The sequence below is a fragment of the Erpetoichthys calabaricus genome, chromosome 6 (genome assembly GCF_900747795.2).
Source record: "Erpetoichthys calabaricus chromosome 6, fErpCal1.3, whole genome shotgun sequence".
Taxonomy (NCBI): Eukaryota; Metazoa; Chordata; class Cladistia; order Polypteriformes; family Polypteridae; genus Erpetoichthys; species Erpetoichthys calabaricus.
The window spans coordinates 57,058,407-57,120,869 of record NC_041399.2 but is presented as its reverse complement, the minus strand read 5'-3'; the positions used below and the strand labels follow the sequence as shown (position 1 = coordinate 57,120,869).

The following is a 62,463-nucleotide window of genomic DNA, read 5'->3' as shown; positions in this document are numbered from 1 at the left end:
GAGAAAAGCCAAGCAAAATGACACCTTTTATTGGCTAACTAAAAAGATTACAATATGCAAGCTTTCGAGGCAACTCAGGCCTCTTCTTCAGGCAAGATGCAATCATTTTGCTTGACTTCTCACTACAAGACTTCTGAAAAGTCTGTCTTGATGGACGTAATTCACAAGCAAACCCTATAATGCATTTAATTGAAGTCATGGCTTAAATTCGACTCTGCTCCATTATAGCACCTCTGAAACCATTTACAAGCTTGAGAAATCATGCCAGTTCAGAAAGTGGTTAAAAGTTAATATTTTAGGTAATATTTTAGGTCATTTAATAAAATGAAGTAATGTTTTTAAATCATTATTGTTTTCATGGCTCATAGTGAATTTCCCATTGGGATAAATAAAGTATCCTATCTATCTATCTATCTATCTATCTATCTATCTATCTATCTATCTATCTATCTATCTATCTATCTATCTATCTATCTATCTATCTATCTATCTATCTATCTATCTATCTATCTATCAGTTTTAGTGTTGGTCAGGCATTCAATTAACAATTCTACTGTACTCAAGTCAAGTTGATTGTCCTATGGGCATCGCACAATAAAATTCTTAATTGCATGTCTCCTCAGAACAGTTGACAATAATACAATAAAACTAAATCATTAAATAATATACATAGCATGCAACATACAGTGCAGTGAAAAAGTATTTGCCCGTTAATGATTTCCTATATTTTTGCCTATTCATAATAACACTTAATTGTTTGTGATCTCCAAACCAATTTAGTACAGTACAAAGATAAAAAGTAAACACAGTACACCTTCATGTGAAAATGTAATTGCCCCCAGTCACTCAAACAAATGATGAACCAAATTAAAATGACAACAGGTTAAATTACACCCTAGCGTGATTGCTGTGAGCGCTATTCAATCCAAACATCACTTAAACAAAACTTTTCCACCATTATGAATGCCTTAATCAAATGAAACTCCCACCTGAAAAAGAAAGTGCTTCAGTCGGGAAGGAGTTACAAAGCTATCTCTAAAACCCTGGGACTCCAGCAAACAATCCGTAAGAGACATCATCTCCGTAATGGAGAAATCTTAGAAGAGTGCGTACTGTATGTGCTGAGCTACAGTGTTTTCCCCTGTGCTTTTGTGGCTCTTTCCACTGCCAGATGTATGGCTAGGTTAACTTTAAATCTGTCATTATGTGAACTACTAATTGTTCAGTCTTTTACAAAATGGATTATAGTGATTCTACAGAGGTGATGGCTTTATTTTATGTCCAGATTAATGCTGTATAATTCTGTTGATACAATTAAACAAGAATTTTAGGCACTACAGATATATGATATTCATCCATGTTGTGGCGGGCAGCCAGGTTCCATGCCCGGCCGGGACGCCCCTTCTACATATGTTCCAGGGGAGCAACCATGGGCTTCTCTGTACTACCCCCAGGACGCTTGGTGGCAGCCTCCTTGGCTGACGATGGTGCCTCAGTTTCCTGAAGGGCTCCATGGGAGATGGAGTTCTCCACAGCCCTGTTGGGATCTGGGGTGGCTGCCAGGGGATGCTGCATGGGTCCCTGAGCGGGCGTGGACGACTCTGCAGCCCCACCCAAAAGATCAGAAACAGGTGATCAAGCACCTGGAGCACTTGTGGGTGGGCTAGAAAAAGGGCCAGCAACCATCACTCAGGAGCCAGAGTCGGGAGGTGGAGGACGAAACTAGACAGGAGGAGTGGTGGTGCCAGGAGGAAAGGGTTGTGATACTTGTGCTTGTTTGGACTGTGTTGTGCCTGTGGGGTTCACGGGGAAGACGTGCCTCACAGGTGAAGAAAAATAAAGTCTTTGTTGTGTTTTTACACATGCCTCAGTGTGAGTCTGTGCTGGGTCTGGCGCAATATAGCGCCTTATATCACAATGTTTAGAATTATAAAATACTTACAGTGGTATTAAATTTGAATATTGTCAGCCTATAGACAGATCTATTCTGTTGAGTGCTTAAATAAAACAGGGGTACCTCATATGGTGTTTCAGTCCATATTTAAGCTTAATGTGAAGTTAGTGAAGGGTTTCATCAGCATGCATCTTTTGTCACAAACATAAGCATGTTGTAAAAATTAAGAGAACTGATTAACATGAGACACCAGCAAACAATTTTAAGGTTATACTATAGCATACTTCCTTGACTATGTCTTCTTCAGCCATGAAAATAACAAAGCAGATAAGAGCATTGAACCCACCATAGACTTGCTCCCATCTCTACCCACTTCGGTTTATAGGCTGTGTAAAAATATGGATGGCATCAGTTGTTAACCAAGAGTGGGGACTGCACATTTTCTGCTAAATGTGGTAGATGTTTAAATCCTTTGTTGTAATTTGTTATTTGCTCATCCTTTATCATTTTAATCTTTCTTTTGAGACCCTCGGGTCATTTGTTTCTAATAATAAAATGTTAGCACTGTTCTCAGTTTTCTTCTAATGAGAATTGCAACTGGAGACTTCCTGTTCTCTTAAGGTGAAATTGTACAACGTAGTAAAGCTAAGTAAGAATCAAAGACATTATCAAATTTACACTTTCTCTTCTGCTTTGCCATTAAATTGTGGATACAGTGGAGTCAATGCTATTGTACATGCTTGACACCAAATCTCAACACAATAAGCAAGCAGCCATGCTACTGATAGCTGTTTATTGGGCACCATCTGAAGCACATTGTAAAATAAGGCTGTTTTCAGAAAATTTGAAATGGTAAAAGGTGAAATTTGTTTCACCCTACTTTGTCTCATGGATCATCTTCAACACCAGATGATATCATACATACTTTAGCCTTTTACGTTTTCCAATGCCAAGATGCCCTTTATGCAGTCTATGCAAAATCTCTTGTCTTTTTATAGTTGGAATAATGATTAGCTCCTTTCTTAACAAAATAACAGTTGTAAATGTCTGCTCTAATGTGGTAATACTGCTTGCATAAGTCTCTAACCAAATATTGTGTAAGTGTTTTATAACTTTGCATAGAATTGCATCCTTTAAAGTTTCATCAGCTATCTGCTTTAATTTTTTATCAGAGACCTAAATAGTTGTTGTCACAGGATTGATATGCATTTCAACTTCTTTTTCTGTGCTCGTTTTCTTGATTTTCTGAATTTCTCAACAATGCTCTGCACAATTTGACAGTAAATACAATTTATTTATCATTTATTGTAGTTATTTTATTGGGAATGAATCATTGTATATTCTATTGTGCAGCATGTTACATTTTTTCACTATGCAAACAGATATTTGTGATTTCTATACCAGTTTCTATACCACCCTAAACAGATTGTCAGATAAACTGGGAGTATTTGAATCATTATAAAGGGACTTGGACAGAATAAAAGCTTGCACGGATTGTTTAAACTAAGTAAATGTAAGGTTTTACATATAGGAAGTAAAAATGTTAGATTTGAATGCGCAATGGGTAGTCTGAAACTATGAGACTAGGAGTCATAATGGACTCATCACTCTGAAATGTAAGGGATCATGTATAAAAAGTGTCATTTCTACATGATGTGATTGAACTGTATGCAAATACCCTTAAATTAAAGTCTGCAATGTGCACTCAAATCATGTCTGAATTGTTTGATTTTTGGTTTTAAATTGTGGATCAGAGGGGTAAATCGAGGACAAATATGTCTTTGTCCCAAACATAGTGGTCCCCAGGAGGTACTGCAGCTCCTTAAACTTCTGACACAAAGGCTCAGACACAAGTTCATCGATGAATAAAGGGTTTTGATTGTGTGAAAATCTTACACAAGTAGTCGTTTCCCACACCACAACCACAACTCTAATGTTGTGACACCCTCAATTGTTTCTCCTCCACTCATGAAGGCAAGCTTTATCTTCCTCCTCCTGACTCTGACTTTTAGGCAACACCAGGGAGTACTTCTGCTGCCCTGAATTTGTGGTCCGGGAGTACTTCCAGGTAAGGCTGAAGCCCAACAAAGTAAGGCTTGCTAGTCTCCTGGACACTCCCTGGTAGCACACACAGAACCCAACAGAAATGAGCCCACAGACTGCAGTTCCTAATGTGCCCAGTAGGAATCTGTAGTGGTGCTGCAACCCAAAAAGGCTGCCATCTAGAACCTTGGGGGAGACAATGCCTTTAGCACACTTTCTTCCCCTGCCCTTACAGGCCACTGTTGTCCCAGCCAGGCAAGGATCCCAATCCCTGTGTGGCACCCTTCACTATATACAGTATATATTTCTGTTAAAGATCAAAGGATTTCCACCAGCCTCACCTAAAAGATGGCACGGCTATGTCTATTTGGTAAATTACTATGTTTCTAGCTCTTTTGCCAGTCTATATGATGATTCAGTGCTTTATAGACATCAATATTTATTTGGTCTATAGAACCTCTGGATCTCTTTGTGTAAGTCAGATTGTTAAGTAAAATGAAGAGTTCACTCACTTGCCACTCTCCACCAGAAATATTGAATAAAAAATAACTAAGTACAAATATATATTAGACATATGTTAACATATGTGCATGGAGTAGTCCGCTCTGCTCACGTTCAACCACAGCTACTAGATGGCACATGCATACATTTTAATTTTTTTGGCACTTGCCTGCACTTCATTTCTCACTATGAAGGATGTGTGTTTGTGTGTGTATGGATCTGTTTGCTCTGTTCAAACCCAACCACATCCATGGAAGTTGGTATGAATTTTACTGGAGATGTAGAAGCTTATCCAAGTGTGACTCGCTCTTGGTGATAAGGCGCATGCATATACTACACTATTACATTTCTTCAGCGCTTGTATGCACCTCACTTCTCGCTCAACCCAAGAAGACAAACTCAGCTGTGTGGTATATGCACATTGTATGTTCATTCAACAAGCTACCATAAGTTCGCCTGAGACAGGTTCCAGCCTTTCCCACTCAGTTTGTGCTACAGCTGCACTCAACTACACGTCTGTCTTGGACAAGATACAACCTCACCCAGTTGCACAGAAGGGTCCGAGTCCTCTGCCCTGGGTAATTCTTAAGAGTTAGCTAACACCTCTACAAGTTCACCAGTACTGTTTTTTGTTGCAGCTAGTATATCCCCTTTGCAGAGAGACCTTCAAAATATTTATTTAAAAGAAATCCATGACACACATCCATCATTGCCGGCAGAAGAGGGATACAATGTGGACACAGCATTTGTTACATGATCCCTTCAGAGCTTGAGTTTGGTGGTGCTATAGTTTTCTTCCAAAAAATGTGTGAAGAAGATTGTTGAAATTGTTATACCACAAAACATTGCTTGGCTCAGCAACACAAACCTTGAGGAAATTGACTTGCATGAACCAGAAGTTGTTAATCCCAGACTATTCTGAAGTAGATGAAAGTACAACAGGGTGTGCAATCAGGAACACTCAAAAGTATCAAATACTGTTCACTTTATCTCAGTCCCTAAAACATTCCATGAATAAACACACTCTTCATTGTCCCAGATGTCTTAATTTCCAGCGTATTCATTTAATTTTAATGGTATTGTTACATTCCACCCTTTTTCCTGATGCTTACTAACCAGCCTGCCACTACCGGTCACAGTCATTTTTCTTGCTTATTTTTACCTACAGCCATCATCTCTTTGCCACCATGAAAACCTTTACATCTCATTACTAATGTATACTCAGACTTTTCCACTTCTGTTGCTAATACAGAAATTGCACTTACCCTGTAATGACTATCTTTTTTAGATTGCTTGTGCCATTTTTGCGATATCACTCTTCATCCACAGTGGAAGTTACAGTATTCATACACATTGCCAATGTGATACAAGTGACAACAATTTCAACATTGCAGTATTTTAAAATTGTTGCCTTTTCGTGTCACTCAGATTTGCATCTAGACATTGTACTAAAATGTTCTGGTACATTTTTGTGGACCTCTTTCATTACAATGTTTCCTACAGTGCTTATAAATAGTATTCACCTTCCTTGGGAGTTTTCACATTTTATTGTTTCACATTTTACAACATTAAAAGATAGTGGATTTAATGTGGGATTTGACATTAATCAACAGAAAAACACTTGTTAATGCTGAACTAATACAGGTCTCAGCATACTGGTTTAAAATAATTGAAAATGTAAAACACAAAATATAACACACCTAAATCATCACTGGTGCAATCAGTTAGTTTTAGAAGTTACATAACAAAAAGTTGTTTTAATTGTGGTTATTTTTGTTTACAGTTATGAACACAATAAAAAATGCATTTACAATGTTTATATAATGTCACATTTATGTACAAAATGGAAAAGAAATGTAATTAAAATTAAGTAAATTACAAATTCATTTATGTATACAATATTGTTCTAAATTAATTTAATAAGAAAATCTATTTTTTAATTCAATCTAATTTTTTAAACATATATATTGTCAAAACACTCAAGCTTGGAGCATGTCAGTTGGGGTTTGGGACATGTTATGTTATGGAGAAGGATTTGGAAGTTACACTGCCATTAATCTAATTTGTGTTTGCCCTAGAATGGAGGAGCACTGTCGCTGCCCAATCTGTGCTGCCTGCCCAATCGGTAGTGACAAGCACGTGTTTTGGAACATGTGAACAAACAAGCAAGTTTGTTTATAACAGGGGTCCTCAATCACAGACCTGGAGGGCCACAATGGCTGCAGGTTTTTGTTCTAACCCAGTTGCTTAATTAGAAAGCAATTCTTGCCAATAATTTAATTTCATGGCTCTGTAGTGCTTTAACTCTACCATGTCAGGTAATTCTCATATCCTAGATTTTTTTCCCCTTTGTAAGGATATCATCCAAAAGATCTGAAGGTTAAAATGGATGAGTAATTCTCAATTCTTCACTTTTTTCTCTTCATTTTCCTTGCAAGTATTTACTTAAACCCAATAGTGCATGATAAATACACACACTGGTGTAAATGGTAACATGCTAAATGAAGAAATGCTGGTCTCTTTTGTCATTTGCATGTTATTGCTAATTAGGAGCAATTAAAAACCAAGAATACAGCTGTTTAAGACTAAAATAAGCAATAAGGGTTCAAAATATTAATGAGTGAGACATCTAAAGTGAAGCAGAAGTGTTACTTGAGCAATAAGTGCTTCTTATTAAGCAACTGGGTTGGGGCAAAAACCTGAAGCCACTGTGGCCCTCCAGGACCGTGATTGAGGACCCCTGGTTTATAATGTTACATGTGTACAAACAGAAGCTTGTGTTTATGGAAGTGGACTTTGTACAGCATGTAACCAAATGCATACACTGGCATTTCGATTGCACATAGTCAGAAGACCATTTGCTATGCAAGCACACACATTCTCATGTGTCTGTTTGGATCATTCAGATTAGTTCAGCCGTTGTCATCAGAGCGCTGTATTATATTTCAAATTTTGTTATCCCTAAACATAAAATTGAAGATGAATACTTTGTTTTTAACAAGGAAAGGACAAACAAATATTTTTTACAAAAGTAAAGCAGTGTGCCTAATTTGACATGACAGTCTTCCTGTTTTAAGGAGTTCAGTTTGAAGAGAAACTTTCAGACTAAGCACAGTAAGTTTGGAAGTAATTTATCAGAAGGTAAATGACAGCAAAAAGTAATTTTATTTGCTGCTTTCTTTGTGCACCAAAGCTATATAGTTAGATGACTAATAAATGTATTTTTAATGTGAAAATAACATTCATTATTTAGTAAATTTAGATTTTTGTCACATGCAACCCACTAGAAACCTTACAGATGTCCATGTGGCCCTCAGGGAGAAAAGTTTGCTCACCCCTGTACTAGAAAGACATTTTAAAAGATAAAAATGAAAAAAGGAATGCATTTGCATAAACAGAGAGAAAATATTTAACCATGTAATAAAAGGGTAATGTACTCTCTATGAAAAATATTACATCACATTATCTTCAATCCCTCTCAAAATTTCCCATAAACCAGTATTAACATGCAGGTCACCATTAATCTGACATCACACCTGTGGTCTCCAGCCCCAGTCCACTTCCTGGATAGTGTGTCTCTGCTGATCAAGTGAGGAGAGAGCTGAAAAACTCTGCATAGAGAAGGCTTCCAGGCAGGATGGAATTAGTCCCAGGGTGCTGAAAACTTGTGCCAGCCAGCTCTGTGGGTCCTTCAGAACCTGTTCTCCCTTTCTCTGAATTTTCACAAGGTTCCCTAGCTGTGAAATACACCCTGTGTGGTCCCAGTGCCAAAAAGGGCATTCCACTGATCTTAAGAAACTCATACCAGTTACTCTTACTTCATACAAAATGAAGACCTTTGAGAGGTCCTAAAACAGCTACGACCCCTGGTTTCCAAAAATCTGGATCCTCTGCAGTTTACCTATCAGACATACAGTCATTTGAAAAAGGTTGGGAACCCCTCTTCATTCTTTGGATTTTTGTTTATCATTGGCTGAGCTTTCAAAGTAGCAACTTCCTTTTAATATATGACATGCCTTATGGAAACAGTAGTATTTCAGCAGTGACATTAAATTTATTGGATTAACAGAAAATATGCAATATGCATCATAACAAAATTAGACAGGTGCATAAATTTGGGCATCCCAACAGAGATATTACATCAATACTATTTGAGCCTCCTTCTGCAAATATAACAGCCTCTAGACGCCTCCTATAGCCTTTGATGAGTGTCTGAATTCTGGATGGAGGTATTTTTGACCATTTTTCCATAGAAAATCTCTCCAGTTCAGTTAAATTTGATGGCTGCAGAGCATGGACAGCCTGCTTCAAATCATCCCATAGATTTTCAATGATATTCAAATCAGAGGACTGTGACGGCCATTCCAGAACATTGTTACTTCTCCCTCTGCATGAATGCCTTTGTAGATTTCAAACAGTGTTTTGGTTCATTGTCTTGTTGGAATATCCAACCCCTGCGTAACTTCAACTTTGTGACTGATGCTTGAACATTATCCTGAAGAATTTATTGATATTGGGTTGAATTCTTTATTATTGATATTGGGTGTTTTTCTTGGAATGCGGTGTTCTTCTTTTGCCATGCAATGCGCTTTTTTGACCAAATAACTCAATTTTTGTCTCATCAGTCCAAAGCACTTTGTTCCAAAATGAATCTGGCTTGTCTTAATGAGCATTTGCATGCAACAAGCGACTTTGTTTGTGGTGTGAGTGCAGAAAGGGCATCTTTCTCATCACCCTGCCATACAGATGTTCTTTGTGCAAATTGCGCTGAATTGTAGAATGATGTACAGATACACCATCTGCAGCAAGGTACACCATCTGCAGCAAGATGTTCTTGCAGGCCTTTGGAGGTGATCTGTGGGTTGTCTGCAACCATTCTTACAATCCTGTGCATATGCTGCTCATGTATTTTTCTCGGCCTGCCAGACCTGGGTTTAACAGCAACTGTGCCTGTGGCCTTCCATTTCCTGATTACACTCCTTACAGTTGAAACTGACAGTTTAAACCTCTGAGATAGCTTTTTGTAGCCTTCCCCTAAACCATGATACTGAACAGTCTTTGTTTTCAGATCTTTTGAGAGTTACTTTGAGGATAACATGCTGTCACTCTTCAGAGGAGAGTCAATGGGAAGCACAACTTGCAATTGACCACCTTAAATACCTTTTCTCATGATTGGACACACCTGTCTATGAAGTTCAAGGTTTAACAAACTAATCCAACCAATTTGGTGTTGCAAGTAATCAGTATTGAGCAGTTACATGCATTCAAATCAGCAAGATTACAAGGGGACCCAAATTTTTGCACAGCCAGTTTTTCATATTTGATTTAATTTCATACAACTAAATACTGCTTCACTAAAAATCTTTGTTCAGAAAACACCCCAGTACTCAGATGTTCCTAGGAAATGAAAGACATATCACTCTTATCTTTTTTGTTGAAAGTAGAGTAAATTATTATGCAGGCTGAGAGGGGTTTCCAAACTTTTTCATATGATTGTATATAGGTGTAGAGAATGCTCTGATCTACATCCTCCACAGAGTCTACTCGCACTTGGACAAAGCCAACACCACAATCAGGATAATGCTCTTTTGATTTTTCCAGTACCTTCAACACTATTCTGCCTCACTGACTAATGAAAAGGCGAAATGCTTTGAATCTTGATGCCCCTACAATCTCGTGGATCACAGGCTACCAGACCAGCAGACAGTAGTTTGTGAGATTCAGGGACTGTGTGTCAGAAGTGTTGGTGTGTAATACTGGAGCACCTCAGGGAACTGACTTGTCAACCTTTCCTGTTAACCCTGTATACAACAGACTTCCAGCACAATATTAGTACTTGCCACCTACAGAAAATTTCAGATGACTCCTCCATCATAGGCTGCACTAATAATAGAGACAACTCAGAATACAGGAGAGTTGTGGATGACTTTGTCTTATGGTGCAGGGACAACAACCTGTAACTCAACATCAGCAAGACAAAAGAGCTAGTAATGACCTTTCAATGTGTGAAGGAGCCTCAGACCAGTCATCATTCAGGAGGTGGACGTTGAAGTGGTGCAGAGCTACAGGAACCTGGGGGTTCACAAAAAACAACAAACTGGACTGGTGTGACAACACAGTGGCACTGTACAAGAAGGGCCATGGCAGATTTCTAAGGACACTCATGTCTTTTAATGTGTGCAGCAAACAGCTGGAAATGTTTTACCAGTCCACAGTAACCGATATGTTGTTGATGCTGCAGTCTTTCCTGGGGAAGAACTTTGAATGCAAAAGAAGCACAATACCTGTTCTTGTTGCAATGTAGCAGCACTAGGGTTACTATATTTCCCAAGCCAAAAATAAGTGTACACAAAAAATTTTTAAAAAGTCAGCAGGTGGGTCCCCCTTGGAGTTTTCTCCATGTCAGAGCAAGGTGGGATGAGATGGTTTCCCTTGCTGTGGGAGTTCCGTTTGTTAATTGTTTCTATAATGTGCATGGCACGCCATTTGAGAAGTACTCATCTGTGGCATCTCCCACCATTCATCTGAGGTTTGTTAAGAATAATACAGTAGGTAAAACTTTAAAAAACGGAGGTGAGCTGAAAAAATGGGTACAATGGGCCGCAGTGTCAAATACCCTGATAAATTAACTGTTTTGTAAAATCTGACAGGTGCAAACAAAGAGAACAGATGTATGGTAACAACCCTAAGCAGCACTAACAGTGAACCAACATGTTTTGAAGACTTACGGTATGCTTTAAAAAAAGATAAATTTGACACCATACAGTAGTTTCATTTCAGTTTTAAGTATTTTACTGCTATCTTATAATTATTTTGAGCCTGCTTGGGCCCCTACTGCCCCTCGACTCCAGCTTTGCTATGCGGTAAAGCTATATAGAACACCCACGCTGCTTTTGCAGTTACGGCGCATACCCGCTAGATGGCACTGTTTCGATATATATGGGGTGCTAACTTTAACTAGAGTCAACAGGAAGGAATTGAATTTCGCGTGCTACATCTAAATTCGAGATTTCAAAGCTTTAAGTACTACTGCTTTAAAACTGTTTAAGTGGCAGCTACGGCTACATAAAAATGACGACTGTCCTGCCTCGGATCGAGCAACTGTCTGCAAGGGTGGTCCGAATCCTAGGCTGCAATCCAGGACCTTTTACTCTGCAAGGAACAAACACCTACTTGGTGGGGACTGGCAAAAGGTATACATACATACATACATAATAATATAATAAGAAAAGTTGGGCGGGGGGAAACTGTGTTTATGAGGCAACGTGCCTTGGCTGACGTCTCCTTGTATGGAGAAGAGTAGATTCTTACAAAGACACAACTTAATTACAGTATATGAAAAAATAAAACAAAATTTCTGCAAGTTATGGAGGAGACCGGTTTTGTGGTAACGTACGATTTATTCGGCGTACACAAGGCCGTCGTTTTCGTTAATAAATTACGCGTGATATTCCCGTCCTAAAGTAATTCTGGATAGCAAGAAACGGTCACAGCGCTAACACAAATTAAATCACTTTATAGTTATACACGTTTGTATCCAAAACTGTTATTGGCACCTCATGCATTGTCAAATCGCTCTGCGATTTATCATCTGTATACCTTGCACGTTACTGTGATCTTCGGAAGTGTCGCCCCCGAAAGTAATGTGTATCAGCCGATGTAAAAAAAAAACGGTAATGTGATAATAGAATGTGTCAAATAATCAACAGAAGATTCTATCGCGTGAGACGGACATGATGTAGACGGAAATGCTTGTGACAGCTTTGACCAATGAATGGTTTGAATATGGGAAACGTCAGATTTCAATGTGAAAGGACATTTTGTTTAGCAAATGCAAAACAACTGAGAATGGATGAGTCGGGCGAACAATTTAACGAAACTAGACCAGTAATTATATGCTAACCCGATCACAGGAAAATGCATGATACATGAATGGCGGTATGCGTTGTCGCAGTCACAGGAAGCTTATGAAACAGGACAGCAGAGCGAAGTGAGTTAAATGTGTGATCGACATGTCACGTTATACCGAAGAAGAGTGAAAAAAGCTTCTGTGCTCAATAAGCACTCGTTAACTTCCGCTGCCTGCTGTTATTCCTCCTATACCTTTTTCTTATATGTGACTTTGCTAGTCAGTCTTCTAAGTTTAATTGTTACACAGGTTGCAAGAGGGCGAGGTGATGCCGTGGGGAACATTTTCGCTATGATGCATATTGTTTCACATACTACCACAATAAATGCTACACTGAAGAGAGGGTGCTGCATCATTTGGCACTGAATTCACACTTGGGCTATCTTTATTGCACAACATTGTGGTGAACCATCACAAAAATGCCCACGACCCAAAATTTAAGAAACGGTGGTTTAGAATATAACCAAAACACAATAACCATCGCAGACACCTTAGGAAGTTTGGGGTCTCGTCAGGGATTCTAAAGACTTTCTACTCCGGCGCTGTGGAAAGTATCCTGACACAGAACATTACATCCTGGTTTGGAAACTGCTGTGTTCAGTGAGTGATCTGTGCAGCAGAATGCTGCTGCAGGTCAGCTTTACCATCTCTGTATTACATTTACACCAGAAGATGCAGGACCAGAGCTCTCAGGATTATCAAAGACTCATCTCATCCTAGCAATAGCCTGTTTCATCTGTTAAAATCAGGCAAAAGGTTTTGTAGCATCCTGGCCAGGACAAAGAGACTCAGAGTTTCTATCCTCAAGCCATAAGACTGTTAAATCAGAATATGCCATCTCATCCATGACCCTCCACATACTTAGACTGGATCTGTAATTGTACCATGATACCTTGTTTTGACAATTGGTCTGTTCTTAATACTATGCACCTATGCATCTGTCTAACATTGGTTTTGCAAAATAATCACTGCACTATTGCACTTTAGCACTTAATTCTACTATATTTCACTTAAATTTACTATATTTACTTATGTCCTATTGTTATCTTTCAATCTAGGACTTTTTGTTAATCAGTCTGATATTCTTCTAACTTTGCACAGTTTTTGATAAGCGGATCAGGATGCATTTCACTGCATGTTGTCCTGTATAACTATGCATGTGACAAATAAAGAATCTTGAATCTATCGGAGCTGGATGAGATAACCACTCTTTACAACAACAACATTTATTGATATTGCACATTTTCATAAAATAATGTAGCTCAAAGTGCTTTACATGATGAAGAAAAGAGAAAAAAAGACAAAATAAGAATTAAAATAAGACAACACCAATTAACATAGAATAAGAGTAAGGTCCGATGGCCAGGGAGGACAGAAAAAACAAAAAAACTCCAGATAGCTGGAGAAAAAAAATAAAATCTGCAGGGGTTCCAGACCATGAGACCACCCAGCCCCCTCTGGGCATTCTACCTAACATAAATGAAACAGTCCTCTTTGTATTTAGGGTTCTTATGGAAGGACTTGATGATGATGATGGTCATGTAGACTTCTGGCTTTTAATCCATCATGGTGCTTTGATCATGATATTCACCACACTGCTGCCTGCCATGCTACACAGAGCTGTCACTCTCCCACCTCCATTGTCCTACATCCATTAGAGATTATGGACATCCAGTAGCTGTTAGACATCGCTCACCTTCAGTAGTAATGGTGCTAGTAGTTGTAACAGCACATGTATGAATTATAGTGACATTCTTATTTGCATGTTGTCAGTCTCGGTGGCCAGGTTAAACAAGAATTGATTGAAATGCATAACTTCATTTTAGTTAATGGAAAACATAACATCAGCTTGCACCGCTTATTCCTGTTCCTATGCTCCGATTCCCTAAACCATATATATATTTATCTACTATGTAATAAAACCTTAAGGTCTGTGTGTCCTGAATCCAGCTCTGCAAGTAGGTCCTCCAACTTACAGGGGTAACTTGAGGGTTGGTGGTAGTATTGGCACTCCAGCCACTGTAAAAACCTCTCATTGTTCCAGTGTGGTGCTCAGGTGTCACCCACTGCACTCGGGTCGTGTGGTGGGTGCAGCAACGCACTATCAGCACATGCTCCCAACCTCCTCCTCTTCTTCCTCCTCTGTGTCCAGTCCTTCAGAACAATCCGATTGGTCAGTTTGCCTTTGGTGACATGACAAAGTGGGCTTACAAGATGGTATGGCATGGTATGCTGCATGTACCATATACTATAGCTTCCTGCAGAGATGTTTCTTTCTGCCTCTCTGGGGCCTTGAAAGTTTGGGGAAAAAAGACAATGTTACTAAAGAAATTAAGTAATGGCTGCCAGTGCAGGATTCAGACTGGTACGAAAATGGGATGTGTATACTTTTTCTTGCAGGCACAAGGAAGTTGATAGAGATTAATGAGAAAAGTGTATGAAACCATCTAGTTCTGTAATGAGCATGTTCAGACAATTCTGTAACAAAATAACCGACTAATTCTTTTGCCAACCCTTAATATTTACCATATACGGCACAGTGCAATTCATCTTTATTCTAAGCGGCCAGTTGACTCTCTGCCTTTCAAGGATCAAGCTTTCTTATTAACAGCTACAACCTTTATACTAAATTAGAACAGACTGATTAACACCAGGAGGTTCTCACAAAGTGGGTCCCATGGCAGTCTGCTGCCATTATCTTTCTCCACAGCCATATCCCCTGCAAAATTATTATAGCCTAGCTTACCATTGCCTTCTAAGCAGCACAAATCTCCATTAAACAGAAGATTAAAAGCAATAAATTAGAAAGAAAGGAAAATTTGGAAGCAAGATAGAAGACAACATCCATGTTTAATTATTTTTTACTATCCTTGCACTGTTGGTAACTTGTACTGTATTGTTTTTTATTTATATGCAAAAAATTAAGTTGATTTAATTATATTTGTTTTGTTCTTTATAAGCTATTTGTTTCATGCAGGCTGTTTATCTGGAAAATAGCATAGTGGCTTTAAATCCAGACCAGAAACCACATCTTTAGTATCTCTAACATAGTGTTTCTTAGCTGGTAAATGCTTAAAGCAATACTCCATGCAAAAAATGATATTTTTTTATGTTACCCCATGTGTTTTGCAGTGATCAAAAATCATAGTCTCCATGTTTTCATAAAGAATAGAGATAAAAGTTTCAGATGCAAGCCAATGGTAGCCATTGCTGTTCAACAACAAACGATTTGAAAAACGGCAATTGATGAAGATCTCACTTTACTCACGTCACATTATCCAGACCTCAGTTATCCAGTTGTTTGAACACAACATGCAAAAACATGGATTTCTTTGCTAAAATTTTGTTAAGTAGATACTTCTGGAGAAATCAGTGCACATCATAAATAGGAAACATAGTCTACGTCTCCCCTTTATTTATTGGTCAAGTGTCCTTGTGACGATGCGGGTTCAGGTCCACGCTCCCATCGGCTGTTAGGGAGCCCTTGAACCCAACACTGTCGGTAATGTCACCGATGAGCTTGACAGTGAGGCAATAACAATGAACAAGGGGATGATGTAACAAATGTGCAAAGTGCTTTTATTCAAAATAAATCAACACAGTGTTCAAAGTAAAGTGCAGCTGTGCATTCAAAAGTCTTCATTGAATAAATAATCCATTAAAAGAAATATGTGGAGGTTAAAATACAAAAACAAAAATCCTTTAAAACGAGGTTAAAACGCACTTCAGGAAGCAGTCTTAAAAAAAACAAATGACAAGCCCGATGCTCCTTTTCTGTTAGCGTTAGGGTCTCACTTGCTTCTCCCGTACGGGCCCTGCAACAGGCGAGGCGCGCTCATTGCAGCTGACCTTCTGCCAACTCCTCCCGCTACTGTTGTCAGACTTGCCTCACCGATCCTTGGCTCCGGTCGGCTCCTCCAGACAACGACTTGGGACTTCCTCCCACGGCCAAGGCTCTCACGTGGAGGACACCATATCCCACGTCCAGACTCCCGCTGCCATCCGCGACATCATGCGGAGAGTCACCCGTCTCCCGGTCACTCCCGTCCTTCCCGAAACAAACTCTGCGGGAGCGACAACCACTACTACGCCCTGGGTGTCGGCCTAACCCCAGGCTGTCTGCTCAGCTGCCACGAGCCTGCTTTCGCTCGCTCACTCACTCGTACCGGCGCACTCGCTCTCTCTCCCTTCCTTGCATGCTTCCTTCCTTCCTTCCTTCCTTCCGTAACCTCTGTCTTTTCTTTCTTAATTTCTTTCTTTTACTTTTTTCTTCTAACCGGCTCGCACTTCCCTTTATGCCGAGGGACATAGCAGCTGCAGCACAATAGCCACAGGAACAATCACGGATGTGGGCAGTCTCTCATCTGTGCACTTAGGTGAGAAACGCCCACACCGCAGATCGCCCTGCGGCTCGCTACAGTCACCATGCCCCCTCCTAAGCCGCGAACACGGTGATTATCTATTTTAAACAAACTGGCCTTTGCTGGAAGAGCTCTGGACCCATAACACCACAGTCCTGTCTTCAGTTCAAAAACTCAGTCCCATGGGAGTTGCAGTTCTTGTTCATGAAGTGCATTGATTTTTTTGGAAGTATTTTTAAAAGGTATTTTAGCGTGCTTTGCATATTGTGAGCAAATACTAGAGAACTGACATGTTAAATTATGTGACATGAGTAATGTGATTTTTTTTTTTCCTCCCAATATTTTTCATATCATTTGCCATTGTACAGCATTGGTCACCATTGGCTTGTATCATATCAAAAAACTTTTATCTTTGTACTCCAGGTAAACATGAAAATAAAAACCTTTACTGAGTCATCACTACAAAACACAAGCGGTAAGTAACATGTAAAAAAAATATCATTTTTGGATGATATATTCCTGTTTAAAAAAAAAAAAAAAACATGCTTTCGAATGGGATGCTCAATTAAAAGTGTCATTGTAAAATAAGACTGTTTTTTGTTTGTCTGATTTACTAAGATAAATAAACTGTGATACTAAAGTGCAAATAACAAGTTTCTTTGATGCTATAAAAATATGAGGATTTTTTGTGTATTTTGCTTATTCCAGGCGTGTTCTCATTGACACTGGAGAGCCATCAATCCCTGAATACATCGGGTGTTTAAAGCAAGCCTTGAAGCAGTTTAACACCTCAATACAGGAGATCATTGTAACACACTGGCATCTAGATCATGTTGGTGGAATCACTGACATCTGCAGGGACATCTTCTGTGGTAAGCAAAGCTCCCAGAAACAGCAGGCATTTTTTCATGGCTCTGATTTATTATGAGCTCTAAATCTTTAGTCATTATAGATAGAACAGTAGATAGATCAGTATCAATGTGGAAGAAATCTAGTTCTAGAACTAACTCTGTACAGAGGCAATTAAGTTGGTATTTTGTTAAACTCATGAATGAGGTCTTGCTCCTTCTTCAGAAGAGAATTTACACTTCACCTGTACAGGACATGTTTGGTGAGGCCATTGACAGTCATTTTTGGGTGGGCTTAAACAGGTTCTGGAATACCATTTAATGAGTCAAAAGGGATAGATGGAATTCAACCTTGGAAGGGAAACATTATCCCCAAATGGGAATATCATTAGAAGCTGGATGGCACAATTTTGTTACATCAATGTAGGAGGAGAGAATGTCAAAAGAATTATGATTGCTGTGTTGAATAAATAGCTATTTTGTGGGATGGCTTCAGTGGTGTGTGAGATCTGTCCAGAAATGTTGAAAGCACTGACTACTGTGAAAGGTACTTTAGTTACAACTGTTCATCATTGTTGTATGAAAAGCGGGGACAGTACCTGAAAAAATAAAATATGGGCAAAGGGGATATTTTTCGTTTACTGTGAGATATCACTTCTTGCCTTCCCTTAGAATGCTAAACTGAAATACTGGAACAGGATCCAGCAAGGAACATGCAGATCTGATCTTGTTTGCAGAACAGCAAACAACTCTCTCTCCTTGCACAGATCTGTAAGCGTTTATGTATCATTTTTTCTTTTTCTTCCCATTATATGTTTTCCTCTTTACATGTATTTTGAACTTAGAGAAGACGTGTCTTTTTTTTCCTGCTGTGACCATCCCAACGTAATCTATATTTGCAGAGTCAAAATAAGATTCCCATACTTTTATAATAAGTGTAAGACCCTGCCAATGGTGTGATTTCTCTCCTCTAATGTTTGTGATTTTAATAGACAGATATGAAGGCTTGACTGAAGATTAGAGAGGATCACATAAGAGTTGCAGTTCTGCTGTTTGTGAATGATAATGTCTTTTATGCCTCGTTACTCTTCAATATCCAGCACACAACATATATCATTTACAGCTGACTATGATGTGGCCACAGGGACAATTATAGTATATAAGATTCTCCATCCTTCTTAATCTTATTCAGGTTTGTTGGGATTGAAGTATCATAGAAGCTTTAGATGCAAGACAAAAAGCAATTCTAAACACACTGAGCAATTATGAAGTTATTTGCAATATCCACTCTCACTTAGGACAACATAGCTTGGTACATAACCTAACCAGAGAGTACATGAAAAAACCCCATGTAGACAGAGAGTGAATATGTAAACTCCACACAGAATTAAAATTTGCACCTCGAAATTTACAGCTGTGGTCCTTGCATGGTAAAGAGTGGCTTACCATCAGCAGGTTACGGAGAGAACCCCAAGAATTCAGGTACACCTTGATCTTATTCCTAAGTGAGGGTGAGATTTACTTAACAGTCAGTGCCAAAACGGGAGTACTGTGGTGACGAAACAGAAGCTATGTCCTCAGACAGAGCTTTTGGTTTACTGGTCATTCTGTGTCCCCATTCCCTCCTTTGGTTATTAACTCTCAGTGGTGAGCAAAAGAATGTGATCATGTGTACAGGTGCCCAAAATGAAATGCCTGTACAGGCTTGGGGGGCTCATTCTCTGATAGGATGTGAAGTTTACGCTATACAGAAGCACCTCATTAGTGTGCATATGTTGTTTGTGAACTCCTGCAAAGTCAGGAGAAATGCTGTCTGGGTATTAGAATTTGGTACAGTATAGTTACTTATATGTGGTAGCATTCAGTCCAGGGTTGGTATCGGTTTTGACAGCCCCACCTTCAGAATATAGTTAATTTTAAAGCAGTCAGCTATGCCACTGTTAATGTAAATGTACAGTATGTTGATTGTTTAGAAGGGGAATCATAACCAAAATTACTGAAGATAGCATGTCCCAGCACTAGACTGTGTTTTACCTTTTTTTGTTTAAGTAGAACTGGAATATTGCAGTTAGTGGCATATTTGAAACGGGAACTGTTCTGTGTTGATGCATACTACAATTGAGCAATTTGCCACAAAGCTGCATCATTGGTTTATATTCTATTTGTGTTTGCTAGAGAAATTTAGAAACATAAAGACACTGTGGCCTGCAGGGGGTGCACCAACCACCTAAACCCGACACAGACGGACACCAGGCACGAGTTCCAAGCAGAACACACCTTTATTTAGTGGGAAGGGCTTCCCAACAGCCGTTTCCGACAAAGAGCACAGTACAATCAAGGAGCAATCAACACAGTACTTTCTTTGCCTTCTCCTTCCTTTCTCTTTCTTTTTCTTTCTTCCTCCACACCTCCTCCAGCAAGCGTTTTCCTCTCCCTCCTGACTCCGGCTCCTGGAATAGTGGCAGCTGGCTCCTTTTAAGCTACATCCGGGGGCATTCTAGGTGGCCCATTAGCTCCAGAAGTACTCCCAGATGTGGTGGAAGCCCGACATAATAGAGCTCTGCAGCCTCCACAACTCCCTTTGGTGTCACTCATCAAACCCAACAGGGCTGCATCGAACTCCAACTCCCAGCATGCCATGCAGGAGTCAGTGTTGGTCAGTATAACCCAGAGGGGTTGCCCTTTAGTGTCTTGGGGGATATAATGCCCTGAATACGTTCTCTCCCCAGGTCCTTCCATCCAGGGCCCCTGGCCGTTCGCGACAGCACATATATAATACCATTATTAAATGCATACACACATATTTAAAATTGAAAAAAAAAAGATTGATTTTTTCCAGTCAGCAAACTTCCACTTAGACTGGTTAAGGGTTCATTCTACCAAACAGCATCCTTCTTTTCTTTTGAATCTGTGCTGCTCTCTTTTCAGTTTGGTCCATGCCAATTTTATGTGTCTTATTTCTTAATGTTGTCATCCCTCTGATTCCACTCCTCATATCCTTCATGTGCCACCATTTTTATATTTCTGCTGAACAGACTTTAGGGCCATCATATCATACCTCTGAATTTAATTGGGTAGGTTTGAGAGTGCTCAGTTATGTTAAACTCATTTGAGCTCTTATTATCTTGCTGGCATTAAAAATCTTCTTAAGTTAATGCAAGAGACTGGAATGTTTTCTCAATTTGCTTTTTAACAGATCTTTTGAAATACTGTTATTGACTTTACTTTAGGGGGATTGCGCCAATGGTTGTGTGTTGTACTTTGTTCCTTGAATCTAATGATTGCAAAATGTCACTATCTTTTGCTTTGAGGGTTGCACATTAAGCAGATACACAAATGGAGGAGAGAAAATAAACAGACACCCTGTGCATTAGGATCATCCTGGACATGGTGCAAAAGCGTGGTTAATTATTCTGAGAGTAAAAGATACAAATATGCATGTGAATGACACACACATAGATTGTGAAATTAAAAAGTACCACCATCTGGATGGCAATGTAGCAGTATGAGTATGAGATTGCTGTTGCTCCTTTATTTCTTACATTATATATTTTACCTTTCTTATGGTGTTAAGACTCGCAGTCGGCTGCAATTTGAAAAAACAAATCTGCTTTTAGTATCATGCAGTTCTGCTTTCTTTTAATAAAGAAACTAGACATTAAGCCCGTTACAATAACGGGCGCTAGAATAGTAGTGCATAAACATTAGTAGGAACAGTCTATATTAAATGTCAAAGGACTGTCTATTTTCTGTTACAGTAATACTGTACTGGCTTGTATGTGGCTGTAATATGCGTCACTGTATTGTGTGCCTTTAATTTTCTCTCACAGTAATACGTCTCTCGAGCAAGTATTTTAATCTGTGCTGGCGTGCAGCAGATTATTTTATGTATGGCGTTTCCCCAGCAACGGATTTTATGTGCATGAAAATAAATCTACTTTTAAAAGTCATCCTATTGTAATATCATGAAAATTCGTATATTTAGGAAAACACTTTACACTTTACCGGGCCAAGTTTGTTAATCGCAAATCTGACAACATCAGAGTGAACACTTGCACAACAACAAACACTAATCCCACCTCTTTGGGGAAGCTGGTCTCCGCGTCTCAGTACCCGATTGGATTTTTCGTGCGTTATGTTTTAGGTCTTACCTCATTTACCAAAATCCAATTGGATCGGCCGCGCGATATTTTATAGGTCCCGCCCTCTCTGTTTTGAGTGACGCATCAGGCGGCCTTTGAAGCATCGCACCGTGCCCCGCGCATGCGTACTTCACTAGAAGACACACACACACGGACACATGGACGCACACAGGGATTTTATTAAAGAGGATATAAATTGTTTTAATTAAAATTGTCATTGTTAATGCGGCTTATGGGGTTTTTAACAGGGCAGAGCCAAGTAGTGCAGTGGATAGTAAGATATCTCATGTGGTGTCCGCACCAACTGTGTCTCCACAGGGATACATCATTTCAGTTCTTTTATGTATTCTATACATAGACAGACACCATATTATTAAAATCAATGAATTTTAAATCTTTTGATTTTTGAGCCTACTTAACAAGAACATAATTTCTCATTGTCCTGTGGTTGACAGTTTAGTAATTGTTATGACTTGTCCTTCCTACAAAAGAAGTCAAATGCAATTAAGACTGGTAGAACTTACTGAAGTATCTCAGGATTTGTAGACTCATGTTTGACTGTCTTTAAGAAATCCATAAACGTCGTACAAGATGTGAAACAAGCAACCACTTTTAACTCAGGATTTCTTTTGACATTAATGCTAACATTTATAGAACTATTACTCTGTTAGTTTTAATTAATGTGCTGCTATCTCAATATGGAAATTTTAGTATTAGCAATGAAAATAAGATAACCAATTTGTTCATTAATGCCGCAAAATTGTCAGACCACAACAAATATACCTGAAATTTAGAGAAACATATGGTTTGGATTGCATGTTTTCAATCAGCACTCATATAATGTACTACATTCAGAATTACAGAAGACACTACAGATAAAAAGTACCGGTTCAAATACTCCTTCATTTCTATGACTTCTAAGATACTTAAAAAGCTTTATTTTAGTGCCAATCCTGGTTATTATTAGAAGGTTTATACTGATTTTTGTTTTAGTAAAAAGCAGTTAGGTATCCTTTTTCTTCATTCTGATATTCATTTTGTGTGAGAATATCCAGTTTGTGGGTTTCATGTACATGTTACCAAGGCACAGTCGAGTATGTGAGGGTCTCCAGCTAGAAGTAGAGTCATTACTTTTTCCAGATGATGTTGTCCTCTTTGACTCTTCTGACTGTGACCTTCAGCACACACTCGAGCAATTTGCCGCTGAGTGTGAAGTGGCTGGGATGAGGATCAGCACCTCTAAGTCTGAGGTCCTGGTTCTCTCACGGAAATAGCGGATTGCTGCTCTCAGGTAAGAAGGAGAATAACTGTCTTTAGTGGTGGAGTTCAAGTATCTCAGAAGATTGTTCACGAATGACAGAGAAAGGGAACAGGAGATCGACAAGCAGATTGGAGAGGTGGCAGCTCTACAAGCCCATGGTGGTGAAGCAGGAACAAAAGACAAAACTCTGGGTTTACTGGTTGATCTACATTTCTGTCCTCACCTGTGGCCATGAGCTTTGCGTAATGACTGAAAGAATGAGATTGTGAGAGCAAGTAGCAGAAACAAGGTTTCTTTACCAGGTGGACTGAGAACCTCTGCAATTTGGGAGAGCCTCAGAGTAGAATTGCTGCTTCTTTGGATTGAGAGGAGCCACTTGAAGGGGTTTGGGCATGTCGTAAAGGTGACCCTTGGACAACCCCTCCTACAGCTGCTCTGGGCATGTCCCAGTGATTGGGGATCCTGTGACAGACGCAGGATATGCTGAAGGGATTACATCTCTTGGCTGGCTTCGGAATGCTTGGGAATTCCGTTTGAAAAGCTGGAACCTATAACTTAGGATATGGCAGTAAGTGCTTACCTACTTGGCTTGCTGCCCCTCTGACCAAGCAGTTAAGAAAGTGAATTATTTTTTAAATTTTTTAGATTTTTTTATTGTTGTTTTTTATGAAATATTAATCTGTCTTTATTAATCTAGTCAACAAATTAAATGTCCCTCATTGAACAGTGATACTTGAATTGAATTAGTGTCTGACTGATACAACAGATAGTTATTTGTGACCATAATATACTGTTCTTTTTTTAGATTCCAGTATGCGAGTCAGTAAACTTCCCCGTGTGCCTTACCTTGAAGAGATCATAGGAAGTGGAGAGAGGAAGTATACATATCTGAAAGATGGTGACGTAATTGAAACTGAAGGAGCCACTCTTAGGTGAGCCATCTAAAGTAGAAATTACATTTAGTAAAGTAGTTTGCAGTACGTGGGATATGAGCGAGGGCGTTCATTTCACGTATACATATGGACTTAAGCAGTGCTGGAAGTCAGATGGAGAGTGTGACATTTAGTACAGTAAATAAAGCATTTTATATTAAAAATGCCTATGGCTAATGTTTCATTTATACAGAGCATTAGTGGTTCTGCAAGTTGAACGTGCCTGTACATCTCATAAATTGGCCCCACGAGGGCCCTGGACTGGTGCTTTGTGAAGAGTTGGTTTCAGCCATACCCCAATGCTGCCCAGAATAGGCTTTGCTCCTCTATGACTTTGAATTGGATTAAGGAGGCTTGAAAATGTTATGTTTTAATATGATTAATGATTTTCAACCTGTGCATCATGTAGGCTTAGAATTCTCAGGTTTCTATTTATTGAAGGATTTCATACGCGTCCACAAATTAAATATACTTAATAATATACCCTAGTTTATCTATTGAGAATCTTAATTTTTAAAAATAAATATAAAAGAAATAAAGCAGGGAGAGAAACATTGATAATCTGTAAGGAACTTGCAGTGGACAAGTGGTTAAGAAAATTAAAGGTTAATTGCAACTTAGTCAGGCATTGCATCCATCTAAAACCAACATTAAAAAGTATTGGACTACAGTGTCTATCAAGGCATTATATTTGTTATTATTTAAATTCTATGGTACACACTCCATGTTCTTTCTTTTAAATCATTTGCTTTATTCATGTTTTCTTTGCATTGCATTCTTCTTTCCTTTGTAAAGTACTCTTAGCAGTGCTTCTTGCACAAGGGACTTTTAAATTAAGATCGATTGTTAAAAGGTATTTTCACACTCTTAGTCTGTTTGCTTAGTGCCAAATCGGAAGATGATTACTTACTTTGTTTTAATCTCCTCTTAGTTTGGGTATTTCACATAGCAAACTTTCAAGTGAACCTGAACATAATAATAAACACTCCATGGAAGTGTCCTGGGCTTCTTCTTTCTCTTGAAAAATCTTCAAGGAGGGTCGAAAAACAGCTGCTTTTGTGTACTGCCACATATACTGTAATTACACGGTTTACCCAGCCTTAAGCAGAATGCTCATTATCTGGTAACTAAAGGAGTAGAATGAAATTATGGCCTACTTTGCATGCTACAGAAACAACATGTTTCATCAAGGCAGCTCTATAGAGGATGGCACGCTCTGCTGAGGGCAGTGACATGCTTCAATTTCATTTAGACAGTAGATGTATCAGGTGAGTTTCATTTCACTGTCTTTACTCTCCAGTACCCCACTATATGATTGTAACTACTATACTATTTAGTTCACAAATCACATGCCTTTTGTCTTTACGCCTGTAAATATTTGTTAATAATGTTCATTCTGAAATGTTTAACATTTACTGCATAATATTAATTTTAATGTTTCTCCTGGGTTTGCATCGTGCCGAGGAGCGATCACTTTGAGAGGATGCCCCATTATTATGCTGCACACTTGCAGTGTAAGATTAAGGGGTTTTATCATCAGTAAGACAAGTCACTGCATTGCTATTCTTTTCTAGCCATCTTTGCATGTGGGTTAATCAACCTGATCACAAATGAATTGACTTTTTTTTAAAAAAACAACATTTATTTATATATAGCACATTTTCATACAAATAATGTAGCTCAAAGTGCTTTAAATCAGTGGTCCCCAACCTTTTTGACAGCAAGGACCACTTTATTGGATGCAAATTTTTCCACGGACCGGTCGGGGTGGGGTTGGGGGTCAGTTTTATACACAATTAACATAACATTTCTATTATTATTATTTTACAATGTTTCTGTTTGGGGGTCGTTGTGCAAATGTGCACAACTGAGCTGCAACCACAGATCTAACTGCTCTGTGGATGACTCGTTCAAGCATTTGAAGGTCACTTCATTGTAATGAAAGCATCTGCTGAATGTTCTTCGTAGTAACGCGATTTCTATAGACTCGTGTCATATGGGGAAACTGTCGGGACCATAAAAATACTTTGTTGTAATACTCTCTCACCTCGGTCTCTCTCCTCTCTCTGCGCCGCTGCAAAGCCCCACAAGCGTTCTGAAAAGTCTGAGTGAGTCTGCGTTGCTGGCAGTTCTGTCGCGGCCCGGCTGTCAGACGGCTGCGGCCCGGTAGTGGGCCGCGGACCGGGGGTTGGGGACCCCTGCTTTAAATAATCAAGAAAAAGAAAAAAGACAAAATAAATTAGAAAATAGAATTAGGGAACACTAATTAACATAGAGTAAAAGTAAGGTCCGATGGCCGGGGAGGACAGAAAAAAAAAAAAAAAAAACTCCAGGCAGCTGGAGAAAAAAATAAAATCTGCCAGGGTTCCGAGGCCATGAGACTGCCCAGCCCCCCCTAGGCATTCTACCTAAATGACCTCACAATCAGTCCTCATGGTATTCAGGGTTCACATGGAAGAACTTGATGATGATGGTCATGTGGACTTCTGGCCTTCAATCCATCAATGTAGGGACATCACGATGCTTTGATCAAGTGGTGGTGGTGCAGATGGCCACCACAGAAAACCGGAAAAAGAACAGAAGAGAAAGTATGGGTTAGTACGGATTATGGAGCCACCAGGAATGATATTGATAATTAAATGCATATACAGAGTATCAGGATTAAGCTAAAATGAAGCTACGAGAAAGCTTTGTTAAAATAATGAATTTTTAGCAGTTTTTTAAGTGTTCCACTGTATTAGCCTGGTGAATTTCTATTGGTAAGCTATTCCAGGTTTTAGGTGCATAACAGCAGAAGGCTGCCTCAACACTTCTTTTAGTTTTAGCTCCTGGAATTATAAGCAGACACTCATTTGGAGATCTAAGGTTACGATTTGGAGTGTAAGGTGAAAGACATTCTGAAATATAGGATGGAGTGAGATTATTTAAGGCTTTGTAAACCATAAGCAGTATTTTAAAGTGAATTCTAAATGACACAGGTAACCAATGGAGTGATATCAAAACTGGAGAGATGTGCTCAGATTTTCTTTTCCTAGTTAAGATTCTAGAAGCTGCATTATGGAGAATCCACTGCATCCACTTAATAGTATCATCTCCAGACAGAAGAGCAGCTTCAGCGACAGACTGCTGTCACTGTCCTGCTCCACTGACAGATTGAGGAGATCGTTTCTCCCCCAAACTATGCGACTCTTTAATTCCACCCGTGGGGGGTAAACATTAACATTCAACATTATACACAGTTATTGTCTGTTTTTCACCTGCATTATTATCATTCTTTAATTTAATATTATTTATTGTATCAGTATGCTGCTGCTGAAGAATGTGAATTTCCCATTGGGATTAATAAAGTATCTATCTATCTATCTATCTATCTATCTATCTATCTATCTATCTATCTATCTATCTATCTATCTATCTATCTATCTATCTATATCTATCTATCTATCTATCTATCTATCTATCTATCTATCTATCTATCTACACTCGTTGCAATCGATTGATGCCTTTTTTGGGTGGTCCTGAGAGGAGTGCGTTACAGTAATCTAGCCGACTAAAAACAAAGCGTGAACTAATTTCTCAGCATCTTGCAATGTTATAAGAGGTCTAACATTTGCTATATTTCTTAAGTGAAAAAATGCTGTCCTAGTAATCTGATTAATATGTGATTTAAAATTCAGGTCAGAGTCAATAGTTACCCCTAAATTATTTTCTAAATTTTAAACATACTAAACATGGACTGTCTTAGTAAACATAGGCTGCAGTTAGATCAGTCCTGTGTCAGACTACATTCATACCTCACATGAACTAACTACTTTAGTGCTTGTTTTGGTACCATGCTGACATTACTGTTTCTAAAGAATCTCAGTCCATTTGATTTGGTCTGCACCAGAGTCATGTTCATATCTACCTACACAAGCCAAACCACAGCAGAAATTCTTCCAGAGTTTGAGACAACTGGTCCAAACTAACCTAGGTATGACAGCACCTTGGGAGTCTCCTTTATTTAAGATAACAATTATCACACAGAAGAGGATATGGTGGTTTTGGTGTTCTTATGCAAAGTGATCTGCTTCCATGTAATCACAGCAACATCCTTAGAAAATGTAATGATGAGACCATGCTTGTCTTTTCCAATCAATTGCGCCAAAATTTGATAATGTCTTTTATAGCGGAACTATTATTAAGTACTTTAAAAAAACAGTTAGTTATTATCACATCCACTATTTCATAGTCAGTTTACTGTAATTAATTCTAACCTTGTTAGAGTACGAAAAGGCAAAAAAAACATGAATTACATTGGCATCATGATGAAAATGAGACTGGTGCTAGAAAATTATTTTAAAAGACTGAGGCCTTTGGCTGACATTAGTCTCTGGACATGCTGTTATTACTGGTTTGCTGTCTTTTAAATATGATGGTGCATCTAATATGTTATTAATTAAAATAATTATTCTCCTGACACTATACTGACTTCGCCTTTATTCCCAGTACAGTTTACAACTTGCCCATTCCTTTATTTTTCCCAGACAATCCAGTTTTTAGGTGTAATTGTTAGACAGTTGGATATATGCTGACATCAGTGGGTAGGTGACAAGGACTCTCACTGGCTTGCATTCTAATTTTTTTCACCAATGTGAGTTTGCTGACTTCTCTCCTAACCTAAACTATAGTTTGCTGACATAGGCTTTTCACTGAGCCTCAGCTACAAATGCTACAATGAATGAAAATTTCAGTCAGGAATGGCCAAAATGTTTTTCCTTTTTGGTTGAAACCAAAAATATAATCAAAACTATTGTTAACCATGTGGCCTAAAGCTCAGAAGTGGCCAAAACCTTTCACAGGAATTTTTGTTTGGGAATATACAGGGTGGCCCACAAAAAAGTGGCCCGCCTCCACCAAGATGACTCCCGTCTCATCTGCCAACACTTCTTTGACACGATGGTGAAATCAGAGGTGTATCTCATGATTTTTCGCCAGTACTACGCACAATTGACAAACTACGAACGTGACCATTGCTATTTCCAGCAAGATGGTGTGACTTGTCATACTTCCCGCTTATCTATGGCAACTATTCGGGAGCATTTCCCTGGCGAAAGTATTATTAGCAAGGATTTATGGCCACCACGATCACCTGACTTAAAAACATGCGACTATTTCTTATGGGGTCATTTAAAGGGGTGCGTGTATGAGACAATTCTGCGGACTGTAAATGAACTGAAGTTGAACATTGAAAATGCAATACATAGAATCGATACCATGACGTTCGAAAGAGTGTACATGAACATGCTGAAATGGGCACAGAGATGTATTGACGCACAAGGAGATCACTTTCAGCATCTTCTGTAAATGTGAGTACCAAATCTGATCGTTTTCCTCTTCATCATGTAATGCAGTCGTCTTGGTGGAGACGGGCCACTTTTTCAAGGGCCATCCTGTAGAATACACTATCTATTAAAAAAAAACAGGTAAAACAAAAGAAGTTGTACTACCATTGTCGTTTGATCATGAAACAAACCATGTTTTTAATAAAATGATGACATTCTTACATTAATGGAAATATAGACTACTTTTATCCATATTACTAACCGAGAATGCTAAACCGGATGATGGACACAGGCACATCCGGCAATGGGCCGTAGCTGCAAAAAGGTGTACTGCGCAGGCGCAAAAAGAGTCCGCGAGGGTCGGCTGAGGAGCCGAGAAAGGCGGATAGAAGAGGGCGAGAAAGGCGGATGAGGGGCCGCGAGAGGCGGACAAGACCACAGAAAAAAGGAGTGAGCACAGGAAAAATTGAGAAATGAGGCGCAAAGAGCACCGAAAAAAGGAAACGGCACATAAAAAAGTATTCAAACGCAAGCAAAGCACGAAACTAGACCCAAAAAAAAAATAAATAAATAAATAAAATAAAAAAAGAGGCTCGCGCACAACAGCAAGGCACCCCCCCCCCCCTACAGGCACCGGACGGGACACACACCAAGAGGGGGATTCAACAAGCCCATGGAACACAAAAAAAAGAACACAAAAACCACCCCACAGACCCTTCAAGCAAGGGACGGGACACACAAAGAGGGGGATTCAACAAGACACAGGAACACAAAAAGAAAGAAGACGCTCGCGCGACAACAATCCTCAACCCCCCCCCCACCCACACACACACACACATCCATAAGAAGTGACACAAAGCCACATATTCTAAAGTGAACATCAACACCTTCACACTAGACAGCATAGGTGTCAGCATTGGTGGATCTCCTTACAATAAAGCACTATTAACCGTTCAACTACAGAAAAAGAAACATATTAACAGTGACTGCGATCCTTCTTATTACTTATCCATATTTCGCATGCTGAGAAAGAAACAAGTCATGAATACACGGTCACGGGTACAAACGAAAAGGAAAGGATAACAGGAACAAACACACGAAAACGAAAGAAACAACAAAATAGACGGCTATGCAGCATAGGTGGATCTCATTACAATAAGGCACTATTAACCGTTCAACCGCAGAAAAGGCTCCATATTAACAGTGAGTGCAATACTCCTTATTACTTATCCATATTTCTAAAAGAAAAAATGTCTCGACTCCAAAAACGCAAGCTCAACTAAAGCTTCTAACTAACGATGTACCTAAAAGTAAAAACTTTATGAACTGCATTAGATCCTACAATGGTTCATTTGCTTTTGCATATACCGGAGTAAATATCAGGCCACCAAAAGGCAATGGCCCATACTACTTTCGCATATGTGCACAAATACTGCATCGCATTGGAACAGTGCACCCTGAAACAAATCAACAACGCAAATATGCACAAATCTACATCCTAGATCCACATGACGCAAACTATCAATCAAAGTGCTGCATCGCAACAGGCACGGATTCAAAACGAAACACCTCCCGTCTCAGACATACGTTAATGGCAGCGAAGGCTACAACGGGCTTCTCACACAGCACAGGCAAATCGATTACAGCTCCAAAACAACACGTCCCAAATACTACACATGCAACAACGCGCCTCTCAAACGGCACAAGAAAAACATACACCAGTAAAATTCATTCGGATTAATGAATGTCATTTGCAATCATTGTCATTCAGTTCACTTCCCTGAAGAAACAACTGGAAATACAAGTTATACATTTACACGTTGTTGTCAAAAGGGTCAAATTAGACTGCCTTCTTTACATTCATATACTGAATATCTACAGAGGCTTATAACTGACGATGTACCTGAAAGTGAAATCTTTATCAACTACATTAGATCCTACAAATCGGTATCCACTATGAACATTAACGGTGGCACTGCACGTGACATCCGTCTTGAAAAAATGTTGTTTATTGATGAATGTTCAATGGCATGAAGTCACTTACTCAACACCATTCATAAACTTCTACAAACGTTTATGAATAATAATATTCGATTTGATGGAAAGGTACTTTTATGAGGAGGAGATTTTAGACAGTGATTAGCTATTCTTCCAGATGCCATGCACTCAGCTATTGTTCAGTGCACCTTAAAATACGCAGACAATTGGCATTGCTTTCAAAAGATACAGTTAGTAAAAAAGATACGATGTCCAGAACCAGATCATAACAATTGCTTATTACAACTGAGAGATGGTACACTCACCAATACAGCTGGACTTCAGGCACATATTATTACAATTCCTCAAGCCTTTATCTGCGACAACTTAGTTACAGAGACATTTGGAACAGCAATCTCATTAGACCAAATGCCCCTTTTAACACAACGCACTATATTATGTCCAAAAAATATTAATATGGAAAACATTAATACCCAAGTCATTCCATTACTTCCTGGAGAGACACAACTCTTTCTAAGCTCTGACAAACTTGACTCTGATCACAACAATAACCATCTTAAATGACCTTACAAGTTCTGAGCTGGAATTACCTTTTACACTTAAACGGCGTGTACAAAGAAATTTTCAAATAAACCGTAACACTGTGCCACACACTTTATTGTTTGCTTTCTATTTGCATAATCTACACCGTCACACTATTCTATATCTCATTCATACATCACGCTCTTTGTCATTCCCAACACCAGGGGTTGGCGAGCGAAGCGAGCAGGGGGCGGAGCCCCCTAGTAAAAAACTAACAGAAAAACACACAAAGGGCTTTGCATCTATCCCTTGCTGTCAGGACAAGTGGAACTTAAATATATAATTTTATATTGTCGCAATGCTTTAATTTGAAAGTTAAAAAAAAGATTGTCACATAATTTCATAAATTAAATTCATTATACACTTTTTATAATAATTTCGTATATTTAATAGGATATCCCAAGACTTGGTATTCTGCATTTTTATGTTTTTTTTTTTTTTTTAAATAATAAAATCAAGGCATACTCACATTCTTTGTATTAATCTTTTCTGTTCTTTTGAAAGTTCAACTCCTGAGCAGGGCTGTGGAGTCAGAGTTGTAGACAGTTTCGGGTGCCTGGAGTCGGAGTTGGCAAAAATGTACTGACTCCTAATAAATTTAAATTGTAATGAAAAAAAATTCCACAAGTTCAAATGTCCCATTTCATAAACAATAGTCATAATTAAGTACTTCTCTGATGTAAGAATAAAGCCCAGTGCATAGTTGTGTTACTACTAATGTGAAGTTCAGCTGAGCTATTATACAACCAGACATTCACATATTGTAATCTGGATTAGATAGATAGATAGATAGATAGATAGATAGATACTTACTTTATTAATCCCCAAGGGGAAATTCACATACTTCAGCAGCAGCAGACTGATAAAAACAATATTGATTAAAGAGTGATAAAAGCACAGTGCAAGTTAAAAAGTGCAAGGTGGAGAGTGCGAGGCAAGTATAACAGTCAGTAACATTGTATAATGTTACCGTTTACCCCTCCCCGGTGGAATTGAAGAGTCGCATAGTGTGGGGAAGGAACGATCTCCTCAGTGTATCAGTGGAGCAGGACAGTGACAGCAGTCTGTCGCTGAAGCTGCTTCTCTGTCTGGAGATGATACTGTTCAGTGGATGCAGTGGATTCTCCATGATTGACAGGAGCCTGCTCAGCGTCCATCGCTCCGCCACAGATGTCAAACTGTTGAGCTCTGTGCCTACAATAGAGCCTGCCTTCCTCACCTGTTTGTCCAGGCGTGATAATGTGATTATGGTACATTACAAAAAGTGTTTTCATTTTATTTCAGATATAATGTGTTTAACAAGTTCATTTGAGTGTAAACAAGTGTGCTTTGTATTGTTAGTCAGGAAAAATAAATGTAATATCATTGCAGTTACATTATGTTGTATATACTGACAAGAAGCAGGTGCCATTGCATAGTCGTGTTCCATTAATTAAAGACCTGCTGTGCTATTTTCCATTAGCGCAAATTGTTCATGTGTTACCTCCTAGATGATTATTTTCCCCTTTCAAAAGCTGATTAGCCCTTTTCACAAAATTTGGATGTTATTCATTGATGGGTAAACCTACTTCCTGTTAGTTAGCCAACAATGGATTGTGCTTATTCTACCTCTACTAGGGGGCTCCGCCCCCTGCTCGCTTCGCTCGCCAACCCCTGGTGTTGGGAATGACAAAGAGCGTGATGTATGAATGGGATATAGAATAGTGTGACGGTGTAGATGATGCAAATAGAAAGCAAACAATAAAGTGTGTGGCACAGTGTAAAGGTTTATTTGAAAATGTCTTTGTACACGCCGTTTAAGTGTAAAAGGTAATTCCAGCTCAGAACTTGTAAGGTCATTTAAGATGGTTATTGTTGTGATCAGAGTCAAGTTTGTCAGAGCTTAGAAAGAGTTGTGTCTCTCCAGGAAGTAATGGAATGACTTGAGTATTAATGTTTTCCACATTAATATTTTTTGGACATAATATAGTGCGTTGTGTTAAAAGGGGCATTTGATCTAATGAGATTGCTGTTCCAAATGTCTCTGTAACTAAGTCGTCGCAGATAAAGGCTTGAGGAATTGTAATATGTGGCTGAAGTCCATCTGTATTGGTGAGTGCACCATCTCTCAGTTGTAATAAGCAATTGTTATGATCTGGTTCTGGACATCGTATCTTTTTTACTAACTGTATCTTTTGAAAGCAATGCCAATTGTCTGCGTATTTTAAGGTGCACTGAACAATAGCTGAGTGCATGGCATCTGGAAAAATAGCTAATCACTGTCTAAAATCTCCTCCTCATAAAAGTACCTTTCCTCCAAATCGAATATTATTATTCATAAACGTTTGTAGAAGTTTATGAATGGTGTTGAGTAAGTGACTTCATGCCATTGAACATTCATCAATAAACAACATTTTTTCAAGACGGATGTCACGTGCAGTGCCACCGTTAATGTTCATAGTGGATACCGATTTGTAGGATCTAATGTAGTTGATAAAGATTTCACTTTCAGGTACATCGTCAGTTATAAGCCTCTGTAGATATTCAGTATATGAATGTAAAGAAGGCAGTCTAATTTGACCCTTTTGACAACAACGTGTAAATGTATAACTTGTATTTCCAGTTGTTTCTTCAGGGAAGTGAACTGAATGACAATGATTGCAAATGACATTCATTAATCCGAATGAATTTTACTGGTGTATGTTTTTCTTGTGCCGTTTGAGAGGCGCGTTGTTGCATGTGTAGTATTTGGGACGTGTTGTTTTGGAGCTGTAATCGATTTGCCTGTGCTGTGTGAGAAGCCCGTTGTAGCCTTCGCTGCCATTGACGTATGTCTGAGACGGGAGGTGTTTCGTTTTGAATCCGTGCCTGTTGCGATGCAGCACTTTGATTGATAGTTTGCGTCATGTGGATCTAGGATGTAGATTTGTGCATATTTGCGTTGTTGATTTGTTTCAGGGTGCACTGTTCCAATGCGATGCAGTATTTGTGCACATATGCGAAAGTAGTATGGGCCATTGCCTTTTGGTGGCCTGATATTTACTCCGGTATATGCAAAAGCAAATGAACCATTGTAGGATCTAATGCAGTGCATAAAGTTTTTACTTTTAGGTACATCGTTAGTTAGAAGCTTTAGTTGAGCTTTGCGTTTTTGGAGTCGAGACATTTTTTCTTTTAGAAATATGGATAAGTAATAAGGAGTATTGCACTCACTGTTAATATGGAGCCTTTTCTGCGGTTGAACGGTTAATAGTGCCTTATTGTAATGAGATCCACCAATGCTGACACCTATGCTGTCTAGTGTGAAGGTGTTGACGTTCACTTTAGAATATGTGGCTTTGGGTGTCACTTCTTATGGATGTGTGTGTGTGTGTGGGGGGGGGGGGGTGAGGATTGTTGTTGCGCGAGCGTCTTCTTTCTTTTTGTGTTCCTGTGTCTTGTTTGAATCCCCCTCTTGGTGTGTGTCCCGTCCGGTGCCTGTAGGGGGGGGGGTCGGTGCCTTGCTGTTGTGCGTGAGCCTCTTTTTTTTTTTTTTTTTTTTATGTCTAGTTTCGTGTGCAATGTGTTTCGTGCTTTGCTTGTGTTTGAATACTTTTTTATGTGCCTTTTCCTTTTTTCGTTGCTCTTTGCGCCTCATTTCTCCATTTTTCCTGTGCTCACTCCTTTTTTCTGTGGTCTTGTCCGCCTCTCTTGCCCTCTTTTGTCCGTCTTTCTCGGCTCCTCAGCCGACTCTCGCGGACTCTTTTTGCGCCTGCGCAGTACGTCTTTTTGCAGCTACGGCCCATTGCCGGATGTGCCTGCGTCCATCATCCGGTTTAGCATTCTCGGATAGTAATATGGATCCTTTCACTACAAAAAATTATTTTTATTATGAAAGAAATACTGTTGAACAGTAATACACAGTGAAAGCATGGAAGTTGAGAAAAGGAACTACCAATGTTAAGTTTATCTTTCTTATGCCAGTATAGTGACAGTTTCATTCATTCATTTGTTCACTTTCCACCTCTTATGTTGGACTGAGTTTTCCCCGGGGTGTCCTCCCAGTTGGTCATGCCTGTAAAACCTTCTCAGCGAGGTGTCCTGGAGGCATCCATATCAGATACTCGAACCACCTCAATTGGCTCCTCTCGACACAGTCAGTGGTTCTACTTCAAACCTCTCCCGGATATCTGCACTACTCATCCTATCTTTAAGTGAGAGTCTGTAAGGGGATATGCTGACAGTTCCAGCTAACTCATTTTTTAGATTTAACATTAGCTTGCTTTTTTTCCAACAAATATATTATATTATATTCAGTATATTGTAATACAGAATAAATGAAGTAAATATGCTGCAGTCTTGTATGTTCACCTGTGTTTACCTAGCAATCATTTCTCTCTATTATATAAAAAAAATCCTCCGATGAGACAAGACTTTTTGAAGAGATAATTTCAAGTTCCGCGAGATGAGAGTTTGGCCATGAGATTGTTTCAAGTCACGCCCTCCTCTCAACCATATTCAACCATGCACATGGTACTCTCATCTCTCATTCATGTGAATGCTTTTGACAGACACGGTTCCTGCTCTCTCAGCTTGTATAAATTTTAACGTTTTCCTCACTTTAAGTTCCCTATTAAAGAAGACGTATTATGTCCAAATCTTATTGAAGAATTTTATTATGAAGTGTTATCAACACAAAAAATGAGCACATGGGCAATCCTAGTACCGAGAAATGATGAAGTCAAACGAATTAACACCAAAATTGTTATCGTTTACTCGGCAAATTGGTTAAATGTGTATCAATAGACTCTGCTGAAACAGTTGGTGGTGATCGTGTGGAACATGAAAACATCAACTTACAATATCTCGAAGAATATCTACAACCGTTAACACCATCCCAGCTTCCACCGCATGAATTACTGTAGAAAGAAGGATGAATCCAAGAAAGGTAATGTAGTAAATCTTCCGCGGATAACATTAGAAAGCAAAGGAAATTTTGATATGCCATTCGTATTAAAACGTTAACAGTTTCCCATTAGAATAGCTTTTGCAAAGACAATTAACAAATCTCAAAGCCAAACATTCGAAAAAGTCATTTTATTTAATAGAGAGAAAGAAACGAAATTTAACCATGGGAAGTTATACGTTGCGTTGTCATGATGAAAGTCCAAACATAGAATCAACATTCAATGCGATATTGACAAAAATGTAATTACAAAAATTGTTTTTACTGACGTTTTACAGTAAAAGTGTAAGTTTAAAAAGTATTTGCGTGTTAATTCCAAATCCAAACAGAACAAAATCATATAACACAACAAATAACTGTAACACAACATGAAACATAATTTACTTTCAAATTATGTTTTACTATTTTTTAATATGGTTAATTACTCGCTGTAATGTAAAATAGTTAGTTCATATAGTTATATATATTATTATTATAATAGTTATGCATATGTAACAATAAAAATGAAAATAAAAATCTGTTTAAATTTTACATCTGCATCCCCATATGTGAGCGACTGAACTGCAAAGTGGCCATGGGTCGGTGAGCAAAGCGATTAGTATTTCCATAATGTTTTCTGTGTTTTTTCATGTTTGATGTATATGAGTTAATAAGTTCCTGCAGCATGAATATGCAGCATGAGATGTGGTTTTAAAATTACAATTCATATTGGTTTTCAGAAAGAAAGCATTTAATCTGATTACAGTTATGCTAAGTTAAGTATGCCAACCAGGAGCGAGTGCTATTGCATTGTCTTGTTCAATTTTGAAGGCTTCCAGTGCGACGGTGTCCATCAGTGCTGACTCTCACAGATTAATTCAGAGATGAGCATTTACCCTTTCAAACAGGACATCAAAGTTGTTCCACCTGATGCTACTGCATATAACTAAATTTGGCCTTTCATTTCTTCTAATGACCTCCATACATTTTCTCCCTCACATTTCATCAGTTGGAAAGCTGTGAAAAAATCAAGTAAGGTTGTCTGTGTTTTGAATTTGACCACAGAGAAATACTACAGAAGTTCTTGTGATTCCACAATTATTTTGTATAATTGAAAGAGAGTTTATGCTTTCTGTATAAAATAAATGTATTTGATCCATGTTTACCTAATGGCCACCTATCAATGTATTGTTGTTTCTGACTTAATATGATATTGAAATTAAACATGCTTCTTTATGATTGCTTGGATCCATCTTTTTCACCATGTTTCATCAGTTGGAAATTTGTTGAAACTCGGGTAAGGATTTTGTGTTTAGAATGTGAACACAACAGAAGCTCTTCTTTTGAAATTCTGCTGTTGTTTAGGGTAGCAGGAAGAGAGTTACCCATTTGCGATGCCTCCTGGAAAAAAAAATGAGGAGGAGTGAAAAGGGCTAATTGCTATCTTATATTGGTTGTTGATATTGGTAGAGTGTACCTTGTACAGGGCAGTGTTGCATCAGATGCTTGTTGGATAAGCTATGAATCCCTGCTGATACTTTACAAGATAAAAAATAGGCTGAGAATATTTGTGGACAGAACCATAATGATTTCTTGTTCCTAAATTATTATGTAACAATGAAAAGTAATGCAATATTAATATAATAGACAAATAAGTGCAATTGTGCTGTGATACACACCATATCTGTGACAAAAGTTCAAAACATAACTTTCTAAAACCCACTTATTTCACAGTCATGTGTTAAAACAGACCTTCCAAAAAACTAATAATCTAATGTGGCAACCTGAATATAGAAATGCATTGTTACTTTGAACTTATTTAACTGTTTTGTTTCTTTTAGGATCCTTTTTACACCTGGCCACACAGATGACCACTTAGCATTACTTCTTGAAGAAGAAAATGCAGTTTTCTCTGGAGACTGTATACTTGGGGAAGGGACAGCGGTGTTTGAAGACCTTTATGATTACATGAAATCTCTGGAAATTCTCTTAGATTGTAAAGCTGACTTGATCTATCCAGGTATTATATGTGCATTTTGTGTTTTTACTGTTTGAGAAGCATTTTAGCATTAACGGAACAAAGAAGTTGTAAGAAAAAAAAAACAAACAGACAAACAAGGGAGAGGAACCGGTAACTCACTTGAACCCATTTTTAGCAAGGATAGTCTCCACACACCACTCTGTTAATCTGCATGGGAATAAACATTTTCAAAAATAGACAAACAGATAAAATATGAACTTTACACAACGTATTTATTGTAAATAATATACTATATGTAATAGTGATTTTTTTTAGAATTAGATGTATTCTTGTTGGGTAGCATTGTGGTGCACTGTTTAGCTTTCCTGTCTCACACTTCCAGAGTTCTGGGTTCATCTCCCATTCTGGAGGTTGTCTATGTGGCATTTGCCTGTTAACCCCGAGTCTGCTTGTATTTTCTTCCGCTACCCCAGATTTCAGTCACATTTGTTAGATGCTAATGCTGACGTCAGGTTGATTGGCAATATGTTCCAGCCGCTGATGTCCTTGAACTGGATTAGGTAGTTTATAGGTTATATCATTACAGACACAACCCGATTAATGCAATTCAGGTGCTGTTTCACCACTAAGGGAAAAGTCCCCTTTTCTCCAGTGTTTTGCATACTTTTCCATTATTGTGAGTAAGTGTCATTCTTCCTTACGGTTACAGCGAATTTAACTACTTAGTGACTAGGTCCCTCTTCTTGGCTTACTCTTCAGATGCATTGCTTTAATATAAGTAAGAAAAAAATATTAATACTAATGCAATTGTTAGCAGCACAGTGGTGCAGTGGTAGCACTGCTGCCCTACCCTTAAGGAGATCAGGGTTCACATCCTGGATGAAGATGTACAGATAATTGTCTGAAATCTTTTATTTTCCTATTTGCTTTCGCTGTCCTACACCTGTAACATATGAAATGACCACAAGAATTAAAACACTGCATTTGCAGTTTTGAGCTGCATTCATTCTTAATTCTTATTGAACTGATAGCATTACAGTAAAGTGGGCATGAAATTGGTTAATAAAGTAATGTTGAATAGTACACACCAGTGAAGAGATTGGTGACTTGGAAAAACACTTGAAAGTTATTTTTTTCCTTTCATCAAAAACAATTCGGGACACAAAAATACTGATTTTTTTTTTTTACATTTTTTGCCATTACATTTCTTAGAATATGTCAGTTTTGGTTGCCATGACATTACAGTATTTAGCTGCTTCTTACTCGTCAGTTCCTGGATTTGATTCACAACCAAGTCAAGTTGTTGAGTTAACAGAGTTGAGTAGAGTTTGCATCAAATGGACTTAAGAATTCTTAGCACTTTATATTTACTACTGCTTAGTTTTAGTACAGTAAAGTAAGTAAAAGGGAAGGTAAAAAGTCCTAACAATAAAAACCAAAAGGATACAATCCTTATTGAAATGCCAACTTTTGTTAATACAGGTGCTGGAATCAACAGAGTTCATCCATCCATCCATTTTCCAACCCGCTGAATCCGAACACAGGGTCACAGGGGTCTGCTGAAGCCAATCCCAGCCAACGCAGGGCGCAAGGCAGGAACCAATCCCGGGCAGGGCGCCAACCCACCGTGGGACACACACACACCAAGCACACACTAGGGGCAGTTTAGAATTGCCAGTCCACCTAACCTGCATGTCTTTGGACTGTGAGAGGAAACCGGAGTACCCGGAGGAAAGCCACGCAGACACGGGGAGAACATACAAACTCCACGCAGGGAAGTACCTGGGAAGCGAACCCGGGTCTCCTTACTGCGAGGAGGCAGCAGCGTTACCACTGCGCCACCATGCCGCCCCAACAGAGTTCCACTTTTTTAATAAGATCTTTTAAACAACAAAACTTTAGTGAAAAAGAAATGGATCATTTTTAGGAAAAGGCAGGATTAGTAATTGCAACTTCTTTTGAAAAGCCGTATTCTTTATTTGAAAAGAGCAGGGCTTGTAAAATGATTAACAACAACTAAAGTGGAGATTTCTCAAAAACAAAATATATGGGAACAATGCTGATAACTCTCAGGACCTAATGTACATACAAGAATTTTTTTTTTTTCATCAAATGTCATTGTATGTAATCAAAATCAATTTGTATTTTATTTCAGGCCATGGACCAATTGTAGTGAATGCCGGGCAGAAAATTAAGGAATATATCGCTCATAGGAACCTTCGTGAACAGCAGATTCTGAGTGTTTTACAAAAAAATAATAAGGGCTTCTCTTCAATGGAACTTGTAAAAATTATTTACAAGGTCAATATGTTTTATATTTACTGATATGATTGGGTTACTGGATGATATGTGCCTGGTTATCAATAAGAAAGTGTGTAGTAAAGTGTTGTTTGTTAATTGGATCATCTTTGGGGATCTTCTTGTAGGGAAACAGTCCCAAGCATATAATGCTGAAATTAAATAAGCAGGATAGATAGATATTAATTTATATTTTGTACTGATATATGACATTATATCTTACAATAAGACTTAAGTCCATTTAAGTAACTTGAAAGATACTCATTTGGAGGGAAATTCTAAATCATTTGATTATTTAAATTTGCCAGACTTCCCCTTTAAGGCCTCATTAATTCAGATCTAAATGCAAACTTGGGCCTATTGTCTTTCTATTTTGCAAGTTATGGCACTTCAATGCATGTTGAACAGTACTATTACTGAGCTTTTGTTAATCTAATCAGGTGTCAATTCTGTGTGTGATGAGCACATGTGTCAAAGGTGTATTACTATATATAATTGTTAAACACACAGGAAACTATATTGACAGAAAGTGTACTTTTAGAAATGTTTTAAGATTCTGTACTAGTTAGCCCCGGACACAGACAGACAGACATCGGTTGTTGGAAACACACACGGTTTATTTACAATAGACCGGCTCACAACATAGTGCTCTTGCACCAAACACCTTTATAAAAGTCCTTTTCTCTCCTTCTGGACTTCTCCTGCCACCTTTTCTGCTTTGTCTTCTTCCTCCTGTGGCACCTGGCTGGGATTCCTACCCGGCTGGGACGCCCGGGGAGACAGGAGGAGGGCTCATGCCTCCTCCAGACCATGAGGGGGCGACCGCCCTGGTTGTATTGAAGGCCACGGGTACAGGGCTTAGAAGCTCAACCCTGTAGGGGCCCGTGGTCACCACCAGGGGGCGTCCCCCTGCCTGATGGACCCTGGACCCCAGCACTTCCGCCACACCAGGAAGTGCTGGGGGGAAGAAGAGAGGGAACACCCGGAGTGCTTCCGGGGAGACAGCCGGCACTTCCGCCACACTGGGGCGTGTCGGGTGGAAGATTGCCGGTGCACACCTGGAGCACATCCAGGTATGGATAAAAGGGGCTGCCTCCCTTCATTCGGGGCTGGAGTCGGGTGGAAGCAGGACGAGGTCGGAGAAAGAGAGAAGGAGGCGGTCCGAAGAAGGCAAAGTGTGGTTGGCCTGGACTTTGGGGAAGATTGGAGTTTGTGTAGCACTTAAAGACTTTGTAAATAATAGTTGTGTAAATAAACGTGTGGTGGTGCTTAAAAACATGTCTGCCTGTCTGTGTCCAGGGCTAGTTCCACACTCCCTACTCTGGCCATCGACTGGAGGAAGGCAGGCCTCTTTTATATTCACCCAGATGTGCTCCAGGTGCCCTCTGACGATATTTCTGCTGCACTTCCTGGTGTGGTGGAAGTGCCGCATGAGCACCCGGTAGCACTCCGGGTGTCCCTGGTATTCCTTCCGGCAGCACTTCCGAGTGTGGCGGAAGTGCTGATATCCAGGGCTCCTCAATCCTCTTGGCGCCCCCTTGTGGTGGCCACGGTTGAGCTTCCATGCTCGGTTCCTGTGGCCCTCATACAGACCAGGGCGGCTGCCCTCTTACAGCTGAGGGGAGGTATAATCCCTCTCCCAGTCCTTCCAGATGTCCCAGCTGGGCATAAGCCCCCAGCCGACCGCCACAATGCATGAAAGATTCAACCACGATTGTCTCACAGCTTGTCCCTAAAATATTCTACTTATTTTCATTTTCACTTCAATTTCCATCTCTATCTCCTAATGAAGATTGTGGTGAGAAAATGCCAAGGTGGAAAAAACAATTGTAATAGGAAATTTGGCATTAGCCTGTTTATACATTTTTATATAAAAAAATATATGAGGGTTAGCCGTCCATCATGCGTTTACTAGTAAACTACTTGGGCTTGAACCTTGATCTTCGTATTAAGAGAATTTGGCGCGATATGCACGATCAAACTGTATAGTCAAACTGATCAAGAAAGTGATATGGTAGAAAGCAAAAGAAAAGCAGTGGCATCTGTTGAGCGTTAAGAAAATTGCAGAAACCGGTAACATGAAGAATTACAGATCTGGCACTCAATCCTGTCAAGCACATGCAGCATGGCAGTCTGCTAATTTTTATGAATTACTAGGGCTAGAACCTTGATCATGGGAGGAATGGAGGTCTGCATGTATTCTAGTAAGAAATGTTTAAAATATTTAAGGAAAAGTAATGGTACATTCTTTACTACAGTGCTATCACAGATGGCCAAAGGAAGTCCTGAAAATTAATAAAATTATATGCATCATGGCATATGAATGTTCCCAATTTCCAATTACATACTGTATACTAAAGGTTTTTAAAAAATCTCAATTTTATCATAAATATTGCAACAATTATTGCATTTTTCTTTTAAAAAATTATATCCTGTAGCTCAGTTGAAGCAAGTCCTCAGGTGTGAATAATACCAGGTGGGTAATGCTGAAAATACTGAACCTTGTATTTAGCTCCATGTTGAATGGAATGCTGGCACAGCTCCTTGAAACTGACATTGGGATGGCAGTCCCCTTCTTTAAACAGGGGTCCAAAATGAAGCTTTCAATTACTGAGAGATCAGAATCCATAGTTTCCTTGGGAAAACTTTTACTGGAGGACTAGGGCAGCAGTTCTGTCTCAAAGCTGAAGCACTGATCCGGGAGGAACAATGTCAGTCCCATCAACAAGAGTCGCAATTGAATACTAAACAATGTGATTGGAAGTAATAGTCTGCCTGGGGAGCATTTTGTCTCATGTCCTGTTTGCAATATTTAGGGACAGCTTTATCAAGATGCAGCCTAGTCTTGCAGAGTTTCCAGTTAGGAGATTTATGGTCTGTGTTTTTGTAGACATTGGTGTGTCCATCAAACACTTTTGATAGTTGAGAAACAATGAAGTATTCTGCCAAAAATAATGTTCTATAAGATAAGAATTAACATCTCCAAATCTGAGTTCATTGTCATCTTGTTGGGAAGAAAGTGGCTTTCTGTTTATAGGTTATAGATGAGCAGTTTCTCTCAAATGGAAAAGTTCAGGTGCCATGGTGTCTTGTTCATAATTTAGGGAAGGCTTGATTGTGAGGCCAAGTTATAACTGAGTGTAGTATCAGCAGTGGTGAAATGAAACTAAGCCACAGGATGAAGCTCTGTGTTTACAGATCAGTCTGTGTCTCCATCATCACTAATGGTCATGTGTGACTGACGACTGCAAGAATGTGCCTGAGATTAGGTTTCAGCACATGAGTGGGGATCTTGGCATATGTGAAGAACCTTGGGTTTGAACTGTTGTTTCTTTGGATTGAGAGGTGCCAGTTGAAGTAGTTTGGACATGTAGTGAAAATGCCCTCTGGTCACCTCTCACAAGACACACACAGACCTACACTCATACAGGACCAATTTAGAGTCCCCTTCTAACTAAACACACGTGTCTTTGGGATATAGAAGAAACATTTGCACAGACAATTTTCAAAGTCCGTACGGACAGTTCCCAGGCTAAGACTTGAAGCTAGCTGCGAGGCTATAGCAGAAACAATTGTGTCAACGTTCTGCAACTAATTAATATAATTACTAATAACTGGCAGATGGCTGATGTGAAATTGGGTATCCTCCCCCTAATTGGGTAAAACTAAACATACAGTGTTGCTAATAAATATTTTGTATTGTAATTCTAAATTCCACTTTTATGTAATGCTTTTTATCTTCATAGGAAACTCCTGAACATCTTCACAAAGCAGCAGAAAATAATGTTTTACATCATTTAACAAAACTGGAAAAGGAAGGAAAACTGAGTAAGTGTTAAATATGTTGCCCAAAATACTTACAGTTGCAAAAGAAATCCTTCTCTGCTCTAAAACAAATGTTTTTTAACAAGTTAAGCTAAACCACTCTTAAAATAAGACTTGTGCGGAGGTGCATACCTCACACTTTGTTCAGCAGTGGTGCTGCTATTTCATTATATGTAGTTTTAAGTGTGCCATTATATTAAAAATGTGAAGTAATGTATTATGTCAATATTGTACCAATCTCCACTCGCAGGAGTGTGGGAATTTGTGATTAATAATGTGAATGTATTTACTTCTTTTAAAGATTGTGGACAAATTACAGATTATACACAGACCAGTAACCGCGCACTGCACAATAACGTGCTGTGAACACACTTGACTTGAGCATTCCTAGTTTTCATCATCTTTCTCTGTACGTTTAGCATTCGTTTGCTCAGAGGTTGATGCGCTTGCTCCTTCCTGTGCAGCTCTTCTTTTCTCCACCCTAACGGCCCTCTTCTTCTCTTCTTTCGTCGGCATCTTTTCACGTTAAAACTGATTAAGTTTGTGTTGCAATTTCTTACGTTTTCTTTAATTTTTCATTTAAGCTGGCACTTAAGTCTTCAATCTGCCTCAAGAATGATTTAAGATATGAAGAGGTAGGGGAAGTGACGGCGAAGGTGGTAGGGAATGAGAACAGCGCCCGTACGCATGCGCCACACGACTGCCCTGCTGGCCACTACCGAGAGTTGATTATACAATATAATAAAATAAAAATAAAAAGAGGAATAACCTTGGAAGTCAATCATCACCCCAAAAGCGGATAGTAGACGTCACATGGTATACAGTATGTGTACCAAATTTCAGGTCAATAGTTCAAACAGTTTGCAAGCTACAGGTGATTTAAAATCCTGGACAGACAAACGGACAGCCACGGTAGCATATTATATATAAAGATAATTTTATATATTGCCTCCAGGCTTCCCTGGTGGTGTCTTAGTGTCTGAAAGAGATTAAAGTTAGGTCATGACGTGCAGGCTTATTCTCTTCACTGTCTAATCCCACTTTTGATTTTTCCCATTTTTGAAAAGGCTGCTTCATGCTTTAGTAAACAAAGACATTCTACTGTCATTTTACAAAAGAGTAAGGTCATTTATGCTGGTTGTCATTATACTGTATATTTTACATTTGTCTTAGAAACAGTATGTATCCCATTTTGTGCTTAATCATATGCTTTGTCTTTGTATTGTTTTTTACAACCTTTCTTCTATTTTAGGAATAAAAAAAGTTACCGTCTGCGGTGGGCTGGCACCCCGCCTGGAGTTTGTTTCCTGCCTTGCGCCCTGTGTTGGCTGGGATTGGCTCCAGCAGACCCCCCGTGACCCTGTAGTTAGGATATAGCGGGTTGGATAATGGATGGACGGATAGAAAAAGTTACCAGATGATGAAATTAATCGATCATTTTTTCAGTTGACTTATAATACTCTTTTTTGTAGGCAATTTCAAAGGCTGGGTTAACAAAGTAATGCTTTATACTATTTATAAAGTGGCAGATTAAGAGGAGGTTGGAAAAACACACAAAGTAGCTTGTACATTACATAAGTCCTTCTTAAAGTTACTTAGTAATCTCCAAAAGTCATCAGTTTCAGGAAACTCACCCTTGTTCAATTAGCTCCCCATGGACAGGTATAATTTTATTTGTTGTGTGTACATGTATTGATCTCATTGTTCCTTTCCAAATGTATATAATAAAGGTTTGATGCAGTGTGCTGATTCGGTTTTCTTACAACTCTACATGGAGCCTTTCATTATTGCTGTACATATTCAATACATATAATGCTAGAGTGTACAGTAAATGGAATCGTGAACATGAAAGCTGAGTATCTAAATGTTTATGATCAGTGCAGTAGCAGCATATTTTATAACATGAATTTTACTCAAGGTCACATGTAAAACTCAAGGAGGAGATTGTCGCTATTGCCATCACTTAGCCATACTGCCAACTTTAGATATAATACATCCATCCATCCATCCATTATCCAACCCGCTATATCCTAACTACAGGGTCACGAGGGTCTGCTGGAGCCAATCCCAGCCAACACAGGGTGCAAGACAGGAGATATAATACATATATAATACATTCAAATATACTGTATGGTCAAGGAAAACAAAGTGGGGAATTCAAGGTTTTTTTAGTCAATTTTTTTGTCTAACCGTTATCTTTATGAGAAACAATATTTTGGCCAGAGATTTAACAAAGACATATTTCCGTCCAACTAAACAAGTGTGATGTGCGTTCTGTGTTTATTTTTTAATTGAATGTTTATTGTATTTATTGCAATGTCAGAGTATTTTTAAGTATTTATGAGAGTGAGAAATTTTGTAAATTGTTTCTTGTTTGTTTCATTTAGGAAAAGAAACCATTCCTTGTGTGACTTGGAAGAGCTTTCTGTGATCGCAGTCTTGGCCTCATTTTTAACAGTTTCAGACTCAAATGGCTAAATAGTCATTATGCTCTTTATGTTTATTCTCAGGTCAGAGTTTTATTTTGCTACATGAACTGTTAATAGAATCACACAAACACTTGTACTGAAGATGCTATATTATAAATGAAATATATATTACATGCACTAGGAGTTTTCAAATATCTGTTATTCTGCCTTCAAACTATGTCAAATATGTTTTCTTGTAATAATAATAATAATAATTCATTACATCTTGTGTAGTTTTCATAATTTCAATGTAATTTATCATAACATCACTTAAACTTGCAGTACTGGTAAAATTACCAGTACCTCTAAAGATTCATTTATTGACTGTGGTAAATTGAAATGAAATACTGGACTTGTGATTTATTGTCTTCTAGTAAGGATTATTTTCTTACATTACACTTCATCCTTATCCAATGTTGACTAGAAGGTAACTGCAAAATGTAGTATATATATATATTGTTATGTTCAGTGAATAATAGTAGATGACTTGCAAATGGATTAATTCTATATACTTGAGCAGTCCTCACCTAATAAAATGACATTAAAAAATAAATTCTGATCCACTGGGCATTTATCGTAGTGCATTTATTAATTTTCTTGTACTGATTAGCTCATACTTTGATTCTTTTGCAAGTACAGTAGTTCTCTGTGGCTGCTACTTACCATAGCATGCTCGTACCTGCTCCATTCCATTCAAGGTCTTATGGTGCTGAAGCCTTTCCTGGTAGCACTGAGAAGAATGCAGGGAACACTCGCACTTGCCAGTCTATACTCAATCAAATTGGGCCACCATTTAACCTCGGGTCACATGAGTAGAAACGAAAGCATTCATATGAACAGAGTGTTTTACAGCAACAGAGAAGAACATCTGGTATCTTACCAGGAACGGATACTACTCAAAGATGACTGAAAGCAAAAAAATAAAATCCAGTTGGAATAAACCTGATACATGAATAGAAAAGAAACCAGCCCAGCAAAGTCGATCATCCAGCCTGCAGTGAAAGCCTGAACTCAAGTGTCATGCAGCTGATCAGCTGAATTCCCTGGCAAGAGCGACAGGTGTAAAGTTACTGAGAACACAAAGAAGAAGATGAACTCGGAACTAAACATAACTTCACTCTGTTCCCTGCTTGTCGACGGCACGTTTATATCTAGTATCTTCTGCAGTATGTACCGCTTACAATTTCCTACTGACAGTACAGATAGCTTCACCTGCCAAAAATGTAGGGTTAATTTAGAGTTGGTGGTTGAAAATATGCACTCCAGAGTATCACATTAGGAACCTGATGGCAACTAGGCAAACTGAAAAGTGGATTAACTCTGCTTGTTTAGACAATTTGTCCATTTCTGATTCAGCTTCACTTTGTCCAGGCCCCACTTTAGTTAGTATGCGGCCAAAATCAGCAGCATCAGCTCAGCAAGAGGATGAATGAATAACAGTGAGATGAGGATCTAGGAAGTTAAAATTTAATTCTTTGGGACCCAGGTCACCAATTGAAACTCATTGCTGATACTCAGTAGCCCATCTTTTGAGGCTTAGAACAACAAAGTGCTCATAATTGGCAATGCCATAGTATGGAATGTTAAAAATCAAATTTTATTAAGGACTTTACAATAGGACATAATGTAATTCTTGACACTTTCCATATTCAACATATGGATGGACTGTGGAAAGAAGCACCTCCTTAGTCTCTCTGAACTGGTGGCAGTATTGTTTGCATCCCGTTGTCGGGATGGCTGGTGTCATGAATACTTTTCATTACCCTGGTCTAATGTTTTTTGGTGCAAATTTCCTGCGGTTGAGGGTGTGCACACCCAGTGATGCATTCAGCTGACTGTACCACTCTCTAATGAGCTTTGTGGCCTGTTTCCAAACCAGTTGGTGATAGCTCCTGTCAGAAAACTTTCAATGTTGGATATGTAGAAGTTCTTTAGTGCAGTGGAGGGCAGCCTAAAATACATAAGCTTTCTGAAGTGGTGAAGATGGTGCTGTGCTTTCTTCACCAATGTGTAAATGTGCTTGGACCAGATCAAGTCCTCTGTTATGTGGACACGGAGGTATTTGTCCACATCATAAACTGTCCACCCTCTCCACCTGAGTGCTGTTAATACTGATGGGGTGGTAGTGCCTCCGATGTTTTCTCCTAAAGTCTACTATTAGCTTACTTATCTTGCTGACAAGTGTAAAATTAAACACCTCATGGTGTGAAGATATTTGACTTTAGGCAATTTCCCACCACAGGAACTTTGTTTTCGGGAACGAGTGAGTTCCTGTAAGATGTAGGCTCTGAGCCACTTTGGTAAACTGTATTAATCCCTGAGGATTGTCTTTTTGGTCCCTGGATTCCAACAGGAACTGTAACCTTTATACAAATTGTATAATGTGCAAAGAAAAGTGATGCGGAGGAAAGTGAGACATGTTTAGACATTCAGGGGGCATAAATCCCACAATGGTTCGGTATGGTGCATGATATGGTGCACCAGGGAGGAGGGTATGTAGAGTGATGCAGTATAAAGCATAGTGCTCCATCATCACTGATTACTATCCAAAGTCCAAACTTCTAACAGATTTGTAAGATGGCGCTAGTACTGGTGATCAACCAATCAGCACAATTCATCTCCCGAGTCCCACCTATGATAGAAAAGTACCAGAAACTGTCCACCAGGAACTACAAATGTCCCAAATTCCTGCCATGAGAATGCTTCAAAAGTTCCTGAGTTTCTAGAAAGGCCCTGGTTCCTGAAAGAAGTTCCTGCAGTGGGAATTCTTCTATTGAGGCTAAATTGGACTTTCAGGCTGACTGTGAAGTATCTACCTTATTGTTGCATCTTGGCACTAACAATATCGCTCTTCAGAAATCCGAGGTATTAAAGAAGAACTTTACCTACCTCCTTATGCACAAAATCTAAAAGAAAATGTTGGAACTTAATTGTGTCTGGAACCTACAAGATTACACAGAGGAGATGTAATTTATAGCAGATTGTGTTCCCTTCACAGCTAGTTAGCAGTCTTATGTACAGATCCTTTGTGAGAAATTGGGAAGTGGTGAAAGAAATTGGTAACTGCGCTGCTGCAACAAAATTCGATGTGTCTGAGAATCTGGTGTGAGATTGTAGGAAGCAGGAATATGTAAAAAAAAATAAAATAATTTAAGTGTCGCAATTTTGAGCACGCGTATAAGTCGGGATCTGATTTGATAATCGATTTCTTGGGTTCCAAGACCGACTTATACATGAGTATATACAGTATATAAATGATGGCTACGACTGAATCATGTAATGTGACGTGGCCTTAAGTGTGCTAGTTACCATGTCTGATGCATAGGGATGACAAAGGGCCAGTGGAGCAGTTAGCACTTCAGTGTTGTTTGTTCTTTTCTGACTTTGTTCCCTCTGTATTTCCTTTCCTTGTACTGTATTACTAATTTCTAATAAACCAAACATTTTTATACTTCAATGTAATACTAGGGTGTTGTACCGTGTTATCCATTATGAATGTAGTGAGAAGTCAAGCAAACTGACACCTTTTATTGGCTAACTAAAAAGATTACAAGCCTGAAGAAGGGGCCTGAGTGGCCTCAAAAGCTTGCATATTGTAATATTTTTAGTTAGCCAATAAAAGGTGTCTTTTTTCTTGACTTTATACTTCACTGGAAATTATTCTGCTGTGAGAAATGGCTCAAAATCACCCCCTACTGAACATTAAGGTCAACAGTACCAGTTTCTGCAGATGTAAATTCAGATCCACTTTTGAGAGAATTTGTTTGTTTTGACACCAGATTCTCAAAATAGATCTATCAGGGGCACATCTCATACATTTGCTGCAGAAAGTTGGTACTTTGAGAACCTGACCTATTTGCAGTGGCCTAGATTGGCAACCAGTTGTCATAATAATTTATGTAATTGGCTTTTTCTTTGTGAACAGGTTTATTGTACCTAATCCTTTGTGAAGGTTTTGGGGGCCCTTAAATTAAACCACACGGGAAATCAGCCTTGAATAAGCATTTCTCGCTGTTCCTGCTGAGCAGAATATTAATTTTACTTAAAGTCACAAGGTGATTAATGGGGTCATAAGGCAAAATGGGAAACTAGGGCAAAAATCTGCTTCGTGGTCTCTGGCCTGTTCAAATGGTATCGAGTTAATGTCACTCTGTACTTGTTTGGCAGTTAGTGCTTACATAAAATTTGACAGAATGGTCCATAAGTCTCAGAGACATGGATACCCACTACAGCCCGTAGAGAGGGACAGATACTGAATGTGCTCATAGCAAGGGGTCTGCTATTCAGAGACTAATTCCTCCTTTAAGCCAGACTCTATGTCTGACTATTTTTTCAGCTGAGGTAAGAAGTGAGAAATTTAGTTCTGTACATAGTGCAGTATTATTATCATTTAGTGTACTGGTGTATATTTACTATCTCTTAAATTTATATTAGTGTTTTCCTTTGCATTCCTATGTAACAAAGTATAATTGTACTGAATGTACTTGAAATAACTCATGTCTCAGTGGCACCTGGGGCTTTTCATCTGAGTTATTCAGAGAGAAATATATATATAAGCAGCATGTCTTCCATCTAAGTTAAATAGATGCTTTATTTATAGCATTTCACAAGGAAATTGGAAACTTACTTGCTTCAGTAAAGGAAGATGACGCATGAAATATACAGCCACTGTAAACAAAGCTTCTCCCATAAATGACTGCAAGTACAACTGAATAAAATTAATGATAGTGTGCAGCTCTTCAGTGCTTACTTGCATGTTACTGTCAGGTAAAAGGCTGCAAGTAGAGACGGGATACAAACGGGGATGCAGACTGTACATTGCATAGGCGCCCCAAGACTGTCCATATGAAACAGAGATGCCATCTATGGATGGTCACATGGTTAACTGCCCTCCAAAAATCCTTGAGCAAACCTAGAGAATAGTCATAATAATAAAAATGATTTGAAAAGTCCACACCGGTTGCATTTTAGACTTTGTGTTGCCACAGGATACTTAAGCTACATTCAAAATGTAGTTAAAAGTGACTCAGTTATAATATTTTTCCAGGCCTTTGTTATGTGACTTGTGTTTTATGGGTGGTTCCCTCAGAGGGAGGACTACCTACCCATCACCACCAGAAACTGCCCTCAGCTCCATAAAGGCAAGGGTTTCCCACAGTTCCTGGAGGTTCGTTCAAATGTGCTAGGGAGTTGGTGAGTTTACTTGCGTTCTTGTTGTGCTGGCAGTTCCTGAACATTTCCACAATTTCTCAGAACTCAAGGAAAAATGAATTTGCTCATCATTAGTTTTGACCGTGGTCGGTCCTAAGTTTACAGGATGTTCTCTCTTTTCATCTCCTGGCCAATTTCCATTCTTTTTTGGCCTACTGTTATTTATTTTTGTTGAGGCAGCATACTTACTGACAAACTCTGTTACAACAATTGACCCCATGTTATACACACAGTCCTCTGCTATCAACCTCCAGTCTCTTTATATGGCCTTCTCTCCCTCAGTTTTGCTTGACAAGTTTCCCTAATCTATTGTTTATAATGCTGTATCTGTAAATATTTTCTTGAACATTAAGAAAAATAATACCAGATGTTTTATGTGGGGTATCCTTAAATCTGATTGATTATAAGTCATTGATGTTTTGTGTTGTAGACATGGGCCACAAGGACTTTTGTTTACAATGGATCTGCTGGATTTCAACATGATTATAGAATGGCTCCTAAAACACCTCCGCTATCGGTACTCCTCTGCATTTCCAATATCACTATAAATGGAAAGACTTCTATTTCAAAGCATGTTTTTACAAGAGCACTTTTGTGTTTTGTCTCTGTTACTAGATTCTCATTGTTGAGCTTCTTCTATACATTAACTTTAATTTCCGGTGTGGTTGTCTGTTTCATTTCATTTTGTTAGACACTTCAATGTTTGGTAACTGTTGTCTGAAAACAATTTGTTTCCTAACAACATTAACATATGGATGGTGTAGTGACTAATGTTACTGCCTCATAAGTCCAGTGCCCAGATTTTTAATTTTCGTCCTAGCCCTTTTCTACGTAGAATTTGAACTTGGGTTGCCCTGTGTACACCTGATTCCCCCCTACATCCCAAACACGTGAACATTAGGTTAATTGGAAATTCTAAATTGACATAAGTGTGTGTGTGTGTGTGTATGTGTGTGATTGGACCCTGTCATGAAATGTCCAGGAGTGGTCACTGCCTTCTAACTAGTATTGTTGGCTTAGGTTCCAGCTCTCTCATAAGCCAGAATGGCTTCTCTTGAATATTTTCCATTACCTTATCCAGTTTAGGTTTTGGTTCTTCCATTGTTCTCGTAAAAAAAAAAAAAAAACCTGTTTTACTTTTGCTTTTTGACCCAAATTTTGGTTGTTATGTCCCACATGTGTCAGATTTGAACTGAAGTATCATATTATGTAATCAGACAATAAAAATGTTATTGATCAAAATGTTACATACTAAATGAACCTCTGATGAGTTTGGTTGTCCTTCTAGATATTCTTCTGAAGTCTTTGAAAATGAGTACTTTTTATGATAAGCCATTGTTTAAAGCATACAGTAGTTGTGTGAAGATGTTGTAAAAGAAAAGCACAGACAAGCATAAAGGTTTGGGGTTTTCCGGCCCCGTATACTATAAGTTCAAGGTCAGTTCACTTCTCATAAGCACAACAGACAGTGATGAAATGCATAGGGGAACAATTTATGTAGTGGGACCAGAAACAGGCAGACGGAATGCTGGGAAGGAACAGTGGTGGTGGATGGGAGTCATGACGTCATCAGAAGGGGACCAGAGGGAGGGAAATGAGTGAGGCAGTGGCTGCGCATTATTAGGGAGTCCAGGTGAATTCAAGGCGATGGTGCCTCGGTCTTTCTGTGGAAATAAAGAGAGAGAGGTGAGTACCCCACCTTTGTCCCCTGGCACGATATACTACGTGGCTCGTTGGGTCTTTAAGTGACTCCCTATTTGCACGTGCGTGACAATGTTACAAATAAAGTTCAAGTCTTCCTCATATATTTTGTGTAAGGTGTGTTAGAAATGTTTTGATAAAGTAAAACATATACATTAAGAATATGACATGACTGAACTGACATCAGCCAGTGAAGTAACAGCAGAAGGCAAAGTCAATGGTTAGGAACAGGCTGAGGTCAAAGTACCAACAGATGTTTAGGAAACAACACAACAGAGCCAAAATATTACTTAAAAAAAGAAGTCAGAGGGTAAAGCAAAATTGTAACCCAACTAATTATTAAAGAAGCTTCTCTTACCACACATTCTTTTTAGAAGTGCGATTGAATGTTTTTTGAATACCCAAAAACTTGGATACCCAAATCGCTGCAGCACAAGCATTGTTGGTGATCATGAGGAGAAAAAGCATATATCTTTGCTCTATTAAACATGACTGTAGTAAAACGAGATTATGGTGAAATGGAGGTGACCAAGATAAAAACACTTTCCAAAATGGTGTTGTGATATCCTTAATGAAATATTGGAAATTATTCAACAAGAAGAACAAAATTAAATTTGTACGAAACTATATAATCAGTTTCTGACAGTCCTGTTTTCTTGGTACCTCTCAAGGTTGAGGTTATGCAATCACAGTTGCTTTGCTGTAAGATTTTACAGAGCAACTTCAATCACCCATGAAAATTCTGTGTTATTTCCATCATTTGTTAAACAGCAGGTCATCTTCACTACATGGATGATGGGTAATTACTTCAGAACCATAACACAAACCCACTCTGCGTGCTTGTTTTATTTTTTCCAGTGCAAGATCAGTTCATTCTGCCTCTTTTGACCATCCTCACTCAGTTTATTTGATTCTTTGCTTACAGTTTCTGTCACCGGTACGTGTCATTGAAACACAAGCATTCTTTACTCTGTCACTTCAGTTACTGTTTCCCCTGACAATGGCAAGCATATGGTCATCTGTATTACCACAGTTCTTTTCCTACTTTTTACCCTGATTTTGTAATTACACTTCCATAATGCAATAGACCCTCTGTGAATTCTTAGAGCTTCCAAAGACAGCAAACGTTGGCGTGTTTCCTAAATGTAAACCTTTGCCTATGAATACATTTGTGGAATCTTTGTACTCTGTGCTAATCACATAGTTTACATTTCCTTTCTATGTCTAACTATGAGTAATTTGAGTGATTTATTTCTTTTTTAATTAAAGTGTGTGACACAAAACCTGTTGATCTGTTTTTTTCATTAGTGTAAAATAGCTTCGCCTACCCCACAGGGTGATATGTTGCACAGCCTGATCAGTTGCTTTTCAGCTAATAGTTTTGCTATCTGCATTAATAAACTTAACCATCTCACTGGTTGCCACCCCTGCTAATGCTGTGTTGTTTGCATTACAGAATGAATTGACAGCTTGTTAAGACAGCGTAACTGTCCCACATATGCTGTCAGAGGATGGTACATTTTGGACTACTGTTAAATTCTCTTTTCACTGTTTGAACTTTGTCTTGCTGTCTGTTGACCTGTTTTTCTACTCTATAGTCTGTCCTATTTTTGCAATTATTCCTCAAGTGTGTTTAGATGCCCCTAATTATTTTTCCTTATCAGCAGAGGGAAATTGCCAAATGAGGAGTTTTTATTGTTTTTGTCAAAAAGTCAACAGAGTATAAGTGCAATACCTATGAGATCAGTCACATAACACCCACAACATCATGTAATGCCCATAATGTCAATCACGAAGCACCCATTGCATTTTGGGACTCAATAGAGTGTAGCTGCTTCTTTGAGAGGGTTGTCGCTTAAGTCAGTGGTGTTACGTGGTATGCCTAATTATACTTTGCTTAAGACTATGGTTGTGGGAGGTTATCTGACTGAAGAATGACGGTGATCAATCTGGAGATACCTGTGCTTCATGTAAAATTTTGAGCTTTTTATTTCACTTGACAAACTTGCAATCCAACAAATACATTTCATTTACACTTAGATCATAGTCTCTACATGATCTTATTGGAAACACTACAGAAGGCTTCATAATATTTTGACTCCTTTGTTGGTCAGACTGTGCTTATTAGATCTCTTAGCATTTGAAACTGGTCTTGATTTGAAACACCTGTCTACTACAGGGGTCTCCAACACGTCGCTTCCGAGGTACTGGTAGCTCACATCCCCTTTCCAGGTAGCTTGCCAAAGGGTTCATGAATCCAACATAAATTTGAAAACTTGATTAGTCAAATTAGGGGCAGGCGATCTTTCCAAAAAATCATATCATAATCCTTTCAACACAAAATCACGATCCACAATCTGAATTGCAATCGGTCTTTTCAATGTGGCATACACTTAAGAGACTATCCGGACTCAAACTCATCAAGACCTAAGTAACACTTTATTTTAAATATCAGACAAAGTTGAATTCAATTGTTCTCTCGTTTGCTAGCTAAGCGGAGTAAAGGAACACGCCCCGAAGCTGACGAGTGAGTGATGTAATATGTTTATGCACAAATGCATTTGATTTTTCTTTATCATCATTTTTGTCATTAATTCCCAGTAATTCATTTACAAAATAACCTTCCTCTATGATTCATTTGATGTTTCCTCATTATAAGCAACTGTATTCCTTTTCAATCTCTGTATCTCAGGCTACACGCCACACTTTTCTATATGTTATATACTGTATATAGTCTAATATATATCTGTTGTAGCAAGTGCCTTCTGCTCTTTCCTTGGTTATAGTCTATGCCAGGGCTACTTAGCTCAGTCTGTAGAGAGTCACAGTGTGCAGTTATGCCCTCACTCATTGCCTCTGTTATCTTTTCTTACTTTGAATTTCACTTTCTGCCCATTTGTGTACCTCTTTTGTAAATTCATAGCTAACCTGTGGTGTGAAATTTAGCACAGCAGTGTGTAAATACTGTGACACAAGAGTGCATTCACTTTCTCACTGGCTCATTAGGATTTTGCTGTTATAGTGTTTTGCTTCTTAACTGGAGATAATTAACAGGTTCAAGTGTGGCAATAATTGAACAGGTCTTCCACCAAGCTTGCTACATGCACCTATTGTATAAATGGTTGCAATAATTTTACAGTTAGGAAGAATTCATAACTAACACATCAACATTTCCACATGTGGACCTAGATAGAAATTATTAACAAACCATGTTTCATTCTTTTAATATGTTTTTTTTTTTTTTTTACCAGGAGATTAGTAAAGATTTATTGATAGAGTAGTTGATCAACTAGATTTGGTATTTCAGGGCAGAATAGAATGGAAGTGATGAATCATAATTGGTTGGTCAGTGAGTGAGCTTCCCTATCAAATAGACTTGAAAAGGGATTATTTAGTAAGGGCTGGTAGAAACACAGGGATTCATTTTAATCCTTACATCTAAAGCTATATTACTATCCATAACTGAAAATAGAAAATCATACCTGAATGGGTAACAGTTTAATAATTCTACAAGAATTTAGTGGAATGGATACTTCTGTTAGGAAAAGTCAGAATTTAATAACAAAAAATAGAGATCAAAATCACAGTATTAAAAAGGCATAGCTAAGTAGGACATGTGGAAAGTAACAAATGTATTTTAGGTAAGGAAGACTGAAGTTTCAAGACAGGGTGAGGAAGACAGACGTTTTGAGGTTAGGTAGTTCTACTCACTTATCATGGCTCTGGAAAGTGGCCAAGTGTATCATGTTGATTAGCATATGCAAATAAGAGCTTCACTGTATTCTGTACCCATGATGATTATTTTCTATAAACTTGTAAACCTGTAAAAAGGCAGAATGCACTACTGTGGATTCAAATGTACTAAATATTGTATAAAAGGAATCTTCAAATTGCAAGATCATTCAAAGTCCTTTCCTTTAGTTGTGACATTGGTGATTAAATAGGAGTACAAAGGCCTCACGTTTAAAGCCTTGTGTAGAATTCACACTAAAACATGCGTATGGACAAAACTAGAAATGCGCGTATGCACAAAAAAATTCAGATGCATAAAAGTGTGCCTAAGCAAAGTTCTATGTGCTTTCCCTTTATAAATCCCAATCAACGTGAAATTTAATGCACATGCATGCACCTACAGCCCTACCACCGACTCCTCCCAGAATTTTGCCTATTTGAATATGCAAGTCAGATTAATTAGCCCCTTTCATTTTGTGTTTTGTTCAGACAATGGCAAAAGCTCATGGAAAAAAAAATTTCAGCAAATGCGAAGTGGAGGCAAGGAAAAACATTCTATTTAGTGGCTTAAGCAGTGGTATAAATAACAAAGGAAGTTATGGAGTGATACAACGTGGCATAGGCACTCAAAAGTTAAAGTTCAGAAAGTTGCACAGTGCTCAAAATAAGAAAGAAATGTAAATCAACTGTAAATAATTTGCATGTTTAATAAGACAAACAAGCAGGCAGCAGATGCAATATTAATTACTGTTTATTTTGTTTCAGACAATATTACAAAAGGCGATGGTGCTGCTGTGCCCAGCACTTCTTCGGGCACTGCCTGCGCAAACACCTCTGACTCGCAAATCACTAGGCGACCATCTGGCTGTGTGCTGACAGACACTGCTCTGGAGTCACAAAATGCAATATTGGATGCTGTAAGAGATGTGGCCAGTGAACTAAGGAATATAAGGGCTGTACTATGTGATATTGGCCACAAATTAAATGAAATGCTTAAAAAATAAATGCTGAATCTGATTACCTGTTTTTACACATTTGGTGGACTATAGAGCAGCACATTAATACAGGAGAAATGCATTCTATTTACATAAGCAAATTCATTTTCTGAAGGCATCTTTATAACAATGTGCATGCAGTCTACCGCTCTGATTACGTTTGGAAAACTTGACGTTGTTGTGAATTGCACTTTTTTGTTTGTCTGTTCAACCACATTATAAGGAAATTTTATATATGTGGATGACAAGCGGATAATACCATCCTATATAGCTGGCATGGTGCGACTCAGTGATGACAGAACTTGCAAAGAAGCAGGTAGAGCACAATTCCTCAAAGTCTGCCTTTGTAAAGCCAGCACCAGTTCAGCACACAACTCCAAGAGGATAGCTCTGCTAAATCGACTTAGAAGCGAGTCATCATCATGGGACAAGAAATCAGTGTGATCTTCTAATTCTTCCATTTGTGATGTCTTCTAACAACTCTAAAGAAGCCTTGGTAGTTGGAATAGTTTGGCAATTCTGTGCACCATTATATTGTTACAGATTGATTACAATCAAGTGCCTTAAATTTGTAAAGGATATGTAATTAATTTTGGTGTATTTGATAAAACCCATGTCATGAATGCAAATTGAAAAAAGAAGGAAATGACACAGAAACAGTAGCCCTGCTTTGACGTTGGGTGCGCCTGTTTACAAAACTGAGCAGAAATGTGTGCACGCATGGTCTGTGGCTGCTGTGAAAAGGTGTGTAGCATTAAGCCAAGTTTAGTGTTTATACATTTTAATATGAGTGTGAAAACAGGCTTACACAACACTTTTGTGCATATACACCGTTTATATATGATGCCTCAGGTGTGTATTTGTAACAGCTGAAATACCCAGCATTGCCCAGGAGGAAAATAAAGTTGTTTTTTTTTTATTATTGTTTGAGAATGATATAATAAAAAAAACACAAATTTAAAAATAAAAATAAATTAACAAACAATGAAGACTCACTAATGTGCTTGTCTTGCAGTCTTGTATGTATGTTATCATTCATTTGACGCTCAGAACCAGCCAACTCTATTTAATTCAAAAGTATCATGGGCACGGTGATGCTCAAACATAAAGAATGCTGGCAGTCACCTCTAGTTCGCCCTCTGGTGGTCGTTCAGAGTGTTAACTGGATGATAAAGTACATACAAGACTGTAAGATCACCCCTCACCCTACCCAGAAGGGGGTGGGTTAGGGTTGATTTCCCCCTACAGTATTTTTAGTCGACCAATGAGAAACATGTGTACCAAGTTTCATGAAAATCGCTGCAGCCGTTCGGAAGTGATGCTGGAACATACATACATACGTACAGTACATACATACACACACACACACACACACTGACTTTAAATATATATATAGAAGATTAAACCTCTGTTCTCCTTGGAATCAGGTGACCTCCATGGCTTTGTCTCTGGGTCTTACAAGATCACAGCTTACAGAGTACCTGGGATTTCTCACAAATATTGCAGTCTTATTTTATATGTTTGGATTAGTTAAGATGGAAGGCACCCCGGGCAGTGAATTAGGGAGATGTTTTGAGAAGCAGAGGGTGACAAGATATTGTACTTTCACATGGGGATAGAAGGTCTTCTGATTGTTCATAAGAACTCTGATAATATTATGGAAAATATTCTAATGAATTCAGACATTGAATATGTTAAGCACAATAGCCTGAGTTGTATGAATTGTATTTCATTTGCTTTGTCATTTATTGCATTCAGCCAAGATTTATGCAAAGTGACTTACAAAAGAGGTAAACATTATCGAGTAACATTAGGCTAGGACCTGTTTGTTCAGTAGGTGTAGTAGGACAGGTAACAAAACCTGATTGACACAAGTGAAAATATGTAGTAACTAATAATTTTACAATCATAGATTACAACTGATAAAGCAACTAAATTTAATCTAACAAATTAAACCAACAATATAAAATAGCACAAAGGAAAGTTTTTTTTCAATCAGACAGATATTCACAGAACAGATGGTTTTCAATTGATTCTTGAATACATTGAGGGAGTCAGCAGATCAGATGAAGGTGGGTAGCTTGTTCCAGCAACTAGGAACTACACAGAAAAGAGTCTTGATTGAAACCTGATACCACACAGAGGCAGCATCACCAAATGCTGTTCCCTGGCAGACCTAAATGTGCAAGGAATATAGCACCTTACCAATGTCTCCATATATACATGTGCTGACCCATTGACTACTCTGTAGGCAAGCATCAGGGATTTGAGCTTAATGCATGCTGCTACAGGGAGCCAATGTAGTGACCTGAAGAGAGGTGTGACATGTGCTCGCCTTGGCTGGTTAAATACAAGATGGGCCGCTGCATTCTGGGCCATCTGCAGTGGCTTGATAGCATATGCTGGATAGCATCCTGCTGGAAGTGAGTTGCAGTAGTCCAGACGTGACAAGACCAATACCTGGACCAGAAGTTGTGCTGCATATTCTGTCAGATAAGGTCTGATTTTGCGGAGGTTGTACAGTGTGAACCTGCATGAACAAGAAACTGAAATATGGTCAGATAAAGATAACTGCTCATCAGTCATCACCGCAAGGTTGCGTACTGACTTGACTTGCAGGTGTTAGCAACAGTCAGCCAAGCTGTACAGAGATGGGAAGTTGAATAGACTGATTGCCTAGGATCACAAGAAGCTCATTTTTACCAATTTAAGCTGTAGATGGTGGTCCTTCATCCAGTTGAGATATCAGTAAGACATTCAGAGACTCTAACAGATACCGTATTGTCCTCAGGAGGGAATGAGAGGCACAGCGGTGTGTCATCCACATAGCACTGATAAGAGAACCTGTGGAAATGGATGATGGAGCCCAGCAAGGTGGTGTAGAGAGAGAAAAGTAGAGGACCCTGCACCAATCCTTGGGGTACCCCTTTGTATGTCTGGTGAACCCCTGAAAACAGTCCTCACCAGAACACACTGTAGGATCTGCCCAAGATGTAGGACTCAAACCATTTGAGAGCAGTGTCAATGATGCCAAGGTCAGACAGGGTTGCAAGAAGGATGTCATGGTTGACAGTGTCGAAGGCAAAGGAGAGATCTAGGAGGATCAGGACTGAAAACATGCTGGTAGCTCTAGTAAGTTATATCTGGTTGACCACAGTCAACTTGTGTCAGTCAAGTGGTTCCTCTTGAAGCCAGGCTGTTTGGTATCAAGCAATCCATTCTGTCCAAGGAAGGAATGTTTGTTTTGCAACTTGTATATTGTTGAAAAATACATGATAGAATTTTAGGACCTCTGAGTGATTTTAATTAAATCATCAGAGCAGTTTGGTGGTCCACATTCCTAAAATCAGTGTTCCAATTTAGATCTAATGTTTCAGGCTGAACAAAATACCATTTCAAAATATACAATACCTAATATGTATGATGTTTTGAATGTGTATTTAAGAACCAAAAAGACAGAGACAAAACATATCTCTACAGTTTAGTGACTAGTGTAAACACAGAATGAAGAATAAGACTTGCACGGTTATGATTTCAGCAGTTTAGCCAATAAT

General features: G+C 38.7%; 1 protein-coding gene across 2 annotated transcripts; it reads left to right on the top strand.

Moving 5' to 3' along the window:
• Positions 1–11,388: 11,388 nt before the first annotated feature.
• On the top strand, positions 11,389–47,823 carry lactb2 (lactamase, beta 2). Of its 2 annotated transcripts, none has more exons than XM_028803609.2 (7): positions 11,389–11,631; positions 17,417–17,580; positions 23,765–23,891; positions 38,540–38,718; positions 40,835–40,980; positions 44,724–44,805; positions 47,190–47,823. In XM_028803609.2, the coding sequence occupies exons 1-7, from the start codon at positions 11,510–11,512 to the stop codon at positions 47,231–47,233; spliced, it is 864 nt and encodes a 287-aa protein (XP_028659442.1). In that variant the 5' UTR covers positions 11,389–11,509; the 3' UTR covers positions 47,234–47,823. The 2 variants fall into 2 exon arrangements, with proteins under 2 accessions (XP_028659442.1, XP_028659444.1); XM_028803611.2 differs by lacking the exon at positions 11,389–11,631 and adding an exon at positions 12,281–12,428.
• Positions 47,824–62,463: the final 14,640 nt, after the last annotated feature.

Excerpts from the sequence above, each read along its gene's own strand:
- lactb2 (XM_028803609.2), top strand. The coding sequence starts at position 11,510 with ATGACGACTGTCCTGCCTCGGATCGAGCAACTGTCTGCAAGGGTGGTC. Across the intron at positions 17,581-23,764 it reads CTGCAGGGACATCTTCTGTG|ATTCCAGTATGCGAGTCAGT; the intron begins GTAAGCAAAGCT and ends TTCTTTTTTTAG. Across the intron at positions 40,981-44,723 it reads TTGTAAAAATTATTTACAAG|GAAACTCCTGAACATCTTCA; the intron begins GTCAATATGTTT and ends TTATCTTCATAG.